The 72,089-nt window shown below is 36.4% G+C and overlaps 1 protein-coding gene and 2 pseudogenes across 1 annotated transcript; 2 read left to right on the forward strand and 1 right to left on the reverse strand.

Moving 5' to 3' along the window:
• The first annotated feature begins 15,218 nt into the window (after positions 1-15,218).
• On the forward strand, positions 15,219-15,700 carry LOC149219256 (NAC domain-containing protein 54 pseudogene; annotated as a pseudogene).
• A 1,204-nt stretch (positions 15,701-16,904) lies between these two features.
• Positions 16,905-17,249, forward strand: LOC149219257 (uncharacterized). Its single transcript, XM_089386765.1, has one exon. It carries the CDS (start codon positions 16,905-16,907, stop codon positions 17,247-17,249), a length of 345 nt encoding a protein of 114 aa, XP_089242891.1.
• Positions 17,250-40,167: 22,918 nt separating this feature from the next.
• On the reverse strand, positions 40,168-41,646 carry LOC149219258 (uncharacterized; annotated as a pseudogene).
• Positions 41,647-72,089: the final 30,443 nt, after the last annotated feature.

Consider the following 72,089-nt stretch of genomic DNA (forward strand, 5'->3'; position numbering starts at 1 on the left):
TGATCCAACAAAAATTTGAAATGAAAACAAAAGATGAGTTAGGATCCAAATTTTAGCAAAAACAGGCAAAAATTTGATGAAAAATCGTTGTGTAAAGATGCCCTTCTGCGCCCATCACACCCTGCCTTTAACCAAGGTGGGATGCATACTTACTGGCCTATTGGCAGCTCAGTATGAATCGCACTTTTCGATATAGGCTAGGTGTGATGATTGGGGAATGAGATATTCAAACCCCAGGGGCCTAGAAATGAGAAAAAAGTAGCTCAGAATCAATAAAAGATGGAATGATAATGAAGAGCTCAGGGTTAGCTCCTACCTAGTCCTGACAGTGCGGAGAATAGTCCACCAAATCTCCCAAAATCAACTGATGAAATTTGAGGGGGAAAACCACTCCAGAGCTCCAAAATCCAAAATTTGAAATGAAATGATGAAAATGAAAGGTAAAAGTACTTTTTATGTTTACTATTCACGTACTTCAAGTAAAACGTTAGTTTTAATTAATTTCTCGTACATATATATGTAATTCTAATCAATTTGATGGAGTGATTTAGCAGGTTAAATGATTTTTGAAAGAATCTCATGTGCTAAACAGTGAGTTGAACATCTTTGACCACTTGACTGAGCATAGTTTCCGCAAGGTTCAAGCTCGTTAAAAAATGAACCGGCTTCTAGTAAATAACCTCTGTGATTGCCACGCATCAGCCTTTTGAGCCTTGGTTGTGTTCCTACTATCACCTCCATCCTTTTGGCCTATCATATGCCTCCACTTGGTTGTTTACCCTTTTGAGGAACATCTGTGATGAGTGGTCTTCTTAGCCAACCTCTTCACACCACCATGTTTTGAGAAGTTCTAAACTTACCTGGAACCAATTGCTACCCTAGACACCACTCATTCCTCAAACAAGAGTCCTCTTTAAACCCTTTTTAGAATTGTTAAATATGAAAATACTTTCGAGTAATTGGCTTTTCAGCTCATTAAAGTGGTCGAAAATGCCATCCCTCGTATATATTTTAATCTTTTTTGGACCCGAGGGATTATCTCACGAAAAAGTTCAAGCACTTGTCTTTTTCGGCTCGCTAAAGTGATCAAAAAGTCATCCCTTTCATATTATTTTAATCTTTTTCAGACTTAAGGGATTATGTTACGAAAAAGAACTGCTAGAGTTTCCTTTTCATCCCTTTTCAAACTCTCTAAACATGAAAAGGACCAAGTTATCCTTGTCATTAAAATCGTTAAAACAATAGCGACAAAACTTGTCCACCTAGACAAGAACGAGTTTCACTATCACTAGACTCGCTAAATGTAGCGACAGGTTTGCCCAAAGGGAAAATTATAGAACAAGCATATGTTATCCTCCTCAGGCTTGACAAAAATAAAGAGGTACTGGTCAGCAATGATTGGGGAAAAAGGGAAGAAAACTTGAAGAATTTTATGGTAGCATGTCACTCTTGAACATGACACTTTCACTCCATCACCATGATTGAGTCGAGTTGGGGTATTCCATTCATCGGTCATTTCACCATTGGTCTTCCACACCATCCGTCTGTTGGGGTTAACGCTACCAATCCATCTCAGTGTTTCTGATATGTTCAAGAGAAGTCATTCAGTTGAGAATTCACCATCCAGTTAATGTCTCATCCACTGCAATACCTTCAACCTCCATTTTTCATGACTACCATTCCTGAATCTTGTGTCGTCGATCATTTTCACCTCTAGAAAATCATTGGCTTCGTTTTGTCTCATAGATGTGGGATACATTAAGCCCCTCCTACGACAGGTCACTTCTTATCGACATCAGCTCATTATCCAAGAAGTTGACTTAGAAACAACCCTTTTAATACTTTGAAGCTTGCATGCCTCAATGACAAGTTTCTCACTTCCGGTGATAGGTTGACATCAATGGCCTTCGACCAAAAGGTTTTACGTGGTGTTCGACATTGGATCATATATTCACACCACGTGAATTGTATTGTAGTACCTTGAGGGTCATTATCATTATCCATGATTCCTCTAGCATCTATAAACAGCTCACATTATTGGTTGGTAATCACGCGATGTCTTTCCATGTTCGACTTCAGAACATCTTTTCACATGGATCGACTTGGACATCAAGCGAAGATTGAACGAGTTTGAAGACCCTAGATCTAGTTTCATCCATTCAGGCTACGATATATTCAAGGATATAAAGACATCAAATGTACATAGAAGTTACATAGATGATCATCCAAGCTAGGGAGGATGACTCTACATATGAAGAATCACCAGTCTACAACTGCAGACTGTTATCTGTTCTATGTACATGAAATGAATTTATAAAACTGAGCATGGGAATGCCCACCTCAACTAGATCATGAAAATTATATTATGATGATGTATTGTATTGTATCTTCTACAGGTCACCTTCTAGTTTTGAAACCTTGGATCCTCATGATAAAGCATTTCACCTGACATCAAAGATTTACGACTTCATCCTTTAGGGGGCAACTGTTATAGATATATTTTGGCACTTCAACCCCAATCTTATATGTCGATAAAATAAAGTTATTTAACCCCTAAATGTGTTGTTTCATACCCTAAAAGATCATGGTAAACTGATTACATCATTCCCCAAAAGTTCCACCTGAAAAACCATCCAGAAATGGCCTAAACTGAACCTTACTGACTGCTACACTGGCCGGGTGCAATGCATACTGAGTGATACACTACTTAGGTGTGATGTATACTGTTTGGGCCTTCTATAGGGTGTGATGAGCAAGGATGGACAAATGTCCGCGATAGTTTTCTAAGTGGATGCTTATAGAATCTTCTAGAAACTTCCCCTCTGACACTTGCCTCTCTGCATTCGCCCCAAAGATGAGTAAGAGATCTAAACTTCAGTTATCTCCCCTCTTGTGGAACCAAATTTAACAAGTGAAATGACACTAATCAAACCCCAGAGATGACTCACACCCTTGCACACATCTATAAATGGATCCCCCATATAAGAGATCCAGAGGCTGGAATGTTGTGAATTGTAAGGAAGTTCTGATAGTTTGTAATTGAGGAAAGAGAATTGTATTGTTGGTGTGATCTTGCTATTTCATGAGGTGAAGAGGGCTTAATGCTGGGAGGATGATGCTGGATCAGAGAACTGGGTTGTAATTCTCTGTTCTATTTAATAAAGTTCTTTGAGTTTTCTTCCATATAACTGTGCAACTGTGAATGTCATTGTATGTTCATTATACTTTTTCTTCTGTAATGATTATGATATAATAGATCAAGATTCTTTGACGGTTCTTTGTTATTGTGTTTCTACAGTGACTCTTCAAGCGGGATAAGTATGGAGAGATGTTGCAAGCTCTATCAATGGGGAGAGAGATCAAGCAAGGAGTTAAGCGGAAGATCCAGGTTGGTTCATTTTTTCTTTCTCTTATCTATTATACATAGAAGAAATCACGAATTTCTTTAAACTGTTGTTTCTAGGGTAGCTGCCAAACCTAGAGGGCTAGTCACTCGAAAAGACATTAGTTTTCCCAGAAACACCTGCTGCAACATAATTTGCTAAAATTATGTAGTGATCTTTGTCATGCCCTTGCCTTTGGCACTTTAGGCACCACACTTCTTCACACGCTTGTAGCTGAGCTATTTTGTCTTTTTTTAGACTTTTCATTTCGAGGAAAAGCTTCTCCAACTATGCATGAATCTGCTGAACCCTGAGATTATCATCTTGCATCGATGTCTCGTGCAATCTCATCACGATTTCCAGAGCTTCTACCTATGTCCTAATCTTCGATTGTGATAACGCAACCCTTAGATGAGGTAGGAATGAGGCCACAAACCATTCGTGGTGCTACCCATCAGACAGATTCATGTTAGCTTCACAGATTGAACACTTCAATCTCTCATCCAAATCGTAGGGAATCTTACCAGGCTTCATCATGATCTCTTTGAATCCTAAAATTGATTGCACCTCAGACTTAGGTCTACTAAATTCCTTATTCAGCGCAGTCTAGATACCTACCAATGCAGACATCGGATTATCAGTGTAGTACTTAATGTAGGAAGTTAGTGCGTAGTCTTGCAAAGCACTAACCAACATCACTTTCTTCATTTGATCATTTGTGATACCCTGATCTTCTGATACAGCCTTCATGATGAACCAAAACTAGTCTGGATCTTTATTTCCTACACCCTTGAACACAAGTAGCTTTATGGAGTTCGCTATGTTGAATGGTGGTGGAGGTAGCAGTGGTGTGGGTGAGGGGGTAATCGATGGAGGTGAGGATGGAGGTAGTGTAGGTATTCTCATGAATCCTTGTATTATCAGCTGAATAGTGCTCAGTAGAGAAGCATGTGCTTCTCCTTCGTCATCACTTAGACAAGGCTCAATCAGTGGGCTATATTCAGGGCCTTTTCTTCCTCAATCTTTAAAAGTTCTTCCACTTCGCGTAGCCCCAAACATCAAGGCAACTGCATAACCACTTTTCACACAAGAGCATCTTAATCCAAGTACTTAATGATTTAAAATACATACCTCGCAGCCCTTTGAAGAAGCAGCGCTCTGCTTCGTTGTAACTAACCGAAGTATTGACCACAAATTCTGTCACAAACCCTCCTATGATATGTTTGACCCAATGATCGACAACGCGTGCGATATTATCTTCAGAGACTTCCAATTTTTGCACTAAGTCCAGGGAGCAGACAATCAGACTGTCAAGCCTCCATCTCCATTCTCTACCTGCCAACTTCACGATCCACTCGTATAATTCAACTCGGAAGGAACATAAGAATATTTTGTGTATCTCTCTGTATAGATATCTATCCAACCACTTTTATTTCGTCAATCACAGATTGTTGTTTTCTTGCGCCGCAAATTCATGGATATTTGTATCCAACCAGTCTTCAATCTCCATCTCAGTTGGATTCTAATGATGCAACATAACACATCACACTATGCCGATCTCAGTCCCAGTAACAGAACCATTTGTTGGCTTGATGGCCCCTAACCGAGGTTCAACATTAAGAAGCCAAGCAAATCCCTATGCTACGAGCCCTTTCAGCATCAATTCGCGGAGTGTGGACTGAAGTCTCACCCGAATCAGTATGGTGGGATGTAGGAACCAAGTTTCTGCACTCTGAGATGGTTGTTATGTTGGTTTTATTCCCTAACCCTTCCTTTGCGCAAGCAGATAAGCCCTTTAGGGCTTATCAAAGTACATCTCTTATTCATCCTTGAGGCCTCTGCAAAAGTCTCTGATCATTCTTCTTGGACCCTAAATAGATAGATCAAGCACTTATGCACCTCTCTAATTACTCTTACCTCTGTACTTACTCAAATTTTCTTACGTATTGATTAACTTTAAAATGCATTATGGTTATCTTCACATAAATAGATATTCTTACTTGTGTTCATATGACAAAGTAAAATACATGGATTCACGCATCAATATAGCATTAATTCATAACCCCAATATTCAACATAACATAATAGCACATTCATAACAGAAGTAAAATAACACATAACAGATAATTCCAGAATACTTCTCTTTATTGATAATCCAGATTTCTAGTACAAACTTTGACTACCCTGCGTGCACAGCTACATGGATCCGCACACTCAGTTGCAGACTTCTATCGTAGGCCTCTACGCACTTAGCTGTAGAGCCTCTTCCTATGCTAAGATTCTTTACTCTTAGCTCTCACAAACCCATGCATAAAACATAACAAGACTCAACCGAACTGAACTAAACTACCTTAGACTCTTCTAAGACTCCCTTTTTATACAATCCCATGGTCTGCGGACCAAGGGAAGATCTCATCAAGCTGACACAACTTTCTAAACTAAGGGTGGAAAAAAAAATTTGGCATCTTACATGTTCACACTCTGCGGTCACAAAATTCAGAGACTTTACATTCTTTCCTACAAAATTTGTGTTTTCTACCCCAAAACTTGGGCTTTAACCCCAAAATTGACCCCAAGGGCCCGTTCCCAACGCTACGTGAGCACCTCAACTAGAAAAATGACTGATTCCAAAATTTCAGTGTACGGGTGGGAGGCAAATAGGTTGACCAACACAGGTCTGTAGATCACTAAAATGCAGCTGAAGATTATGTACTTACTTAGTGCAAGACATGTTGCTAAGGATGGTTAGTAGGGAGGCTTCAAAAAGAACCCAAGGAAAATTTTTGGAGGGTGGTTTTAGCTACTACAACACTTGGCGACACACTTGTAGAACTCCAACTCTCTGATGGACCTTGATTCATCAAAAGCAAGTCTGACTCCTTAGGAAGTATTCTTCAATTCTTAGATCATATTGGTTTCCACACTAGCTTGATTGAAAGATGTAGTACCTGCCATGCTCTTGGTCGGTCAACACACATTCCAAGCCAAGTCAACACAATTGTTTCGATTGGGGATGAGGGGTATATTGGTACACAAGAAATACTATAGTCATCTTTTGAGTTTCATCTTTGGAGTTTCTCCCTTGCCAGTAGGCCTCGACACTACCCTGACAGAGTCACACAGGAACACAAGCATCACTCCATAAGCAGTAAACCTAGTCAATACCCCCATGGAGTTACTTGCATCACCTCTCTGTGTTGGAAGAATTTCTCTTATTTCACCTTATTCATTTTTCATTTTTTCAATAATTTTCACATTTCCATTTTTTCAAAACTGTTCATAACACTTATTCATTTCAGAGGTGGAAGAGGGATCCCAACTTGTTGAGAGCAGAAGAGGTTGTTCCTTTAGAGAATTATTTTGTATATACCTCTAACATACTTGTTAAGGTTTCCCCCCTCACCTTACTCTACTTGACTGAGTTGACAAGGGTTAACCCAAAACAACCGACTAGAGTAGGTGATACTAGTTAGCATGCAAGCGTTGTGTTTTCACCAACGTTCTCTTCGAACATATTGTATTTTCCATTGGTTTATCATTGACTGAAGAAAACAAGTTCTAGTTAAAGAGATAACACTATAGATAGCCAAGTAATGATAACTGCACAAGTCCTCTTTTACTTTACCCTCGCTTGTTTCAAGAGTCGCACACGGTTTCATGTGAAAATAACCTACGAACATAAATAAGCAAACAAAAAAAAACAAAGAGTAGAAGAAAATGTGAAAGAAAGGTGAATAAGAAAAACAATCAATCAAGAAAAAAATACACAAAGCAAGAAGCAAACATGCATGCAAGAAAACAAGTCCTAATGCAATCACTACTCCTACTCCTAAGCTAATGGTGGATGGGTCTAATCATGTGAAGTGATATTTCCATAACCATTCAATCCAATAATAATTCAATGTCTAAAAATCCATTGTAATTTATATAAATACCCATTTTCATATTATCATTAAAGAAAATGAACACTTATGTATATCATGCATCCTTACTTGAGCATTAACATGGGTCCCACAATTTGTAAAAGTATATTGATGAAAAATCCTCACATGTCATACTTGTGGTATACATTCTAAATTTCCACATAACAACAATCATGCCACTTAGAAACAAAGAAATAACATACCTTACATACCATAACATAATACTTTCTGTAAGGTCCCACCTTTCCAACCATCAATATTCTAGAGAAATAAAAGACTCATTGAACACTAAGACACAAAAAGTGATTTTTTTTCGTAATTACTTGGTACCCTTAGTTTAATCCATCACCCTTTTAGATAATTTATGTCCAGTGATAACATTTCTAGATGGTCAGACAAGTTTCCATTTTATTATTAAACAATCTATAACATTTCTAAATTAAAATCTTACTCAAAACATTTGGCCCTTCTTCACTCCTAACAATTCATTATAAATCTTATAAAAATTTAACGCTATAATTAATCCTTGATCTTTAATGGCCTTTCCAAACATGACCTCACATTCATAATCATGTCTTCAACGATTATCAACAATATTTATATTATTACATAACCTCATTCTTCATTTTCCCATAATAATATCTATACTTCACACAAAAGTAAAACTACAAGCCATCTTCATTGATGTATTCCTAAAACCACTTTAGTAACATGAAAAGCTATAGAAAATGGGGGTTTCTTAATTTTTTTTTTACAATTAGCTTGTAGTCATGTAAGCTACAAACATTGGGTAGTGTTGATGGTGCCAGACCCACCAACATGTCAAGGGATCTTGTAAGAGCCCTATCCTAAGGTCTACTAACAGATCTATTTCTGATGAATTTAAATGCAATAAGAGGCAAAATTTACTTACTTACAAGACTTTTAAACAAATAAAATTTTACCATTTACATTCTAATCCTTATAACTTATGGTGAACATTTCATTTTAATAAATTTACATGAGTATTCTATAGAGGAATACCTGTACCGGTGGCTGGTGGAGAAGCCTTTGACCTGTTGCTCCTGTTGAATGCTCCTCCTGACTGACCCAACTAGATTTACCTCCCAATCAACTAGGAAATAATTCCTAGCCCAGGAAACCTCCACAGGATTCCTAGCCCTCTGAGCCCAAGTCCAACCAGATGTAGTGTGTGTGTCCCAGATGAATGATACAGACCAAGATGAACAATATTTCCCTCCTCTCAACAACCCAAGAAACCTCCAGAGGTTCCTAAGGTCTCCAACAATCACAGCAAATCCTAAAATCACAGCCAACCCAAAAATCATAAGCAAGACCCATCCACCCCTTTTCTCCCTTACTCCTTCCCCTTTTATGCCTTTCCTCTCTTCTCCACCTCAACCACCTCTCATTAATGTCATTAATTTTCCCTTCATCCTTACAGTTGACTTCTCTCCTCCCAAGTAAATCTGAGAGTACATTTGGAAATGTGATATGAATATAAAATTAGGTAATTAATGGGCAAGTAAATTTGGAAATGTGAGATGAGGACCATGTCCTCTCCCAAGTAAATGTGAGAGTACATTTGGGAATGTGAGATGAATATATATATTGATAATTAGTTGGGGAGGACCATCTCTTCTCCCAAGTAAATGTGAGAGTACCTTGGGGAATGTGAGAGAGAGTACATTTGGGAATGTGAGATGAATATATATATATTGATAATTAGTTGGGGAGGACCATGTCTTCTCCCAAGTAAATGTGAGTACCTTGGGGAATGTGAGATAGAGTACATTTGAGAATGCGAGATGAGGACTATGTCTTCTCCCAAGTAAGTGTGAGAGTACCTTGGGGAAAGTGATGAATATGAATATATATATATATATATATATATATATATATATATATATATATATATATATATAATTAGTTGGATAGGACCATGTCTTCTCCCAAGTAAATGTGAGAGTACATTGGGGAATGTGAGATGAATATATATATTATTTGAAATAGTGGAAGGAGACCATATCCTACCTAAGATTCAATTTGGGAAGGGGAATTTGAATAATATAAATCATGAATTTTATGTTAGACTAATATTTCCCAATATTTTCGAGTAATGTAAACATTAATAAAAAATCACAGGATAAGATTTAAGTGGGGCATTACATACACCCCTTCTTTAGAAAGTTCATCCCAATGTTAGAATGAAAAGATACAAGGAGTTCGAAAGCATAGCAAACCAGAGAGAGTTATAGCAGTAAAATTTGATAAGTCAAACAATGACATTACTTCCCATCAAGAGTCTCCAACTGATCTATATCCCCCTATCCATCCAGACCTACTTCCATTCCCACCCTATCCATCCTCTGCTACTTTATCAGTGGCAACGACCATACTAATCATTGATAAAACTGACATGGTGGAAGCATCGACTATGTTGACCTAACTTCCCCAATAGGAAATTGGAAATTCACATCACACGTCTAGGGGAGTGTGTCCACCACTGCCCTCCCATGATTCCAAGTTTCGGAGGATACACAGTGGGAAATGCCTCCACCCCTCCTTCACAACTAGGGTCAACGCCCTAACACAAACCAGACTACAGAGCTGGTTGGACTTGTCATCGAATAATCTAGTCAAGTAGTCTTGCCACCTGTCATTTGCATTTTACTCATGTCATAAGAGTACATATCAAGTAGATACCAAATGTAATAAGACAATGTGCATATACCTTCCCCACGAGATGTCTCGACCTTCCCTCAATGGAAGAGTAGCTCTCGGCTATCATATAGTTCTTTCCCCCTGCGGGTTAGCTCTCCTTCATGCCTTTATATAGAAATAAGATATATAATCATCACATTATTTAGTCTAGTATCCACGTGTCATTTTTATAGTTCATATTGGAAACAAATCATAATTTCATTATGTTACTTATTATATAAATCATATCCAGTTAAGCCATACATGAAGCAACTATAGCTTTGATAAGTCATGCACTAGATAAATCATCACCAAGTATGTCATACATTAGGTCATACACCAAACATTTTCATCAGCAAAATCAAACCTAAGTAGGTTCACGTGTCCAACCAAATGCATCAATATTACATAATGTTCATAAATAATAACATGGAACTGAAAAATAGAGCCTTAGTATGGGTAGTTGTCTAAATAAAAAATGGGCATCATATATGCTCATGTGACAACATTGTGAAACCGCTTGATAACAATTAGAGTTGAAACATATTCAACTATCCACCATGGAAATAGCATTTGAACCTAGATATGCTATAAGGTGGTACCAAAACCAAAATATTGGCAAGCAATGGATTAGTGCACTATCAATTCCACTAGAAGGTGCTAGTATAAGTTTCAAGCATATAATTTATTTAATACCTCAGTGAATATAAAAGTCCCACTCTTCCAAGTTGCTAGTTTTTCATCTTCCAAACCAATTATTTAACTTAAAAATAAAAGACTCCAAACTTCAGAAACAGTTTCCAGCATGATTTTTGTACTTATTGAGAGAAATTTCCTCTAAATGTCAAAGGTTCAAATTTATTATATATTTAATCATTGTTTACTAGTAGTAAAACAATTTCATGATATATATTGCAGCTCACAATATGACCAGAGAAATGAGAAATAAATAAACGAATGGAATACTTTCCCTTGCCCTGTTGTTATTAGTATTTCCATTCTAAATGGCACCGCATTTCTGAAGATGCCTACTCCTTTCACAAGTGGCCAGTGACCACAAAAGTTGTGAAGAAAGTTGAGGGTCCTATTATCCAAAACTAGAGACACATTATTTTTCACGACATTTTTATTGAACACTACAATAAGGGTCAAAGTGTATTCTAATATTTTCATTGGTCTTTCATTGACTAAATAAGATTCCATTCTAAAACCCCAATGTCTCTACGAATTGATCTTCTCATTTAATTTAAGATCATTAAAAACAATTACCATGATAAGCCTTACACAAGTCCATGGTATTCAATATATGTTTTCACTAGAAGATTCCACCACACATAGAATAATCATTAATGTGACATATAGGGTATTTCAACACATTGTAATCTGAATTCCCACGCTTGATATTCGTTTACTTCTCAAATTCAAGATTTGTTATTATGACTTCCTCTATGAATAATGACAAATATACTATCTGAAAGATAATCATACTATCCGAATGGAAAATATACTATATCTTAAATAAGAATAATGATAATCTACTATCGTCAGAATTAAAAGCCACCCTCATGTGTCAAATAGAACTGACTACATTCTTTAGATTTGGACACATTTTGGGTATAAATTATTGTCTCAAAAACTGCAATTTTTAGTGCAAATATTGTTCACACCATCCATATATTTAATAGACACTGAGGTTGGCATCAAAACAAAGACCTCGGGTACAAATTAGTGGGAACAAAACTGCAATTTTCATGTAAAATATAGTTCACCTCATTCTTCAATCAGAATTCTGAGACCACGTTGAAGTGACACATCCTTCAGCCAAATTTAATCATTGTGATGTGGTAGAATTAACTATACAATTAATGAACTTGGGCTGCATGTCCAAGCAATGGAATATTGTTGATCTCATTACCACATTATAGAGATGGGATATTTGTACATTGTCATTTGTAATAGCATGGTTATTGTCTTATTCACTTGGATTGGCAAATTTTGGCCTCTCAACCTCTTCTTTGTACATCTTTAAGAGATCTGCACATTCATAAAAATGGGGAAGGTTATCTTGTTGGAAGTACTAGAGTATATAATGGCGGTGCCTTCCTTCACTTTGCATTAAGTAATTGAAGTTGTTTCTTTCATTTTTTCCTTATTTGGGATCATTGAGGCAACCCTACCAATCATGCATTTCAAAACAACACAATGTATTAGTATTGTTATTCTGAAATAATTAAGAGATTTCTATTGTTATTCATTGTGTGAGACATAGAATTCAAAGTTCTGTAACCCTATTGAACAAGAGGTAGAATTAAGTGGCCTAGAGGACGTTAACAAAGGTGCCATAGTAGCTCTTTATGTGCTATCCATCTAAAGGATACACTCGAACAAATAAGACCTAAAAAGGTACAAATTCAAAAGCAAGCACAAGCTTGACCTAATTATCTCTAACTCTACCAATGTTGATGGCTTAATCAAAATGCCTAGAACCTGAGATCAAAAGTACATGTCCTAAGAGTATCAAAGTTCGAGGTTGAGTTCAAAATGCTTATAAATCAAGATGCAGGGGAAGTGCAATATTTATCCTTCAAACTGTATTTCTAAGAAGCTCCTTGCATTGGGGCTCAATTGGTTGCTCTCCAAAAAAGAAATAAAAAAAAAATCTTGACTAATCTGGGAATAGATGAGCCCTTATGAAAAACAAATGTGGCTTTAAAAACATTGGAATGGTTCTAAATATATAAATAGATAGATATATAACACTTTTCTCAATAGTCTCCCTCCTTCCCAATGTGCAACTAAATTGTTTGTTTGAATTTGACCATTAGTTGAGTTGACAATGATTCCACAAAACCTTCAAAATGAGAATATGATCAATGGCCTAAATAACATTGTCATCAATCCCCAAACTTCTTAATGATATTGAAACATTTTGGAAATTTGAAATCCAAATCTTGAAGCAACTTCAATGATAACATCAATTGCACCCACTCCTTTGAATCTTTAGAAGATATTGTCATTTGGGAATATCCAACTAATTTTAAAAACTATTCAAAATTCTCAAAAGTAATAAAATGAATGGCTTTATTATTATTATTATTTTCAAATGGAGGAATCAAGGGATTACTGCATATAAGAAGGTTTACAATAATAGTGCAAAAATCTTCTTTGAAAGGCCTTGATAGAATGCGACTTATTCAAACAAAAGTGAGAGCACTTTAATGTGAGGATTTGAAGAGTTAAGAAATATTGAAGGTATCCAAGAAAATTTGATGTCAAACTTTCAAGATTCTATGCAAAAATCATGGCTACTCCATTATCAAAGTTCGGAGAATTCCTAGGACCCTAAAATCACATGTTACTCAAAAGGCTCCTGTGATAAGAAGCAATGTTTCATTCAAATCAAGGATAGAGAGTGGGCAAGCATGGGAACATTAATGAGTTCAAACATAAACTAAAAATACACACTTTGGTGAGATCAATATATTCCTCTTATATCGAATTATCAAAGAGTTTTTTTTTTTAAGTGTTTTTCTTGTTGGCAAATGAGTTTTGAATGTGCAATGAGTAAGACTTGAAAGTCTTGAACGTGCGATGCATGTAAGATTTGGAAGTCTTGACTTAAAGATAAGTGGCTAGATTGAAGTTAAGCAGTAAAGGATTGGATATTATGAAGATGTACCAACCATTAGTGTGTGAGGGCAGCCAGTTTGGGTTATGTGAGTGAAACTTTGTTTGGGTGAATAAACTTTCTTAAATCCCATGAAATTGATGGGCAGGTAGTTAAGTGAAAATATATCTTACTATGCCCTAAGGGGTTAACTCTGTCAGTTGAAGTTGAACTATTTTCCTAAGGCATTTTGCTGAGAGAGAGGTTGTAGGTCACCATTTCAAATCTGGCTGAGTCCATTGTGGTTGCTAGTGGCTATTGTGGTTGGTGGTTGAACTTCCCTCCCCCAGATATTCCAGGGAAGAGGGGGAATCCTGTAAGATTTTCCTTGGAATAAAAGAAACATATCATACTATGATCTTTACCAAGAAGAGAATAACCACCTTTTAATTCCTCAGCAAACTAGACTAAAAAGTAATGGGTGGTATTATCTTTTTCATCTGCCTCCTTAACCATTGTTTAGTTTATCTTGCTCCGATTGAAAATGTAAGATTATTTATCTAACATCTTCTATCTTTATAAAGTGGGTTCTTGGCATGTCGTCTACAATCTTTGTTTGTTGTTTGTGAAGTTTGGATCATGAAAATCTGGAATCAGCTATATTGCTGAAAGTTTCTTCTGCTATTATTAGTGAGAATGTTTCTAGCTTGGACTGGTCAATGTTTCCCATTAAGAGATTGAGTTGCTATGTTTGTTCTTTTTCTAGTTGATGAAATAGGTAGGAGGCCATGGTTGGTTGATGTTCCAAGCATAAGTAGATGTAATACATTATTGTAGAGAAGGAACTGACTCATCCCTTGACTGTTTGATGCTCTGTTACAAGTTCTGAAGCTGTAGTAGAAAGTTCCCTTGTCATGGTTGATGGTCTCCATTTTCCTAAATTGTTAGCTATGCCCAAGAAGAAGTGTGTATGCTGATTCGTATTGTCAAAGCCTCAGTTGATGATGGGCACATCACTTGGGTTGGGTTTTTGTGTTTTATGGGTTCTCTCATGGCCTCATGCTCATGTCAAATCCTCAGCCTGGAGGATCTTCCTTGGGTGGAGTCTATGAACTATCCAGTCCCCATGTCATGGAAAAAAATAAGCTTTGATTGTATCTTCTTTTCAGAGTTTATTTGGCCTTTTCTGCTTTCTAGGAATCGAGGATGGAGACTGGGTTGGAACTTCCTCGAAATCATTAAAGTTTTGCTAGGGACTTGACTATTCTGGCCATGAACATGGTCTTATGCGGAAATTCTTATAACTCTTAATGTTTTCTAGGAAAAATGAAAATCTAAAATAGTGCCAGGTTTCAAATACCCTTCTAGCTAGTTTATAGGAATGATAGTCAACTTGAAACTCTTTGTAATTCTTCCCACTTTTACACGTGATTTGGCTCATTCTAACCTTTTTTCTAAGCAAAGGATTTTGTTTTGGAATGAATTGAGTGAGAGTAAAAATCCTTAATTTCCTTTTGCAGATTTGAACTGGTTTTTATTTTCCTTTTTTTTCTTAATCTTCATACAGATTGCTCAAACATCAATTTTCTTACACAAGTAGATTTGTTTCAATTTGATGGCACCATTTTCGTTGCCTCCTGGCTTTGGTTTCCACCCAACAGATGAAGAACTTGTTGCTTATTACTTGAAGAGGAAAGTACACGGCCATAATATTGAGCGTGACATTATTCCTGAGGTGGACCTTTATAAGTGTGAACCATGGGATTTGCCTGATAAAATTTGCCTTCAAAGAAAAAATCTATAGTGGCATTTCTTTAGTCTGCATGATAGGAAGTATCCAAATGGCTCACGTACTAACAGGGCCACTGAAGCTGGTTACTGGAAAGCAACTGGTAAGGACCGAAAAGTTACATCTCAACGGAGCACAATTGGAACAAAATACACTAGTATTCTACATGGGTCGTGCTCCATTTTGAGAAAGGACAAATTGGGTTATGCATGAGTATTGGCTCAATGAGGAGTGCCAAGTAGCAGGTTTACAAGATTCTTTTGCCTTATGTCATATGGTCAAGAAAATGGATTAGTAACAAAAGTGGTGACCAATCTATTGCCCCAATTGAGAAAATTGATTCAGATGGTGCAAATAACAACACCTTACTTGGAAATCTGGCTGAAACATTCTATACTGGACATCAATCACTAGTTTTGCAAGAAGGTGAAAATAAATCAAACTTAAAACTTCCATCTGAAACATCATCTGAGAATTTAATTGACATGAATGAAGAGAGTGTTAAGAGATGGTTAGATGTTCTTTTGGATTATCCTGATAAAAATTGTAGCATTACATCTCTAGCTTAGTTGATAAATAATGCAAACATCAAGTAATTTCAAGTCCACTCAACTGGGTACAAGACTTTGATTGGATTCCAGCTGGTGTAGACTCTAATACACCTGGAGACTTGGAGCATATTCAATTTTCAAATACTCTGGAAACATTTGAGGAAGCAGAAATCATAGAGGAAATATTTCATACTGCACAGGCATCTCAGGAAAATAATATTGAAGCTAATTCTTTCTCACTTAGTTATTACCTTAATGAAATTTGGGGAGGAAAGGAACTTATAGATGAGTATCATGATACTTCTATGGTGCAGACTGGCAACCACACTAATCCAGAGGTTATTGGAATTCAATTATGCCAAAGAAGCCAGATATGCTAGCAGGAACTGCCCTATGAGGGTACTGCCATGAAGAGGGTTCGAATGCAGAAATATCCAGTGCAACATTCTACCGTTGAACATCAACAGGATGGATGTACTGCTTACTCTGAAAATGATTGTATCTATGATCTACAAGAGCAACATATCTTATTAGACACTTTTAATAGGTAGAATCATAATTCCAAGAATATGACACCGCTTCAAGATCTAGTGCCACTAGTTTCTGCAAGGCAAATAGATGCTATCAGAGAAGGTCATTCACCATACCATTTGAGAGGTGGTTGCATACATGATGCCCACAAAGCGTTCAACAAAATGCCTGAATGAGACGTGGTTCCATGGACTGCGATAATTGGTGGATATGCACAGAATGGAGGTTTCGACGAGAGCCTAAAGCTCTTTCACCAAATGAAATGTACAAATGTCAAGCCAAACGCAGTAACTATAGCTGGTATTCCTTCAACATGTTCAAGTTTGGCAGCATTCAAACAGGGAAAGGATGTGCACAAATATATATACGGAAGGGAGCAAAATTTGCAAGCAGAAATCCATCGACTTACTTGTAGAGATGGGCCTTCCCAAGGGCCCGCTGCCCCTTGAGGATATTGAAGAATCTGGTTACGTGAAGGAAATGGGGGTCTGTGTGGCAGAAAAAAATAAGAATACCGAGACCTATTTCAAGAAGATTGGGAAAATGGTCCAATATGGCACAAAGATCACTGCCTATGTTGAGCAACACAAGATGAAGAAACTGACTGGAGTGAAGAGCAAGGAGTTGCTCCTCTGGATCACCATCTCTGAGATCTCCATTGATGACCCATCCAGTGGGAATATTTACTTCAAGAGTGTTACTGGAATTGGGAAATCCTTCCCTACCAGTGCCTTTGAAATTGAGGAGAATGGAAACAAGTAAAATATGGGTATTAAAGGGTTATGATGATTTGGGCTATTTGTTTTCTGGTATTTTGTGTTAAGTAAATCAACTCTTATTCAAAGCCTGGGCTACATATATCTATTTACTCATGATGAATCTTTCTTAGGGTTAGTAGTGTAGACAGTTCATTGGTTTAAAGATGAAAGGGCTCAATTCTTTTGGGTTTTCATTTCTAGTGATTTTTGTGATGCCAATACCACAGATCTGATCAGATGCTGATTTACATTATAGGGTTATGTTGCCTCTCGATGGGGATTTTGTGTTTATGTATTAGTAGTCTTTTAAAATATTGGCTATGCTATTTCTATAGAAGTGGTAATCTATCTAAATACTCTGACGTTACTTAATAATCTGGTATGCCTTGTAATTTAATGATGTTTGCTAACATGTTGCTGAAGTAACATGAATAAACTTTCTCAACAGGAAAGCATTAACATGAAATCTTTAATTAATTTCTTGTTGAGTAGATTAGATTTGAAAATGAATGTGTGCTTAGCCAAGATTGCATATCAAAATAGATGAGTGATATTTTGCATTTGATGGGCTGGTGTCTAGATATCACCAAACTATCTAAGTTTGTTCATCTTAATCATCATGGGTATCCATAGCTTAAGTAATAAATTTATCAATAGATATTTTGATCCTACTTAACACTGTTATAGGAATTTGTCTCTCTGGACTCAGAGTTCTATAGAATCACGTTCTACCATGAACAACAATTTTAAAAGAAATTTTTAAAAAGTATGGATGTTAAGTTTATGTTTAATGATCTGGTATATAGCATGCATGTTTTAGTTTATGTTTAATGATCTGGTATACAGTTGATGGTTCAGTATTGGGCATGAATACTTTTTCATTTACACCTGTTGACAACTAATCCTCATGATTGGGTGAATTTATGTAAATAGTTAAATTAGGAATGTGAACAGTCATCAGGAGATGAACTGAGCAGTCACACCCTTTTGTATATAACAATAGCATACCTAATGAAATCAATCGAATTAGTTTTACTGCCTATTGGAGAGTTACTGCCTGGCTTGACATGGTATCAGAGCCAGTTCTCAAAATAAGTTGTAACTCCCTTCATTTTTGCTACTGTGGGCTATACGCTGGTCTGAGCACTGTCCACTGAGTGTTGTTCTCTATCGTTCTGACCTGAGCACTGTTCTGACGCCTCTGTCCTCTGCTTTTTTTCAGTGAATTGGTATGCATTTAGCTGTATTATTGTATGCGTTTCTGAAGTGAGTGTTGTCCTCAACGCCTCTATCCTCCGTCCTCTATGATGATGCGTTTAACTGCGCTGGATTGAAATGGAAATTGTGTTGATGGCGTGTTGTGGCGTTACGCTGTTGAAATGACATACGTTGGTTATGAAAATTTTGAAATGCTGGTTATTAACGTTTTGAGTGCCATTTCAAAAAAATACGTTCGCTGTTGTTTCAAATAAGTTTAGACCAGTGTTGAACTTCACATTTCCCATGTACCTCGAGGCCGGCGTCCATGGAGTAGGCCTTACCACCGAGGGCGGCACTGCTGGCGGCTTGAATTTCCAGATTGGAATCAGAGCTTCCTGTTCTGCGGATACCGCCTCTCCAAACCACACAATACTGCCTTGGAGGTTCCACCGAGATTCATGGTGCCATAGCGGAGATCCCATAAGTTTTCAAACGCTCGTTATCACTGTTTTCAATACTGCCTGAATGGTATACGATCCAACGAATGCTATTGTTTATTTCAAATACGTTTTGAATGATGCTATTTCAAATAAGTTTGAATGTTGCTATTTATTTCAAATACATTTTGAATACTACCATTTCAAATAAGTTCGAATGTGGATGTTTCAAATAAGTTCGAATGTAGCTTTGAATAGTTCGAATTCCATTTGCAACCGAGATTCTGTGCTTCTATCCCTATAGTTGGATCCGATTTGATTGCTGGTGCCATTCATATGTTTGATTCTTTGCCGAAGTTGACCGCTGTAAATTACAGTTCAAAGAATGTGCATGACCATGGTATTTATAGGTGAAGTTTTATGAGATTTATATAAGATTTATAAGGTGAAGTTTTATGAGAGTTATATGATGGACTTATATAAAACTTATATGAGGTTTATGTGAGGTGAACTTATACAATGATGGATTTATATGGGTCACATTGTGGATTTGAAATATTTTGAGAATTCTTTTTGAGTACATTGGCAGAAGTATTCTTTTCTATCAGCAAAAGTTTTTTTTACATAATGCATTCAATCATCTCCATGGTAGGAATAGTTCTCACTGGCAAGGAGAACTATCCTGAATAGTCCCAGATGATAAAACACACCCTCATCTTCAATGAGTTGTGGAAAGGAGTTTGTGTCGGAGAAGGAGACAATGACCCAATACAGCCTACCTCAGACAAAGAGCTCGTCATTTGGGAAAACAAGAACAGCAAAGCTTATGCATTAATCGCAGCATCTGTAAATGAAGAGGTGAGTTGCCATATTTCATCATATTCATCTACCTTTGAAGCCTTACAAAAGCTGAAAGAACTCTATGACTCACATTCTGCACTTGAAGTTGTTCAACTCATGATTAAACTCTTCACTCTTGAACTGCAAAACAATGATCCTCTTGCTCTTGCATCTGAAGTAAAGTCTATAATGCATGATATCAAATCCACTAAGTTTGAGCTCGATATCCCTCTTATTTATTTTCTCAAGGCACTTTATCCTACTTACTCCAATTATCTTGAGTCTTTGCAAGCAAATGGAAATCTCAAAGATATAACCTTTGACCCTCTTTTGAAAAAGTTTGTTGAAAGAGAGAAAGCTTTTGGAAAGAAGACAACCCCTGAGTCTTCTGAAGAGACTTTGTGCCTTGCTCATAAAGAAAAGCATCCTGCTCAAGATTCTACAAGAGGAAGAGGTGGACAAAGAGGAAGAGGAAGATATTTCAGAGGCAGGGGGGGCAGACATTCTCAAGGAGAAAAGGAAGATTTACACTGTATTCGCTGCAAAAGAAATGGATCACATGATGCCTCTACATGCAAGCTACCATGGGACAAAATTGAGCAAAAAAGAAACCAACAGAAAGGTAAAACTGATGATACAGACAAAGGTAAAGCACCTGAATCCGCTCACTATGTTGAGGCACAATGTAACATTGGAGTAAATGAAGATTTGTTTAATGCTTCACTTGCTTCTTGGAAAAATGATTGGTTTCTTGATTCAGGAGCAACCTGTCACATGACTCATAGAAAAGATTTTTTTGAGGATTTCACTGACAATGTTGATGGAGCAGTACACTTTGCAGATCAATCAAAAATCAAGCCATCAAGGCTTGGCACAATCAGGCTTAAACTGCCTGGTCTTCTAGACTTTCTTCTGGATCATGTTCTATATCTCCCACAGCTCAAGAGAAACTTGCTGTCCTTGGTCCACATCCACTAGCAAGGTCACTCCATTCATATGTTTGATGGCAAGCTTGAGGTAAGAAAAGCATCTGACCACTCACTTGTCATGAGGGGAATAGAAGAAGAAAGGCTTCTCAAACTGCAAGGAACCTCTGCTCATGCACAACATTTCTCATATGTTTCTCATCATGAAGAAGGTACACATCCATCAAGTTTATTATGGCATGCTAGATTTGGACATTTAAACTATGAGAGTCTCCACTTATTGAAGAAAAATGGTGTTGTTGGTTTGCCTACAATTCCTAGAAAACTTAAGCAATGTGATGCTTGCATTCTAGGAAAGTATAGCAAGCATCCTTTTCATGATTCACATTCAAGAGCACATAGGAAGTTTGAACTTATTCATTCAGATTTATGTGGTCCAATGCCTGTTCCTTCTGCAAATGGAAATAAATATATCATGACATTTATTGATGACTACACCAGAATGTCTTGGGTTTATTTATTGAAGAACAAATCTGATGCTTTCCAAACATTCAAGAATTTTCATAAATGGATTGAAAATGATGCACAATCTCATATTGGGTATATTCGCACTGATAATGGAAAAGAATCTACATCAAATGAATTTGAAAACTATCTTCACCAACATGGGATCAAACATTAAACAACTGTGCCTTATAATCCCCAACAGAATGGTGTAGCTGAAAGAATGAATAGAACAATCTTGAATATCATACGATCCATGCTTTTCTTCAAAAATGTAAAGATAATGTTTTGGGCTGATGCTATTCTATGTGATGCATATATAAAGAATAGATTTCCATCTAATGCTATAAGAAACAAGACTCCTTATGAATTGTGGTATGGACATGTTCCTTCGATAAAACATCTCAGGGTCTTTGGTTCCACCTGTTATGCTTTGATACCAAAGGTACATAGAAACAAACTTGGTGCTAGAAGTCGTAAGTGTATCTTCTTGGGGTATTCAAACACCTCCAAAGCATACCGCCTCTATGATGAAGTAAATAAAAAGTTTGTTGTATCTAGAGATGTAATTTTTCTTGAATCATCCAAATCTGACAATGTTGTTTAGCGGCAACTTGATCGCTTGGATAGATTCGTAAAAACAAAATCATTTCAAGAATTTGATAATCAGATTCCACATCTTGAAGCGGGGATTCCTATTTTAGATCAACATGTGGAATCTTCTTCTGAAGAACACTCTCCTCCGAATGAAACTCCAACAATGGATGATGCTTTAAGTGATGTAATTGATAGAATTGGGAGACTCAATCTTGATTCAGTCCCAACTCAATCAATAGAGCAGCCTGGACCATCTCAGAAAGGTTCCCCAAAGTGGCTAACAAAGACACTTGAAAGTGTTCATGCTGATGAAATTGGAAAATCAAGAACCAGAAATTCAAACCAGCAAAATGGAGGTGATGTAGATGACTCTAATTCACCTGTTGATATGGATGTTTCTTATGATTGTGAATTGAACTTGTCTATAGATTTTGAACCAACTTCCTTTAAAGAAGCTGTTTCTCATGATGAATGGAAAGAAACGATGCAAAAGGAGTATGATGCCCTCATAAAGAACGACACTTGGAAGCTAGTTGATCCTCCATTTGGAACCAAACCAATTGGCTGCAAGTGGGTCTACACGAACAAGTACAAAGTTGATGGCTCACTTGACAAGCACAAAGCTAGGCTTGTGGCAAAAGGTTTTGCATAGAAGGAAGGGGTTGACTATGAGGAAACTTTTGCCCCCACAACAACATGGGCCACCATCCAGACACTCTTTGCACTAGCAGCTCAGAACGGTTGGAAAGTCCATCAAATGGATGTAAAAACTGCCTTGTTGAAGGGAGATCTAAAAGAGAATGTTTTTGTGTTCCAGCCTGAAGGATTTGCTGTGAAAGGACATGAACATAAAGTATGCAAACTTCTGAAGTCCTTGTATGGCCTCAAACAAGCACCGCGAGCCTGGTATGAAAAACTAACTGAGCATCTTCTGAAACTCAACTTCAATCATTTTGATCTTGATGATGCAACTTTATTTGTCAAGAAAGTTGGCAAAACAGTTGTATATCTTGTGGTATATGTAGATGATCTTTTAATGATAGGGAACAATGAAAGTTACATTGCATCCATAAAGAAGGAATTAGGGAAAAGTTTTGAAATGACTGATTTGGGCTATGTTCATTACTATCTTGGCATTGAAGTAACCCAACATCCAAAGTCCGTATTTCTTTCTCAAAAGAAATACATTGGAGATTTGTTAAACATATTTGGCATGACAGAGTGCAATCCTCTTACTACTCCAATGGAACAAAACTTAAAGCTCACATCTATTGAAGGAAACGAATTTGAGGATGCAACAAAGTATAGACAGCTTGTAGGAAGTCTCAACTACCTTACTACTACCAGACCAAGCATTTCATTTGATGTTGGAATCCTCTCCAGGTTTATACAAAAACCTTGTCAGGGACATTGGTCTACTGTAAAAATATTTCTAAAGTACTTGAAGGGAACTCAAGACTTTGGAATCAAGTACACACAAGTGGATGACTTCAGTTTGATCAGATACTCTGATTCACACTTCGATGGAGACAAAGAAAATGGGGTATCTACTTCAGGATATGCTATGAGTCTTGGATCAGGAGCTGTCTCCTGGAGATCACGCAAACAATTAGTTCCAGCTGTTAGGATATTCCGACACATAGGAAATAGTTAAGTACAACTTGGTCTAGTATAGAGTTAGGTATAGAGTTAGGTAAAGTGTGTTTCTTTACTATGTACATTTTGTAACTTACAATCCGATGGTCACGATATGTAGTGATCTGACGGTTCATTCTCTCCTCGGTATTACCGACACTTGATCCGTGGCTTAACACCCGATTGGTCCATGATCTCTATTTAAAGAGCATGGAGGGTCATTTGTAGGGAAATCCATCTATGAGAGAAGCATATGTAAATTTTCATTCTTTTATTAATAAATTGCCTGAAGTGGCCGCGTTGGCTCACGCCGTGGACTGTTTCCCTCTTTGAGGGTTTTAACCACGTAAAAATATTGGTGTATTGATCTGTGATCTATTTGTGAGCGATGTCCTTTGGTGTTCTGTCTGAGGAACTTACCCTGTAAATTCCTACATGGTATCAGAGCTATTTGAGGGTCGCGTCCATTGGTGATCCAAATCTCAAGCCGGTAGAACTGCATCTGACAATCGTTTCCTAGATCTACTGTTTCTAACTACTTTCGGGCCGAGAGGACTACTCCGTTGTCTTGGGAGTGTCTATTCTAGTGAGGAACCCCTTTCGTTTCACGCCAAAAGGTTTCCGGTAGCCGTAGCTGCGTCCTTTTTAAGATCTGGAGGTATACAGTGTTTATTTGCAGTTTACAGTTATTTTCTCTCTGTTTATTTTGGTTTTCGGTTTATTTAGCTTTTTTTATTACTGGATCTATACCTTTCATTTCTGTGTCTGCTCTTTTCCCTGCGACTCTGTGCGATCTGGGCAAATCAGGAACAGAAAGGAAGGATTTTTCTGATGTGTATGCTCTTTTCCGCTGCGCCTTAGTGTTATCTCAGAAAATCAGAGACATTGAGGAAAATATTTAGTTTCCGGCTAAAGCTAACTTCGAGCCGCAAGGTTCATTTTTTTTTGTATGTCCATGTTGGGTTTTGTTTTTTTGTTTGGTCCTACATTGTGGATTTACTTAGAAGTAAAGGTCTTTATAGAATAGCCACAGGCCAAGAGACCAAACCGAAAGATGAAGACAAGGCAGCTAAATGGGAAAATAGGCAAGACCAAGCATGTGAGTTGATAGGGATGTCTATTTCTCTAGATCTTAGATTCCATATTGCAGAACTTGATACTCCTGATGAAGCAGTGAAATAGATTACTAAAGTCTTTGGAATTAAAAATGAACTTAGAGCCCATCAACTTGAAAATGAATTGCTTACATTGGACCCCAATAATTTTTCTTGCATTGAAGATTTTTTGTCCAAGTTCAAGACCCTCAGACTTCTCTTGGAAGGTGTTAAGGTTAAGAAAGAAGATAGTAGCCTTATCTACTCCATTCTTACTAAGTTGGGACCAGCCTATTCTGTGTTTGTTTCCACCTTCCATTCTACAAGAGAAGCCTTCATTTCTCAAGGACAAACCTACAAGTCCCCTTCCTTTGATTCCTTTTATGATTCTTTAATAAGAGAACAAGAAAAACTCTTACACCTTGGTCTTCTTCATCTTGGAAACTCTTCTAAGAAAGCGTTAGCCGCCCAGCAACAACCAAATCCAAAGAATCCTAAGAAGCTGTATCCTAAGAAGAATGGTCCTAAACCAAACAAGGGTCCTAAGCAATTTCAGCCTCAAAATGAAAAATCATTTCAACAAAATTATAAGACAAATAAAAAAAAAGGGAAGAAGACTGATAGACATTGCAACTTTTGTAATCGAGATGGCCACTTAGAATCCAAATGCTTTAAGAATATGGAAGCCTTGGAAGTAGCAATGAAGAAGCATAACATCCATTTGGAGCACTCTTCAACTTCAACTTCATCTTCAGGAATGGCACTTTCTGCATGTGGTTGTCAAGCATCTCGGTCTGGCTATGCAGTAAATGTATCTTCTTCTTCTCATTCTCATGAGTGGCTCATTGATTCTGGAGATTCTTATCACATGGCCAAAAACAAAGCCATGTTTTCTTCTTTAAATGATTGTAACACCAAAAATATATATGTTGGTGATGATAGATCTCTTAGTGTTGTAGGGACTGGAACTGTTCATATAGACAATGGTCAGTTTAATGATGTATTAGGTGTTCCAACCTTATCCTGCAACCTTCTATTTGTATATCAGATAGCTCATTCAGGTGAAGGTAAAATCGTTGAATTTTCACCTCACTATGTTGTAATTAAGGACCTAAGAGATCCTAGACAGATTTTAGCTACTGGCATTGCTGATGATTCTACAAGGTTATATAAGTTTCCCAACTTTGGGTCATCAAATCTTCCCTCAGTATTTGTTGCTCATAATGATGAAGTGAGCAAACTTTGGCATGAGCAATTTGGTCACTTAAACTATCGCTCTCTTCAGAATCTATGTAAAGAAAATATGGTGACAGGTCTTCCAATGGTATCTTGCAGAGATGGTGTTTGTTCCGGATGTGTACTCGGAAATCATCATCGGGACAGTTTTGAAAAATGTGCCTCTTGGCACGCCTCAGCCCCTTTACAGCTTGTGCATAGTGATTTATGTGGTCCACTTCCAGTTGCTTCATTCTATGGCTACAAGTATTTCTTAACTTTCATTGATGATTTCTCCAGACGCACTTGGGTATACTTCTTAAAACTCAAGAGTGAAGTATTTAACATGTTCTTGGCCTTTAAGGCCTTTGTTGAAAAACAATCTGGACATCAAAATCTTAAGCTAAGATCTGACAATGGCGGAGAATATGTTAAAAACACATTCATCAACTTTTGCATTGAGAATGGAATTCAAATGCAACATACTGTTCCATTTACTCCACAACAAAATGGTGTAGCTGAAAGGAAGAATCACACCTTAAAGGAAATGGCTAATTGTATGCTTCAATCTAAAGGACTTAGTCTTAATTATTGGGAAGAAGCAATTAACTGTGCAAATTACATCATAAATCGCACTCCTACTACGGTTTTAAAGAATATCACTCCAGAAGAAGCATGGAGCTCAATCAAACCAGATGTAAGTCACTTTAGTGTTTTTGGAAGTGAAGCATGGGCCCATATTCCAGATGAGAAACATAAAGCTTTAGAACCTAAGAGTGAAAAATGTATTTTTGTTGGATATTCTGAAGATGTCAAAGGATATAGACTTATTCCACTTAAGTCCAAAAATGTTACCATTAGAAGAGATGTAAAGTTTGCTGAAAATATATCGGCCTGCGAGCCTAGTTCGGCGGATGTGCCACCTCCCCCTATCTCTTCTACTTTTGAAAATATTTCTTCTTCAGATTATGAAAGCGAGGATGAAAATCCTCCCCCACCTTCTCAGGATCCTCCTTCAGCTCCTCAGCTTCCAAAATGGGTCCGTGCTACTCGGGATGCAGCAGGTGATCGTGTCGGTGATCCTACAGATCAGCGATGTACACGTTCTCAGTTCGAGAGAGCCTCTTCTTTGCTAGCTCAAGCTTCAGTGAATTATGATCATGACACCTTTGCAGAAGCTTCAGGCCATCCAGATTGGGAAGCAGCTATGAATGAAGAATATCATTCATTATTGGCAAATGATACATGGGATCTTGTTCCTCTACCAAAGGGACGAAAAATTGTTAGATGAAAATGGGTTTACAGAACCAAGTATGGACCAGATGGGAAAGTTGATAAACATAAAGCTCGTCTTGTTGCTAAGGGTTTTTTACAAGTTAAAGGCATTGACTATACCGAAACCTTCTCCCCTGTTGCCAAAATGAACTCCATCCGCCTTGTTCTTTCCCTTGCTGCCTCTTTCAAATGGGAAGTCCATCAGATGGATGTTAAATCTGCCTTCTTGCATGGGGACTTGCATGAAGAAATCTGTATGGAACAACCTATTGGCTTTATACAAACAGACTCCAGCCTTGTATGTCGGCTTAAGAAATCCCTTTATGGTCTCAAGCAAGCTCCTCGATCTTGGTATGCCAAAATGGATAACTTTCTTTTAGAAAATGGCTTTTCTAGGTGTCATTCTGACAATACTGTCTACACCAAGAAAGTGGGCAAGTCTCTTATCATTCTTGTTCTTTATGTTGATGATCTTATCCTGACTGGTAGTGATCCCAACCTTATAAACCATGTGAAGTCTAGCCTTAAAAGGAAGTTTGAAATGATAGACTTAGGACACTTACATTATTTTCTCGGTCTTCAAGTCTTGCAATCCAAGGAAGGTATTTCCCTTTCACAGTCCAAGTATGCCTGTGATATTCTACGCCATTTTCACATGGAAGAATGTAAGCCAGCCTCTTCTCCCTTTCAGTTTGGAGTCAAACTTTCAGTCACTTGTACTTTTCCTGAAGTTGATGCTACCTTATACCGTCAACTTGTAGGAAAACTTTTGTATCTAACCCATACTCGTCTTGACCTTTCCTTTGGCGTTGGCCTTGTTGCTCGATTTATGAAAAACCCACATGAAAGTCATTGGAAAGTACCTAAAAGAATACTTCGTTATGTTCGAGGTACAGTTCAGTTTGGGATTCATTACAGTGCCGAAGTAGCTCCTCTATTGGTTGGTTTCACTGATTCCGATTGGTTTGGTGACCCTGATGATCGGAAGTCTACTGCAGGTTATGTGTTCACTCTTGGTTCAGGACCTATTACATGGGCTTGCAAGAAACAAGGTGTCATTTCTCTTTCTTCAGTAGAAGCAGAGTATCGTGGTGCCGTAGAAGCTAGTAAGGAAGCCTTGTGGCTTCGTCAGATCCTGTCAGAGTTTGGATTTCAACAGCAGCATCCGACTACACTTTGGTGTGATAATCAAAGTGCCATTCAGCTATGCAAAGATCCAGTCCAACATCAATGTAGCAAACACATTGAACTGCACATGCACTTCATCAGAAAGCTCATTCACGACCATGTTCTTGAAGTGCAATATTGTTCAACAGATGATCAAGTTGCAGACATCTTTACAAAGGCTCTCACAGAGGCGAAGTTCACTAAACTTCGATTTATGGTTGGAGTTTAGGAAGTTGTCACTAAGGGGGGATAGGCTCTAGTGTCTCCTTCCTTCTCCTATTGTGTCATATTTGTAAATCCTTCAATCCTATCCCAAGTTGTTCTTAAGGGGGGATGTTAGGATATTCCGACACATAGGAAATAGTTAAGTACAACTTGGTCTAGTATAGAGTTAGGTAAAATGTGTTTCTTTACTATGTACATTTTGTAACTTACAATCCGACAGTCACGATATGTAGTGATCCGACGGTTCATTCTCTCCTCGGTATTACCGACACTTGATCCATGGCTTAACACCCGATTGGTCCATGATCTCTATTTAAAGAGCATGGAGGGTCATTTGTAGGGAAATCCGTCTATGAGGGAAGCATATGTAAATTTTCATTCTTTTATTAATAAATTGCCTGAAGTGGCCGCGTTGGCTCAAGCTGTGGACTATTTCCCTCTTTGAGGGTTTTAACCACGTCAAAATACTGGTGTATTGATCTGTGATCTGTTTGTGAGCGGTTTCCTTTGGTGTTCTGTCTGAAGAACTTACCCTGTAAGTTCCTACACCAGCAGATTCCACAACAGAAGCAAAATACGTGGCAGCAGCTGAAGCAACAAAAGAAATTGTGTGGCTCAGGAAAATTCTTGAAGATTTGCAGGTAAAACAAGTACAATCAACTCCACTTATGATTGACAACACATCTGCAATAAAGTTGGCCAAGAACCCAAAGTTCCATGATCGAACAAAGCACATCAATACTAAATATCATTTTATCCGACATCATGTTGAGGCCAAAACAATCCATCCCCGTCATTGTTCCACAAATGAGCAAATTGCAGACATCTTCACCAAAGCGCTTGGAAGAGAAAAACTTGAAAGATTCAGAATGATGCTTGGACTCACCAATATCCCTTCAGATTAAGGGGGGAATGTTGACAAATCCTCACGATTGGGTGAATTTATGTAAATAGTTAAATTAGGAATGTGAACAGTCATCAGGAGATGAACTGAGCAGTCACACCCTTTTGTATAACAATAGCATACCTAATGAAATCAATTGAATCAGTTTTACTGCCTATTGGAGAGTTACTACTTGGCCTGACAACACCCTTGAAACTACTTGTGGAACATCAATACTATTGCATCATATTGCAAAGTCTGCCACTCTTGGTTGTTTACACTACTTGTGGAACATCAATACTATTGCATCATATTGCAGAGTCTGCCACTGTTGGTTGTTTGCACTACTTTTGGAACATCAATGCTATTGCATCATATTGTAGAGTCTGCCACTATTCCGAAGATGTAAATAAACCCCCTCCACTGTTGCTCCACTATTGCTGCAACAAGGGCAGCGCTGAGTGATAGATAAACCATTTTCAGATGATTTGAGCTGTAGGGTTGATCTTTCTGAGGTTTTTTTTGAGAGCATGGTGATCCCACAAAGCATAACTAAAACCCTAGTTGGCGCTACGGTATCCTGCACTGCAATTATATATATATATATATATGTATGTATATTAAATTTATTGTCCATGATATTTAATAATTCAATTTTTTTCATATAATTAAATTTGTTTGTAATATATATATATATATATATATATATATATATATATATATATATATATATATATATATATATATATATATATATATTCTCTAGTAGGTAGGCTTCAAGGTTTAAATATTGAACCAAAGCTCTGATACCATATGTAAGAGCCCTATCCTAAGGTTTGCTAATAGATCTATTTCTGATGAATTTAAATGCAATAAGAGGCAATAGTTTACTTACAACACTTTTAAACAAATAAAATTTTACCATTTACATTCTAATCCTTATAACTTATGGTGAACATTTCATTTTAATAAATTTACATTAGTAATCTAAAGAGGAATACCTATATCGATGGTTGCTGGAGATGCCTTTGACCTGCTGCTCCTATTGAACTCTCCTCTTGACTGACCCAACTAGATTTACCTCCTAGCCAATTAGGAAATAATTCCTAGCCCAAGAAACCTCCACAGGATTCCTAGCCCTTCAAGCCCATGTCCAACCAGATGTAGTGTGTGTCCTAGATGAATGATCCCGACCAAGATGAAAAATATCTCCCTCCTCTCAACAACCCAAGAAACCTCCACAAGTTCCTATGGTCTCCAACAATCACAGCAAATCCTAAAATCACAGCCAACCCCAAAATCATAAGCAAGACCCATCCACCCCTTTTCTCCCTTACTCCTTCCCCTTTTATGCCTTTCCTCTCTTCTCCACCTCAACCACCTCTCATTAATGTCATTAATTTTCCCTTCAAACTTACAGTTGACTTCTCTCCTCCCAAGTAAATCAGAGAGTACATTTGGAAATGTGGTATGAATATAAAATTAGGTAATTAATGCGGGAGTACATTTGGGAATGTGAGATGAGGACCATGTCCTCTCCCAAGTAAATGTGAGAGTACATTGGGGAATGTGAGATGAATATATATATATATATATATATATATATATATATGTGTGTGTATATATATATATATATATATATATATATATATATATATATGTATATATATATATATATATATATATATATATATATTGATAATTAGTTGGAGAAGACCATGTCTTCTCCCAAGTAAATGTGAGAGTACATTGGGGAATGTAAGATGAATATATATATTATTTGAAATAATGGAACGAGACCATATCCTACCTAAAATTCAATTTGGAAAGGGGAATTTGAATAATAGAAATCATGAATTTTATATTAGACCAATATTTCTCAATATTTTCAGGTAATGTAAACATTAATAAAAAATTACAAGATAAGATTTAATTGGGGCTTTACAGATCTCCCTAGTAAGATGACCCAGCTAGACCTCAGATCGTTTGGTGTAGGAGTCCGAGCATTGGGGTAGTATAGTATCACCTTGACTGCGTTATGCGTAGAGGTGAGTAAGATGTCCTTTTTGGTAGAAATTGTGTGGCATATGTAGCAATTCAAGGAAGTTGCATGAGAGGTTCTAAAACATGGAACGGGGGAATTAGTGTGCCCCTAGGAAACCTGTGACAACACGCAGCTTGGAAGGGAACACATGAGCATAGATACATCACAAGGTAGAAAGAAAGTTAGCCAATTATCCAAAGTAATGGTTAAACCAACAAGACATCATAAGATTCATATAAACATATATAGAAAAGTCCATACATACTTGCGTAAACAACAACTACATATATCATTACAGTAACCAAGGTGACTGAAATACAATAACAACATATGCATGAAATGTGTTGGCTTTGTTATATTAAGAAAGTGAAAGATCCAATCATAAATACAACTATGAACAACCACTGTTCCCGACAACAAAATGTTACAATCACTGTTGCTTAGTCCTCTAAGGAGATATACTAGCTCTGCACTGTGGAGGATCCAAGGCTCGTTACGATACACTCCAACCTTTCTCTAAGATACACCTATAGGAAGCTTGGATCCCAAAAGCCTGTACAATGAGTTATGAGGTCTTATAAATAGAAAAGGGTGGGGTGACCCTTGACATTCTACTTTGTGACTCTTCACCTATCCCCATGACTCTTCAACTACTACACAGTTATTACATTCTCAACACTTGGTCTTTCACTTTTACAAGATGTTACATTACAATCTGCACATGTACCATGTGAGAAAAAATAGGCTTGAGTAAGCCATGCAAGGAATTACTAAGACTTGGACAGTTGTGGGTGCGATGATCGACGATGGGGAAGTGATACGAAGCTTGGTAGTCTGTTATGGTGTTCGCGTTCTCAATGGTGACATCCTGCTGAAAGTGCACTCTTTCCTCCATTGCGTCCGAGTACACTGATTTCGCGCCTCTATCCAACTCCTCTGGTAGCGTGCGCATCATAGTATTGAGTGCAGATAGACCAACAACATAGTGATGCATAGTGTTTTCATTGATCTCCAAGTCTGCACTGGTGGCTACGCACATCAACTCATCAATGTACATGTCCATCTCCAGTGAAAATTGGTTATTTGACTTCGTTTTGGTGAGTGTACCTATGGATGGGATCGCATGCATGCACACAATGACATCCATGCTAAGTTTAAACAAGATTGAATGATTTTTCATGCAGACAGTGAGTGCAAGATTGAGAAAACGAGAAAACAAGCATGTGTGTGAAGCGAGTTGCCGCAATGATGACTGTCAGTGCAGAAACAATGTCATGCATGCGAGAACAATGAGATGCAATGAAAAACTTAAATAATGCTTCTACAAGTTAACATGCATTAAAATGACAATAGGCATTTAAGAAAACCAAGAAAACAACATTCATACAAAGTGAAATATAGAAAGCAACATAAAAGCATCAAAAGACATGAATAGTAGACTTACCTGAAAAATTTGAGATGAATGTGCTGAAGAATTTTAGATGTGATGTGGGATGTTAGAGCTACAAAATCGATGTGAGGAATGAGCTCTGCAGCGTCGAATAAATAAGTTTGATAAGGATAAGGCTTATGACGTGCATGCTGCAAATCTAGGAAAAAATGACAGTTGGTAGGAAGTTTCTAAAATGGTCTTTGCATGTAACCTCTAGCTAGTAAAAATAGATCCCTAGAATATACGGATTTCTTTTTCTTTTTTCTTTATTTTTTCTTTTGGAAGGAAAAGCAACCCATGCATGAAAATCGAGACTTCTTAGTCCTGGGGGGACTGATCAACCTGAAAGCACATGCAATAGTTTGCAAGCCTAGGAAAGACAATTGCGTAGTTTCTAGGTTGAGCAAGACTGGTTGTCCCTCTTGCTTTACACAATTTCTAGACTGAAGCCCTTGGTGTTAGTCAGAATTGGGCAATTTCTGAGGTGGAGCCCAGTGTTGGGCTGGATTGCTTAGTTTTTAGAGGGATGGTTGCCTAGCTAGATTGCACATTTTTGGATCCTAGCAGGCAACCCAACTGGATTGTACATTTTTTGGAGGGAAGGCTGGTTCCCCTCCAAAATTGTGAAATTTTCTAGGTGAGCTCCTCAGCCAGAAAAATGACTAAGTCTGGAATGTCATCCTCTAGTTGGGAGGCAAAGAAGTTGAACAACATAGGTTGGGAGGCCACTCAAACTCAACTGAAGCTTATGTACTTACTCAGTGCAAGACATGTGCTAAGGATGGTTGGTAGGGATGCTCCAAAATTAAGCTAAGGCAAAATTTTGGAGGGTGCTTATAACCGCTACAACATGTAATTTTGTGCAAATAGTTTGCAAGCATGCAATTTACAAACACTGAGGCATTTTATGAAATAGTTTGCAAGCATGCAATCTACATCCATTGAGGAATTTTAACAAACAATTTTCAAGCATGTAATATACAGTGAATGAGGCATTCTAACAAATAGTTTGCAAATATGAAATTTACAACCATTGAGGAATTTTAACAAATAGTTAGCACACATGAAATAGATTGCCATAAATATGTTTTAACTATCAGAGAGACAATAACTAGAATTTAGAAAATAGCATGAATCATAAAATTAAGAAAATCTTTCGGTATTAATCACATAAGATATTTTTTGTCTACGTGTTTCGAACCATCCAGTGTGGTTCATCATTAGTACAAGATGATGAACAACACTAGATGATTCAAAACGTGTCAACAAAAAATATGTTATGTTATTAATACAAAAAGATGTTCTTACATTTATATTTATGGATCACAGAAGCCTAAATTCACAAAAAAAAGAAGAAAAAAAAGAAAAAGAAAAAGAGAAAGAAAGAAAGAAAGAAAGATAAATAAATAAATAAATAATAATAATAAATAATATATATATATATATATATATATATATATATATATATATATATATATATATATATATATATATATATACATATACATACATATATATAAACATGAAACATATTAATATCACCGATGGTAAAATTTATGCAAAACAACACAATCAACAATCCTTATAGGGCAACGACAAATTAGCACAATCGACCAAATTATGGAACACGAGTGTGAAAAACCCTTTTTTTGAATCATAATTAGGGTAAATGGTGTGAAAGTGACGAATATCCCCTAATGTTTAGCTGAATCACATACAAAACTCCCAAGGATGAAATTCTTCAAAACAACAAAACTTTGGCTCTCATTTACCACTTTTATCAAACACATGGAATGCAAACGTTCATCTACAACTCTACATGAAGAAAAGCAACCCAACATTATGCTACTATGAGTTGTTCATTGAATTCAAGTTCACTATATGAATTCCTCTTGACTCATTATTCATTTTTGACATCTAAAGCCCTTTTTTCAATGTTTTTTTTAAACATTATATTATCCTCTTCATGGTCAACCCCAATTTCTACATTCCTTAGTTATCACACAAACCATACATGCATTCATTCTTTATAAGCAACACATTGTAACTTTAATCATGTGTTTTTTTTATGCACCATAATCGTTATTGTAATATTATGCATACAAAGGTTGGAAATTAGACCTCAATATAACTACTCAGTGCTCAGGATTGTTGATAGGTACGACAAAGGTTTTATTGTCTTTTATCCACATCAATATTCAAATGTAATGCATATAAATTTTAAAGCAACAATATCATTTCTATTCTTTAATGCGATCATTAATCATGCTTCATGCATCTCATGTCAATTGTAGCCTACTGCAAGTTCAATTAGAATCATACCTGAGATGATGCCCACTAGCATCATACCTCTACTTTATTTCTGCTTAATGATTCCCAAAGGGTGCCAATGTTGCAACCTTTTGTTCTAATACCACTCGTAACTTTTCTCGGTAAACTCACATGAAAATGCATGGAGTTAGGAAAACTTTTCAACATTTACCAATGTGTAACTTTCTAAATTACTTTCTATATTCCCTCAATGATCATTAGAATAAGCATCATCATTACATAAAGAAATATTTAGTAAAATCATAGTGAGTTATGCAACCATTAACTATCATTATTGTAGAATATTAGCTTAAATTTCTTGCTATAAGTATGCATTGTTCCATGATTCTTGTAACTGAGTTAGTAAATCACATTCTTGATAACATAAGCATCACATTGTGAAAGGAATTAACATCATAAAAATGGCACAACGAACAGTCACATCATTAGACACCGATGTGGCCTAGAAACTGTGTAAGGTGAAAAGCAGCTAACGTTTTACTTTACTATTAAACGCTCATGAGGTTGTTCACCCCTCACTCAATAGTTATAAGGGAGTCCATCCCTTGACCAGTTTCATTAAATATTACTTAGAATAATCATCTTACTATAAGATATTACAATCATCATGATATCATTTACCCACAAATCATCAAGCTCTATGTCTTGGTGGTTTGAATGTTTCCATCATTGGATCCTCCTGAAGTTGGAATTTCTCAATCTGTATGGACTAACAAATATTTATCTACCACAATGTTAAACATGAACTATCATTTACACAAGTCGCCATCCTTTCCTTCCATTTATGCCGTCAGCACATTTCATATCATGATTAGATAAAATATTAATAAATCAATAATCAACCTTTATTAGTGACACTTCAACATTTATTTGTGCACATGCATAAAACATAAGAAGAGCGTTAGGAAATGACTTTGTTAACATCATTGCACATTCATTAATAACAAGAAAATCACTATGAAAAGCCATCTTTCCAACAAAACACCAACATAATCTTGCATGCAATTTCACATTTTATCCAAAGGAAAGTTATCATACTCAATATTGTTCTTGTGCATGCAAATGCATAACAAGATTTCAAGAGAACTAGCCACATAAGAAATTTTCTTTGTTCCTATTGTTATGTTTTCTTTTCGAAGGGCATTAATGCAATAGATTTTATAGTTATGTATGTTAATGCATGTTTTTTTCCTAAAACATCTTTTCCAAAATACAACTATTCACAATGGATATTGTATTTAAAAACAAAAGCTCCATTCCAAACAAAGTTAACATAATAGTTATATTTTCTTGCATGCAACTACTTTTCCTCTCCAACAGAAAATAACATGATAGCTTGTTCTTCTTACATATGAAACATGTATTAATTTCTAAATGAAACTAACTAAATATCGCATGGAAAAATAAACACATTTATTTTCTAAGGGATCAGATGCATAATATTTATTCTTTCGTGCATGAAAAGAGACATTTTTCTCTTACCAAAAGATCTATCTCAATAACTATATATAATATTCTCCAAAACAAAATCTAATACTATAGCTAATCCTTTTAGGTGTTCAAATGCATATTACTTTTTGCAAAAGAATCCTAGCACAATCAATAATATGCGATTGCACCTTACTTTACTCCAAATATCTAATACAAAAATTAGATGTTTCCATGCATGCAAGTGTATATGTTTATCTAAAGAATCTTCCAAAGGAATCTTAACACAATAAAGCATGTTATTATTAGTGTTCCTCTCCAAGAATCTAATTCAATAATGTATACAATGGCATGTTTTTTTTAAGAGTTCTAACACAACAAATACTTCTTTGCATATATATATATATATATATATATATATATATAGATATATATATATATATAGATATATTTGAAAGAATCTAACACACTAATTATTCATTTTCCAAAAGTTAGCTAACTCACTAGCTATTATGCATGCAATACAAAATATTTTCCTATCATTTCACACATGAGAAAAATTTGTAATATTTCCTCAAGAAATAGCATGAATAACAAATACTTCTTAAATAACACAACCAATTGTCTTTTATGCAAAATTTTTATGTGAAAATTTTCTCAAAAATGTTACTTATCTCTTTATGCACTACTCAAGCTTCCCATGTATGTAAAATCACTTATTCATTTCCAATAGATCCAATATAGTAGATATTATTTCTATGCACATAAGCACATATTCTCTTTAAGAATCTAATATTTCTCTTTAAAACTTTCATGCATATGCATCATGAAAACATCCTTGGTAATATTTTAAATGAAATAGCTTAATTTCTTTTCAAGAATTATCAACATAATTGTTCTATTTTTTAGCATGTGAATAGCTTATTTCTTTTAAAGAAATATCAAACTTAATAGTTATTTCTTTGTGTATACAATTAATTTACTTCCTTCAAGAACATATACACAATATTTATGTCTATATGTACATAAATAATTATTCTTATTGCTTTGACAAATAAAATGGAAGAACTTTGTTTTACTCTTTTTTTTTTAGTCATCAACATTGGGCACGATTTCCGAATACCTCAAAGCAAACTTTTGAAAAAGAAAAAAGGTTTTTGTTGGGAACGAGTTAATTAAAGAAAACCTCTCTCATTTTTTTACACTGGCGTCATGGTTTGGAAGATTGAAATGAATATTTGCAGCTCATTTTTCCATATTTCTATAATATATAATTTCTTGTTTTAGTCATCAACTTTGCACACATATTTAGAATATATGGAAACAATTTTTTCAAATATGAAAGAATTTTTTGCTTAAATGGACTCATTTACAAAAACCTCTTTCAGTTTTTACAAATCTATCACGATTTGAGAGATAGAAAGACATATTTGAACTCTATTTTTCAATAACTCATGCAATTCACACAATTTTTTAGCCATGAAATCTTTTAAGAATTCAATGTACAAAACAATTATTCCTCTATGAACGAAATTCCATGGAGGTTTTCTTAGAAAATAATCTTGAATATTTATCATATGAAATATTTCATACAAATAAATTTGATTCTTACTACTTCATGCACCATATGCAAATGCAATAATTTTCAAAGAGCATATTTACTTATCTTTTAATGCTTGGAATTCATCATCCGAAGGAGAGTCTTAATGTTGTACTCCATGTAGAATCAATAATGTGCTCCACACTACAATGGCAAAGAAAGAGATGGAACAACTTTGGGTTCAATTATCCACTTGACCGAATTACATTCCACAAATTTTGTACATATATTTGTTCAATTATCCACTTGACAGAATTTCATTCCACAAATTTTGTACATATATTTATTCAAAAACACACATTACTCTCTCTTGGCTTGATTCTACATGTATTTTTTCATTAGTTATCATATTTTCCCATAGACTTATAATAAGTACAATTAATAAAATGGAAAAGATTTTCTAAATCTTTAAAGAAATCCATAAATCAACCATTAATCACTCCATAAATTATTTTCTAAATTCTAAAATCAGTCAATAAATTATTGGCAACATCACTTATCCATAATTCCTCTAAAACTATGACTCATTAGTTTTAAAACTCAAAAAATATAGCAATTTGGAAAATACAATTTATTTATATCTAAGAATATAAATTATTTTAAATATAAGAATTAAGAATAGTTTTTGTAATATTCTTGTAATTAAAAATTAGAAAATATTCTTCGTGTAATATCCATATAAAAATTAATAATATTTAATTATTCAACAACCCTCATTACAAAATCAAAACAATGACTAACACCCAAATATATGAGCGAAGACAGATCTTATGGGATTATCAAACTAATTTAGGATATTTATTAAGGGTTTGTCAAAAAGTAATACATCATATGAATTGTTTACAAAAGAATGGTATGAAATTTGAAAGTTCTTATAAATGTGCAGAAATCTTTTCAACATTTCAAAACGCTATTAACAAGTGCACGAATATTAAAGATTGTTGAATCAAATTGGGATTTTATTTTATGCCTCGATGCATACATGAAAGGCCTGACAAGAGTACTCATATAAATTCGGTATGTAATATGGTATGAGTCCAGAAATGTGAATGAAGAAAGGTGAATGAATATAAAAGGAATTATGTGACTATGATTTGACTTTATAATCTTCATCCATGCATTGAGAACGGGGAAACATTACCACAGAGAAGAAAGCTTTGAATTGATAAATAGATCACACGTGTTGGAAGCATTTGTTTAAATAGTCAACCTTGAATGTCACACAAATTCTATGGCTGACTATAATTTTGAAATTAAATATATTTAAAAAAATAGAAAATAAAGTGACTATTCATCAGAAAGGTGTATAAAATCACAGAGAAACTACAGCCAAAGTACATAAATTATCAGCTGAAAGATTATAGCCAAAGTACATAAATTATAACGCTGAAAGAGGATAAATTTAGGGAAGGTTTATACGCCAAATGCTCAAAAGCGGAAATATATAGTAAAAGACCAAACAATTTCGATAAAACAACTGTTATATGTTATATCAGTTACTTATTTTCAATAAGTAACTATCTTACAATCAATTTAACAGATTTCAAATATTATATAAGTTTTGGCAGAATGTTTTTTTCCATGTAAATTTAGGCAATATTTGAGAAAGTCTGTTAGCATTTTTAAAAATCTAGGTTAGGTTTAGTCTTGCAGTGTAACTTAATCAGATTATTTTTTTGCTATGAAAATTATGGACATTTAGGTAATATTTGAGCAAATCTGTTAAGATTTTTGTAAATCTAGGTTAGGCTTACTCTTACCGTGTAACTTAAGAAATCTAGGTTAGGCTTAGTCTTGCACTGTAACTTAAGCGATTGTTTTTTGCCATGAAAACAGGATTGTTTATTGTCACGAAAATTATGGAAATTCAGGTAATATTGGATAAAATCCTGTAGGATTTTTGCAAATCTAAGTTAGGCTCCTTAGTCTGCCTAGGTAGAGTAATTTCCAGATAGCCAAAAATGGCTGGTAAAAATAATTCAAAAAATATTACAATAGGAATGTTTGACCTAAAAATGATAGGAATGTTTGACCTAAAAATGATAGTAAAAATAAATTCAACACTATGAAAACTTTTGAGACACCAAAATCTTGAAATTTAACATTTCATTAATAACTGAAACTAAAAATATTGTTCAATTTCAGAATACATTTCTATAAACGCAGCTGAACTGAAATAAACCAACCCTTACTTATCAATGATATACAAGTCCTATTGAGTTATTGGAAGAACTGAAATGGTATACACCGGGTTACAGATAAAACTGGCTGTCCTAATATTATTCTAATATTATTTTCAGACAGTTTAAGAAGAAGATGATGATACCATTAATCTCAACCATAACCAAACCACGATGAGAGTTAAGACTATACAGAGGAATGTACTCCATCCAGTTGAATTAATTGGCTGCTCTTCAGAGGCTCATAGTCGGCATGATAAATTTTCAGGTGATTCGACAAAGAGGATTTGTCGACGCTCTCATGGTGGTAAGATTTGCACACAAAGTAAAACACGCTCTGTGTCAACAGCCCCATCAAGTGAACAAAACACAGCAACCCAACAAGGACTGTCCAGTACACACCCCTCTCAGAACTGCTCAAATGGCGGTCTCGGTTAAGTACAGCATACGCGAAAAACCATCCAATAATTGTGCTTAATATGAGGTAAAGAATATCGAGCAGCAAACCAGTGATCCGCTTCCCTTGATGAGATCCTTGCTATTCAGCATGGCACCCAGGCCATAGTTGTCCTCCAAGACAGATATAACGCAGGCGAGATGCCACACCATGCTTATATACACATACCCACAGAAGAAGACCGCGGTAATAAAAATCAAGCCAGAATTAACGACCACCCAATTCAATTTGATCACTACCGTTGTGAACAAGAGCAGGAAGCATAGTAACACGAAGGCCAAGCAGCAGGCAATGGCGATTATCAAAAACCAGAAGAAAGTTCCCATGAGGCGCTTCCAAACCCTAGGAACGATTTTCATAACCCTCCCGTACGAAATTTCCTGTCCCGTGTACATTGAGGCCACGGTATACACCACGGCCGCCGTGGACAGCAACGAGAAGGCCAAAACGAATACTACATAGGTCGCTACACAAATGAGGAGCCCTGCCCGTTCCCAGGTCAACTCTTTCATGATCCTCTCGCCGGCCACGCTGCCGCTTTCAGTCTTATAGAAAATTTCGTTCCAAGGGATCTTATAGAGCAGATATTCGAAGACCAATTCGCGGCCCAGAATTGCAAAAGAAAGGGGGAGAATAAGGGTGAGCGTGAGAGCCCGTAGCAGTTTAGCGCAGAAAAGAAGGATATTGAGGGCCTCCCCAATGATTCCCGTGATGCCGAGGAACTCCATACCCTCTGGTTCTTTGTCCATTGCTTTGCTCTGCTCTGGACGTTGATACCAGAAATACATTCTTCCTTTTTTGCCAAAATTTTCCTGCCCAATATTGTCTGCCTACCCCTCTGCGTATAGTCAGATGGGGTGAAAACATTGAAGTGCGAAAAGGTCCAGGTGAAGCTCCTTCATGTACGCAAAGAATCTGCACATACGCCACCGTGCTTGACTATGTATGTTGCACGCTGACATTGGGTTTGTCAATAAAATACATCATAGCCGCTGTGCTGGACTGTGTTATCGTGCAAAGACTGGACTCTTTATTGAATTAGATCACTAGAAACTCCTGTGATTATGTCATGACGCCGATAGCGTTCTCATCAGCAATCAATTTTTTTACGAGAAGGTAGGCTTTCGTTTTCATCCTTTAAGTTCTTCGCTGCTCCAACTCTATGAATTCGTTCGGATCAGTAATCAATTCCTTTACCACAGGATAGGTTTTCGTTTTCATCCTTTAAAGTTCTTCGGTGCTCCAACTCTACCAATTCGCAAGGTTAACGGTCCATTTTTAATTGGTAATTTAAATTTGAAGATTAAGGTATACAAAAATATTTCAATCTTGGTTAAGCCAAAATGGATGCACAAGAGAAAGGTGAAAGTCATATCGCTTATTAAACATTTAATGCAATCTTTTAACCATGGTTGTCAACACGCAAGTAAATTTGTTTAAGCGATTTGTCTCTTCAATTATAAAATTTTAGCCATGGTCAAAACGCAAATAAATTTGTTTAAGCGATTTGTTTTTTCAATTATAAAATTTCGTTATATAATTTTGATCTAAAATCAATTTTATATAATAATATTATCATTTAAAATATAAAAACAAATTAAGATTTTAAATTTTTATACTTTTATTTATTTTAAATAATTTATACAAAATTTAGACTTTTTTTTTTTTTTGGAAATCTTAAGTTATCCCCATCCTCTAGTACTTTCCTCCCACCCAGCCATGTTAGCTTAACCTCTTGGTCTCCCTTGTTCGTAGGGCTCACTAAACTATACTTTGATAGAGCCTTCAAGGGTAATTTTTACCTAGCTAGCTATGGTGGTGCTTTCAAGAACAGTTGAGGTTAAATCATGGACATCTTCGCTAGTAAGCTAGGTTGTATTATCAACAACAAAGTGGAGCTCTAGGGCTTGGAACATGGCTTAAGTATCGTCCTCAACAATGGCTACCATCAACTCCTAATACAAGGATATTCACTCTTGATCATTTCAATTTTAAAGAATATCCAATGTGGCACACCGCCCTCAAGAATATCAGTTAGTTGGTGAAAAGAAGCTCACATCATCATAATGGCTCCCCTCCTCGCACAAATTCAAGCTCCTTTGCTTTCGCATATCCAACGAACATGTAATAAAAAATTTTATCACCTTGCAAATCATGCTTTGGATGTTGAAATCACTACCCTAGATGCTCAATGGTCACAACCATTATGAGCTCAATTACGAAGTACATGTCTTGCAATTTCTCTTTAAGATGGACCCCCCATAATAGGTGTCTCATCTGACATCTATCAGAAGGCGATCACATTGAGTGAAAACACCAGCCACTTGGCTAGCACACTCAACACATTTTTTCCTTGGGACACTTGGTTTAAGTGTGAAATAATATTCACATCATTCAATTTTTGGGCATTGTTCTATAGATCTAACTCGACCTGTGGGAAAATCATGATGGTGAATGATGAGGTACTATGGCTCCTTCTTGAGCCAGACGAGGGTGGCATTATTGTGTGCATATGTCCTCTCTTTTGCACCATTTTATCTCTCATGTCTATTTGTTGTTTATTACCAGAAAATATGGTATCAACTCTATCATCTAGGAATCACCGTGCCCATCACGCTTATTCTCTCATCACATTCTCTAGTTGTCCCACTCTTGAATATCTTCAGGCTATCCAAGCACTAGAAAATATGTCTTACTCTTGTTTTTTCCTTCATCCACCCCTGAACTCCTCTATATTCCAGATGGATTAGGAGCTTCAGTTAGTCACTAGCTTCACCATCGCGGTGAGACCTTCTTGGAACATCATTTGTTTCATCACCTTGCGCAAGTTTCAGTGACACAACGTATGTTAGGCACTTGATCTGCGAGAAAACCATAATACCATAAATATGAAACAACATAGCCTGAAACATAGAAATATCACATGAAAAGAGACAAGTTGCAAAAATATTTTATTATTCAAAAGCAGAATACAATGTTCACTTCCCTCTTCTAGGAGGCGACCTCTAATAGAGCAGAGCTCAATTACAATAAGACTCGATGATTCTTCCCTTACTATCTAAGGCTATTTACAACTAAATGATGCCCGAAACTCTAACTGTTAGTGGTCCCTTGCATAACTCGGGTTAACCACTTTATTTATTAATTAGGGTCCGTTTATAACTAATTGTGGCCCTTTTTTCTATAAAATGGGTCAACCACTTACAATTATTATTAATGTGTATAAATTCTTATGGGATTTACTGACTCAACTAACTAACTATGACTCTAACTAGGCTCCTTGGGCTTATTGCATAAATAGACAGGCTAGGGTTGGACCCTAACATGCCCTCCCCCATCAAAAGCAAGCTTGTCCTCAAGGTTGAAGCTGCGGAAATTGCTGAAGAATAATGGCTAGTTCCCATGTTGCATCTTATGGAGAGGTGTCTTTCCACTTGATGAGGAATTCCTTGGTTGTGCAACCACGAAGATGTATTTCGCAAGTATCGAGGACCTGTTCTAGTCAGAGCCAAAGTGAGCCTTCGTCATCCAATTCTAGAAGACTTGTTTGAACCCTGCAGTTGTTTCCCACCACTTTCTTGAGGGAGGATACATGGAGGATCGGGTGGATTTTTGAAGTAGTTGGAAAGGCCAATTTGTAAGTGACTTCTCCTATACGTCGAAGTACGTGATAAGGCGCATAGAATTTTCTTGCTAGTTTTTGGCATCCCTTTTCTTTGAGAGAGGTTTTCTTATATGATTTGAGTTGCAGGAACACTTGGTTGCCTACTTGAAATGACTCCTCAGAACAATGTTGGTTAGCCTGTTGCTTTATTTTGTTTTGAGCTTGATGTAAATTATCCTTGAGATGATTGATCATGGTGACACGTTTCTATACGAGTTGATCAACTCCCTGCAATTTGGAACATCCAGGGACATAATAAGTTGGAGAAGGTGGGAGTTGGCCATACACTACCTCATATGGTGTCATCTTGGTGGCTTCATGAAAGTTAGTATTATACCACCATTTAGCTAAAGGCAACCACTGTACCTGTTTTCACTCATTGCCAAATATGCTTGCAATTGTGAAAACAGTACGAATGAGCAGTGAACTTGAAGCCATATCCCATGCCACAAAATGCTATTAGATTTTAATGAGACCCCCTCCATTGTATAGTTCTCAGAATAGGCTTTCTAATGGTATATGGAAGTCCAAAAATGGACTTCTGGATCAGAAGTTAAAGAAGATTAAAGATAACCTTGGAAAAATTGGCAAGCAAGGAGGAAAGGACCAAATACGAAGGAAAATCACATATCGGAGGTCAGGGGCCCTGGGCATAGTATGTACCGAAATCCCACATCCCATCGGTCCCATATCCTGCATCCTCAATATTACTGACCCGTAGTCCCATAGTCCCACAGTCCTACAGTCCAGCAGTATCGCAATCCCGCAGTCCTACGATGGATCATCCTTAAGGAATTGCGGGGGGCGAAGCACGCCGATAGTTCAAATCGCCAATAATTTGGGTCCTTACTGTTAAATCGTGTGGGAAGGCTAACAAATATTAACAAAGGAAATGCATGGAAAAACCAGGTCGAGGGGGCCCTGTCTCTCTCGTCCATGTGGCATTACAGAAGGTGACGTCGCTGCATGGGGGACACGTGTCACTCAGTTTTGGAATTTTCAGGGATTTTATAGGGCCATTTCCGGGTGACATGTGTCACCACTCATAGGGTGACACATGGCAGTGATGACATCACCCCGTAGATCAGCGATAGCACGAAGTAGAAGATTATTCCTCCATCGTTACTGCTTCCTCACCATCGATTGTGATATATGGAGGATCCTCCCGGATGCGATGTTTCATAGGTTATATTTTATAAGGATTTCACGTTCAGGATATCGGTCGATGAGGTATAAGGAGTTATCAAAGGCTTCCTGTGTTATAAAGGAAATCCCCCACGGGTAGTAGTGGAAACCCTTAGTGCCTAAAGGGCTAAGCACTTGGTTCAAGCCCTCGGTCATATCAAGGAAGTTGTAGAAAGGGGATGAAAGCATGAGGGCTTAAAGGGAAGTTAGAACTCGCATTTTTCATTTTATTTCTGTGTTAAAGGCCTGCACCCAACATACTGATTGTTACGCAACCCCAGGTGTATCAGAGTGCCAAGAGGATTGTGCAGGCTCTTAAGGTGGATGGGTTGGCAATAGTAACATTGAATTAGTTATGGTGAGGGAGTGGATCAATATGGGGGTAGTTAGGAAGACTTAATGGAATGACATGGTGCTCCACTCTGTCACGCAGCAAAGGACTACCTGGACACACTCCATTCCCAGTCCACGATAGGCATTCAGAGTCGATCTACTCCCTACTTGATCTATTGTTGAATGTTAGTTTTGTTGTGATGATTTCAACTTTATATTTATAAACAAATGCTTTTCAATCGCTTCATTTGAATAGGTTCCCTTATGGTGTTTGTGAATAAAAAAAGTAAATTTATATCAAGTTTTATGTTAGAATCATGAGTAAAATAGCATGAAAGAAAAGTGTTGAACAAAAACAAGTAAATATACACCAAACCATCAAGAAGAAAACTTAATACCGTTTTTTGATAAAGGATTTCACCCCTCCTGGGCTACATCTCATTGGTCCAGCTTCCATGGCTTGGGCCTCTGTATTTTCTCAAAATGGAAAAAAATGATGTTTACAATGCTCTACTGCTCTTGAAACCTACTTCAATGGACTCAGATTATCAAAATTAGCTAGGAACACCTTTTCTGATCTCAATTTGGTCAAACTTTAACCAAGTTATGGTAAAAATAGTTTCTCCTAGTAAACCTCCACTAAAACTGGAGGAACTCTAGTTAGTCCTACTAATTTTGGAGTTGGTTCCGAAATTGTGGATTGCCGAAAACTCCGCCAAGTTAAACCTTGGGTTAATTAATGCTTAAACTATGGATTAATTAAGCACTCGTTGGGCTTAACACAAAACCCATGCAGTTATGAAAGAGTTCACCTAGCGGTTTAATGGATAGCGGACACATCTCATGGTTAACTCACAGTTAGGAGCATTAATTCGCACAGTTTCCTTATCGTTAGCTAGTAGCTTAAGCAGAGTGGTCAAATATGTGGCATTGAATGTGCATTTTCTGTTACCGTTTGAGTTGGATGTTTGGATCGTCGCAACTGCTGGAGGAGTGTTCACATGGGAGCGCTGGCCCTCCTAACTCCTAACCATGAAGATTTACTATCTCTACATGGAATGTCTATTAAGATCTTCTTGTGTTATCATAGTAAACTATCTAGAAAATTTCCTAATATAGGTGAATGTTTAGTATGCATAGAATTGTAACAATACACACGATAAAGATCTAGCAATTTAAGCATAAGAATATATATCAATACACACAATAAATGTCTAGTATTTAAACATAAGATTTATTCCACTTATTGAATTTAGGCTTCTGTTATCCATATCAATTTTGGGAAGAATCTTTGGCGAAAATCACAGAGAGATAATTTTGTCGACGCGCTTCGAACCAACCAGTGTGGTTCATCATCAGGACAAGTTGAATGAGCAGATATTGCTATGCATTATAAATAGATCGGGCAGAATATCCAGGTAACGGTTAGAATCATGATAGCTCAATTTGACCGGGAAACAGCTAGTTAGACCAAAATTTATTTATTGATTTATTTATTTATCAAATCAGTTAATTTGTCAAGTCTTCTGAGTCTTCTGAATTCCAAGTCTTCCGAATTTCAAGTCTTTCGAATTCCAAGTCTTCCGCTTTAGGAGAGCATGTCGCGAAAACCAATCACCATGTCTGCATCGAAGAAGCTAGTGTGATTGCTAGAGTGTCCCAATTCCATCATTGGAAATTTAGGGAAGCCCTTGAGATTGAAAAAAGGTCGAACAATCTCAATAGAGAGGATGGCTGAAAGATCACTAGTTGCTGGGTCCCAGCCCTCTCCTCCTAATCGTTTTCTCCTTCTTCTTTTTTTATATTCAAGCTCTTTGATTCTTAAATTAAAATTAATATTTTTATCTATTTATTTATTTATTTATTTATTATTATTATTATTATTATTATTATTAATTTTTATTTTAAAGCTCTTTGATTCTTAAATTAAAATTAATATTTTTATTTATTTATTTATTTTCTATTTAAAACTATTAAGTAATATTGTAATTCTCTAATATTTTTATTACAATACTCTTTGACTATGAATATGAAACTTATTTATTTATTTATATGTCCTTTTAGCTTATATTTTAAAATAGAATTAACTATTTATAGAATATTCTATTTTTAACTTATACAACTAACTAATATTTATATAACCTCATTGATTTATAATTAATTTACTTTATGATTTAAATCTCCCTTTAACTAATATTTTATTTAAAATATAATTAACTTATATTTATTTAAAATATACTTAACTATTATCCATTTTTAATTACTTGATTATTTTATGATTATAGTATATTAACTCACTTATTTTAATATATATTTATAAAATTGTCAATTTATGTTTATTTTAATAAGAAAATTAATAACCGAATTAACTGATTTGAATAAAAAATAAATAAATAAATAAATTTTGGTCTAACTAGTCGTTTCCCGATCAAATTGAGCTATCATGATTCTAGCCGTTACGTGGATATTCTGCCCGATCTATTTATAATGCATAGCAAGATCTGCTCATTCAACTTGTCTTGACAATGAACCACACTGGTTGGTTCGAAACGAGTCGACAAAATTATCTCTATGTGATTTTCGCCGAAGATTCTTCTCAAAATTTATTCCACTTATCTGGACCATTTTTTCCCATATTACTTTCTATGTCAGTCCACAAGCAGACCTTGCTTCTAGTTTCTTTTCCTCCCAACCTTGTGACTATTACACCAAATAGCCTCCCCCGAGCTATTCCTATGTACAGGAAACTCTTTCTACAAGAACTCACAGTCTCTCTACTATCTCGTCCCAACTAGACATAGCCACATAAAAATTGCTTGACCCTTCAGCACCGATTTTTCCTCTTTTCATCTTCTCCTGATCTCAGATACCCTTATCCTCTTGATATTCTTGAATAAATCCTCAAGAAATTAGTTAGGAAGAGGTAACTATTTCTCAAAACTGATTAATAAGTAAAAATAGTATTTACTAATAATCGTTTCTTTATTTTCAAAATAATTAAATTCTAGATATAGTTTCTTATAACTAAGAAAATAAATAGTTATTTTGATCTGCAGTAAAATAAAAAATTTACATGGTCTGGGGACATCACATATGGATTAATAGATGGAATGGAAGTTAATGTGATAAGGCATCAATGCTTCATGGTGAATATCAGATAAGTATGAGACCCCTATGCTCAAATATGTTATTTACACATGTAGTTTACATATCCGTGATATGTTTGATAAAATGTCTATCATAGCTAGTAGGGGTCTAGTTAAGGTCTTAGACAAGTAATTTATTTAGTTCTATCATTTCCATGTTATTTTATTCATTTGAAGAGATGATTCAATTGCAGTAGTGACTTGAGCTTTGGGCCTGAAAAAGTGGCTCAAATCCTGAGGACACTAGAATAGCACTGACTAAATGAGTCTCTGGATGTTGGTAGGCAAGCCTGTGAGAGCGACTATGGGTTTTTGGATGCTATCATGCCTATAGCATGAGAGAGCCTGAGGCTTAAGTTGTCCAAAATCGCATTAGGGCCCAAGGGCGAGTTGTCCAAAGTGTTGGATTGGTTCTTGAGGGCCCTGAAGTTGATGTTGAATGTTTGTATGGTGTGTTTCCATTGGTTCCACTTCCTTAACATGACTTAGGAGGTCGAATCATATCATAGTGGCCTATCATCACATGTTTACCCTGGCTGGCCAGTTACTTGGCTATATGTTGGAGGAGGGTGTTACAAAGTTGTATCAAAGCATGGTTCACCCCTCAAACTGGATGGGCTATGTGTTGGTCATGCATGCATGTCATTTTCATGCGTGTCTCTTACACTTACTTTCCATATGCTTGTTGCATTTCCATGATGTTGATCAGGGTTGTAGTGATGTCGTCATGTGAAACTTGATGTTGTTATTGTGGAATGATTCGTCATGATTATGTGACTCATTACACATTGTTATATTTCGCTTGATTAAACCCTTGTATGTTAGGTTTCATTTTTGTATGTTTGATTACATGTATCAGTCTTGTAGGTTGGTTACAAGAATTGATTGCTTATGCTTGACTACATGCATTCATGTGTATGTGTAGTTAATTAGGCATTGCTTACACATGTTGATGGTTGCATGTGAAAATTTGTACAATGGAGTAATGGTTGTTGTCATGCATGAGGTCATGGTTTTTGAAGTTGATATGGTCATGCATTGATGAGTGGACTCTAGTTACGATGATTTGAATATGGTTTGGTACTCGTGTTATATGTCTATATGCATTTATCATGCATGTATGGTCTTGATTATAGTTATGCATGAATAGTAGATCAAACATGCCTTGTGAAGTCATGGTATGAAATTTAGGTCATCATGGTGATATTCGTTGTTATGATGCTAATGTGTTGGCTAAGATAGAGTAGGAGATGTAGATCATCATGATGATGTTGCAAGATTGGACTTTGGGGTAAGAGCATATTGTTATATAGGTATTGTATGTTTGGCATGCAGGTACGTATGTCAAGGATTTTTATATGCATTAGGTTTATGTACATGTATTTTTTTGTTATGGTTATATTCACAATAGATGTTAATTGATTGGTGTAGTTATATGTGCATGTGTCAGATAATCAAGAATGATAGTAACATGTAGTTGTATGCATTTCTATTGTTGTTTTATATTAGATAAATTAATGATTATGTTATATGTTGTTGATGAAGTATCTTATAGGTTAACTTTTTGTTTTTAAATGATAGTTAGCTTGATGATTAGGGTTACAACATTTATACCTTGATGTTATATGTATGACACTAAGTTTGATTAGCCTGTGCAGATGGTTAGGGTTACAAAATTCAGGTATGAGTCGACTTATTGTGTTGCATTGTGTTGTACTAATCTATTTCGATCATAAATATGTGATTTCTATGCATAAATGGAAATTGTGTATGAGTTATGATGTAAACATGTTAACTAGTGACTATTGTGGGTATCATGATCTTATTTATGTTTAAGTTGATGTGTTGGGAGGTTATATCATGCTAACTAGATTGATTGTGTAAACAATATTGCCTCCCTTGAGATAGATATGAACTTGTTCATGTTATCTACCTTGTGATTAATTGTTTGATTAAGACATCTATTTGGTGTTTGAGTGTTTGGTGTCTAGTTGATTTATTTAACATGGTATGTTTGCAAGTTGGGTTGAATCTTTGATGAATTTCATAATATGAGTATGTGTTCAAATGATCTTGTTTTCATATGATTGTACTAATACATATGTGTTGAGATAGTTGATATGTACTTGATTATAATAGGTGGCAGTTGTAGCATTATGTCTAATGACCATGAGTTGACTATGGGTTATGACATGATTGTTTGTAAAAGTTGATTTCAAATTGATAGATATGATTGTCTTAATATTTTCAACATATCGTTGACATGTGTGAGTAGTTACAGGAAACATGCTCGGTATTACCGTGACAAGGTAATAGTTGTTGTGTTTACATAACTAACAGTTGGGTGATGTGACAACACATAGTAATACTCTATTGCAACAAAGAAAAAAGGTACAAAGAAAGAATTGGGCAAGAATTCCTTTTGATATGAATGGAAACCATAATTCCAATGAATGAGTGCTTTGCATATAGGAAGTATTCTTAACCCTAATTTGTTTGAAAATATGTCGATACATGCTATATTCATGAACATGTACTTGATAGGTATATTAGATCATTTTTAGTTACAGGTGGATCTGTCAAAGGATTGGAGTCCCTTGAGAGATGGCATGGGTGTGTTCAGTTGAAAGAACCATTCTTGGCATAACAAGATGAGGTAACTGGTGTATTTTTATGTTTATTTATGCACTAACATTGATGTGTTAATGACAACATCATGCAAGGAGATGCATGGCAAGAGAGACTGCCATGAAATCTTGGAGAAGGCTCAGGTTGAGCTTTCCTTGGTAGCACTGGGAACCATGGGGATTGAGTCATGTTGTCTGTTGTTAGTCTTGTGGTTTTGGTCTTTCGTGATTTGGTTGTGCTTGATGGGCATCTCTGTTTATGTCTAGTGTATGTCCATACTACTTTGTTTGTGGTGTCATATTGTTGTGGTTTTCCATGGTTTTCTTCTTGTTTATTCTTGTCTTACCTTTTATGTTTTGAGTCTTGGAAGTGTTTGGGAAAGAGGAAAGTTAATGGAGCTCGAAGAGAGTTGTCTGGTACCCAAAGGTAATGTAAATCTCAGATAAGCTCTGTGCATGAGGAAGCACAACGGAAAGTAAGGCTATGACATTCGTTTCGACTTAGTTGGTCCATAGTGGTAAATGGACATGACAGTACAGACATCTGGAAGGTAACTAGAAAAGGTAAAGTAAATGGATCTGAGGTGTCAGATGCCTTGGCTGTGTTGGGAACAATTGTTCTCAATGTTGTGAATGTTGTGCATGAATAAAGGAAGTTCTCTTAACCTATACCTTATGTTATCTGGTAATTATTTTATGATCATGATTATGATGATGTTTATATGTGATACATGTATGCATGTATGTCGTTGTATGACAAGTTGATGATTGTTTTATGTTAATGATTATATATGTATGTATGTATCTATGTCATTGTATAACGGGATCATCAAGAATCGTCCTTATGAAGGAATGATTGCTTACGCTAGGTGAATGGCATGAAGAGGTTCCTGGTCTTATGAGGAATCAATTGAGAAGAGTAGTCATGAAAAATATACAATGTTAGTATCATATGGTTATAAGTTGATATTGTGTGATTATATTGTGTCTATGTTATGGATAGGTTATACCGAGGGATAAAACACTGCAATGAAAGTAGTGTGGTTTGCGACATAATGGGACAAGCATGCATAAGACAATGGAAGTAAGGTTGCTTGGTAAAGTCAGTGTGGTTTTGGATTTGTGGTAATATTGTTGTGCACATGTTGTATATATTATATATGTTGCATCTATGATATTGTGTGCATGTTGTGTTGTGTATACATAGCATGTGTATGTGTTAGTATACAATCCTATGTACATGATGGTAGAGATGGCGTTGTGTGGATATTGCATATGCAATGTTGGATATAGATAGTGCTATGTACATGATGGATATGTGGTGTTGTGTGCATATGGTTATGTGCACATGTTGGATATGCAGTGCTATGTACATATGGTGATTTATTCATGTTGTACATGTGACGCTATGCACATATGGTGTTGTGTGCATGATTGTACAAGTGGTGTTGTGTGCATGTGGTGTTGTGTACATGTTGTAAAAGTGATGTTGTGTATAGGTGGTGTTGTGTACATATCGTGCATGTGGCGATGTGTACATATGGTGTCGCATACAGGTTGTGTGTGTGGTATTATGTACATGTTGTATAGTGGTGTAGTGTACATGTGGCATTGTGCAAATGGTGTTGTGTACATGTGATGTTGTGCACACGTTGTGCAGGAGGTTTCAGTGTACAGGTGGTACTGTGTACATGTGGTACATATGGTGCTAGTGTAGATGCATGTATTGCATGTTGTTGTATGATGTGTGTAGTTATATGTGTGTGATGCACACTATGGGTATGTGCACATGGTTTAGGAGAAGGAACTAGGTGTTTGTCTAGTGTGGCAACCAATCCTGAGTCCATATGGAATAAACACAAAGGTAGAACCTAAGGATTGATTAAAGGATAAGTATCTATATTTTATTCCAGTTTTATTATGCATGTGACTTATGACTATTGTATATGATGATTATATGTGATCTACGATTCTGGTTTATGACAGTTATATATGATTTATGATGTTCATCTATGATGGTTGTGTTTTGAGCTAACCTGATGTGATATTTTTATAAATGTCGATTTGGTCAAAGATGCTAGTTTGACTTGTTATGACAGGAAGTAAACAAGATTTCAAGTGTACCTTATTGATGAGCTACTAATGAGGTATGATTTGAAGTTATTTCAATTTATATTGAATCTAATGGAAAGTATGTGCTTGGAATAGGAATGCATTAACATGCCCAGTTGAGTGGCTGAAATCATCTGCAAGAATTAGCAACAACAATGAAAGAAATTGGAACATATAGTAGTATGCTGGTAAAGTACTTTTGGAGTAGTGCCATTTGGGGCACTACTACCCAATAGTGTCCATTGATTTACATGAGCATGCTATAACCGATATGATGGTTTTGAGGTAGGTACATGCCTTGGTTGTTTTATTTTCCAATGCAAGGAAGCCTTTGCCAAGGGATGGATAGCTTGGGATAGGGGATAATGGGGAACTTGGAAGGTGAGTGACTGCATGGAAGGAGGTCACCAAATTTTCCCGAGGGACTGTGTATCAGATAAGGGAAGGTTTCATATATGTTTGTTTTGGTCATTAGCATTGCCAAATGGAATCAGGTGCACATTTGGAGTGCACCCTTGAACAATGGGTTGGTAACTATTCACTGAGAGGTCAAGCGGTTCGCGATTGTAGAACTAGATATTGGATGCAGTTTGACTTTGGCAGTTCTAGATTTCCTAAGAAGGAAGTGAATCCACGTATTACTTTGAGAATGGAGGTGTGAGCCTTTGGATTCGCTTGTTGCAGATGCATGCATCGCATCCTTTTATTTACTAGTTGAGAAAATATGCATATTTGTATATGTGTGTACTATTGTAAATACTATATCAAGTTGGATTTATAAAGCTCCAAAGACAGTATGGTTATTCGATAAGTGAAGAAAATGTATATGTATATATGTGGTTATTGTAAATATCATAATGAGTTGTGTTATAAAGCTCCAATAAATGGTATGTTTGTCATGTTTTATCAGGTGGTCATTGTGAATACTACAGTGAGTTGTGTTGTAAACCTCCATGCGAAGTATATTTGTTTTCATTTGACTTATTGGTTAAAGGTGTCATTGAACATCGAGGACGGTGTTCTCCTAAGGGGGAGGGTTATGTAACAGCCCTGGTGAAAATTCCATGTAATATATCTATATCTATATATATCTATAGCCACGATAATGGGACACATGTTCCAAGATGAATGTTGGGTAAGACATCCTAGGGGGTGTTAATCTGGTTGTTTATGGCTAGGAAAATTAGCAAAGGCAATGGTTGAGGAATTGGAAAGGAAAGATGCTAGTTTTGGCACATTTATTTATGAAAATAAGGAAATTAGGAGAAAAGTAAGGTGAAAGGTCACAATTTGCATGTGAGGAGGAAATTGAAGGAAAATAATCGAACATGAAGAAAGTAGAGGCCTCATTTAGAAAAAGGCTTCTGAGAATCAGTTGGAAAGCTTTTAGTCAGTGTAAGCTCTTGGATCAAGTTTTGGCTATGGTTTTGAATGGGATCAAGAAAGGAAAAGAAGGCAAGAGGAAGCAAAGATAAAACAGGTAAAGGTGGGATCAAGTAGCTATATCAAGATTCATTGCAGGTATCGATTTGGATGTGTATTTTCCTTGCTAGAATTGGCATGCATGGTATTGTATGTGGTTCTTTTGCTGTTATGGCATGAGTTTTTCCAGGTTTAAGAATGTTTTCAGCCTAGCCTTGCCATTTCTGGATAGCCATGTTGTGATGGAGTTCTCATTTTCGTTTGAGATGGATTTTTAGATGAATTCAAAGATGAGTAACATGGATCTCTGATATGATAGAACACATGGCTTAGTAATGCCTCAACTAGATAGTGGGTTGCATTAAAGATGGATTTTTTGTTACCTCATATGGCCTAGGAATCATTGTTGGTGAATGACAGGACATACGGTAAATATTAGTCGTGGTTTGCTCTCCGTTGGGCCTAGTAATCTCATGTTGGGATATACAGTAAAGCCTGGAGAGTGGGTCATGGCTTAGGTCTTATTGATCCGGTGTGGATTGTGGTAAAGTCTGAGAGACTCAGGTCTCAACTTAGGGCTTAATGATCCAGGATTGGATTGCAGTAAAGTATGAGAGACTAGGAGAAAGGAAAATTCCTCATGGTGTAGTGGAGAAATCTGGTGGCATCTATGCTTCTTTGGCCTAGTGATTAGGTAGTGATCACGGAAAACCTGTTATGATGTGTTCATTGTGTTTTCCTAGTGATCCGAGATGGATTACAATAAATCTTGGTCTCTATTGATGAGGGTGAGGTGGTTTAGTCTCAGTATTCCCTCGTTGGTTCTTTTGGTTTGAGTCCCACATTCATGCTTGGAATATGGCTTGGGGGTGAATGACGGAAGAGAGATTTGGGCCAGACATTCTACGGTTGGGTGGAATATGGAAGTCACATCCTAGGTTTGAATGTTCTAGCATCAAAATGAAGTTATTTTTCCTAGTATTTATACGATTATTATACTAGATTATATGTGGCTTATATGGTTTTACTTTGATTAGTATTTATGTCCCTATTATGCTGGTTATATATAATATTGTTTTATGAAAACAACTATGTATGATTCTCGTCATTATTTTACTTTTAATTGAATGATTAATGTATCTATGGACTGATGGATGGAATGGCAGTAAATGTGATAAGGCATCAATTCTTCATGGTGAATCTCAAATAAGTATGAGACCCCTTATGCTCAGATATGTTATTTACACATGTATTTTACATATTCCTGATATGTTTAACAAAATTCATGTCATGGCTTTTAGGGGTCCATTCAAGGTTTTAAACAAGTATTTGGTTTAGTACATTCATTTCCATGTTATTTTACTGATTTGAGGAGATGGTTCAATTCTGAGTAGTGACTTGGGCTCTAGACCTAAAAAAGTGGCTCAAATCTCAATAACGTTGGCATAGCATTGACTAAATGAGTCTCTAGATGCTGGAAGGCAAGCCTGTGAGAGAAACTCTAGGTTTTTGGATGGTATCATGTCTATAGCATTAGAGTGACTGAGGCTTAAGTTGTCTAAAAACTCAGTGGGACCCAAGGGTAAGCTTTCTAAAGTGTTGGATTGGTTCCTGAGGGTCCTCAAGATGATGATGAATATCGATATAGTTTGTTTTCATTGGTTTCACTTCCTTAACATGACATAGGAGGTTGAATCATATCATAGTGGACTCTCGTCGAATGTTTACCCCAGTTTGTTGGTTACTTGGTTAGATGTGGGAGGAGGGTGTTACAATGTTGGAAGCAGTAGAGGCCTTGAAAATAATGCTAGAAGATATGGAAATTCATTTTCCCCATTATTAATCCATATTGAATGCTACATCTATGGCAATTTTGGGCACAAGGAAGTGGACTGGGAATATAACAAAATAGAGCCTGCTTCTTAGATGACATAAGGATAAGAATAAGGATGAGCAAGTTGGCCGTTAAGGATAAGAATAAATAGAATAACAAAGGAACTTGATTTTTTATTTAGTGCCATGTCTCAAAAGGACTTTTTGAATAAAGGATGAAGAAATCCCTCTGTAATTTCCATCTTTATTCAGCGCAAGCCTCAATTCATGAATATGAGTAGCAAATCAATAAATTCTACCTTCGAAACAAAGAAGAGAGGCAGTGAGAAGAATATTTGGGTGAATAAAGGCGAACGAAAGGACAAGTTCCCTCTATACCTATGCAGCCAAGAAAAATCCCAAACATGAGCAAAGAAGACGCTAGAAGGTAATGCCTCTATCAAAACTCGTCCATTGAAGGCGTGAAAGAAGAAAGAGGACACTCTACTCAAGGGCAGGTAGATCCTCTATTTATGTTCATTGAAGGAAGAGAATGGCTTCAAGGGAGGCGGAATAAATCACATGTAGGCATAATAAAGAATAATTAGAGAGATGCATCTCAATGTTGGAGGTATGACCAAGTTCCCATGCTAATTACTTTGATAAATTATATTATTTCAAATATATCAACATTGTGAGAGAAAGAAAAGAGTAGCCAACATGGTTGTAGGGGGAGTACACAACAATACTCTATGTTTAGGAACAAAATGTTCTAGAATAGAAGTATGGAATAAAAAGAGGCCCACACTTAATTCAAGTCCATAGGATCAGTCCCTACACAAAAGAAAGGAAGCAGATGAAGGAGATCAAAGAGCACTGGCTCAGCGGGAGCTGCTTTAGTAAGTGGTAGCAGGAAACCATTTTTAGCCTTAGGAAGAAAGATTGTACAAGAAACAGAAGGTTTGCATATTCGGTGAAATACCCTTATTTCATTTAAGTTGTGAGTTTGATTATGCCTGGTAATATTTTGTTCATGAAAGCAATTGGAATGAGCATTTCATGTACCTCATATTTCAATTGGTATCGCTATATCAATTGGTTGTCTTTGGTTCATGTGGTGTAACCATTTTGTGCAACAAGACATTTATTTTTGATAAGCTATAAGAGTTTTCCTCATACATTGTAAACTTTGTATAAAATTCTTAATGCAACTTGTACCATTTAAGCAACAACCCCTATTTGAAGTATGATCTCAAGGGGCGAAGAGTTGGTTAATTAGGATCCTCGAGTGAAATGAGAATAGTCTTAGTAGCAACAACATCAGTGAAGAAATGCATCAGTAATGGTTGGTATTTGCAAAAAACAAAAATACCATTTTTAGTTTTATTTGGTATCTATTTCTTTTAACTAATACAAAATATTAATTCACAGTGAGAATATTCATCCAATAAACTAAGGTATTCAAAATTGGAGGCATTCTTAGAATATGTAGTATATGTCCAGTTCCCAGAGAAGCAACAACCACAAGAAGACACAAGGAAATATTTTAATAATGTCTTTTTTTGCAGGTGTATTTGCCCATAATGGTTGTAGCTGAGTTTTGATGACAAACTTCAAGTTCACCATTATGAAGTTATCAACCCTTGAAGAGAAGTATGCAAAAGCAAAATTCACATTATCATCTGGGCCCTCTGTCTTAACATCTAGTGATTGCAAGGTGAAATAATCAAATTGTAGCCCTTTCCCATTGATGTCAAAGTGAGAGAGAAAGTTGTAATGGACCATGGAGAGGAGAGAAAGCCATTGGTGGCTCATGAAAGAAGAAGTATGGAAGGAACATGAAGATTGGCAATCAATGTGGAGAAGTCATGAGGGGTTGCCATCAATGCCAAAGGGGAAGATTATTGGGCAATTGACATAATATAGATGGATAGTGGCAACGAGTGTATTGGCATTGATTTCAACCAAAATAACATGGATGTAGGTGGAAATGCATGTTGGCATTGATAAGTTTGGTGTGTCAAGATCATGGAGAGTCCCATCATTTCTTCTTCATTTTATAGAGAATCATCATAGTAGTATACTTGTTGGATAAGGCATAAATGATGACTATGATGGTTGGGAGTCCCATACTTTCAAGGCATATGCACCTAGGTAGATCAACCCACTGGATCACTAAAGTGGCATAGTTGGCTAGTACTCAGAAAGATATTTCCAATGGTATATGAAAGTCTACAAATGGCCTCCTGGATCGAAAGTTATTTCTAATCAAAGTAAGGACCCCAAAAGTCAAAGTTGAAATGTTTAAAGTGGCTAAAGGACCCTTTAGTAGCATGATAGTTTGGTAGATTTTCCAAAAAAGGTGGGGTAATTTAGTGGAGCGAAAAAAATAGGAACATGAAAATGTGGTCGATAGCACTATAGTGGGAGTTCTATTAATTGGACCAGGTGGATCCCACATAAGAACCACCATAGCAGAGCTTACCCCAAAAGTTTTATTCATGCAAAAAGATGACAGTCTTGAAGGATGACGTCATCCTGGCAGGTGCACTTGGAGGTTTCATAGCTACATAGTATTAAAGGAATTGACCAAGACCCTTATAAATTTAACAAAGGAAATCAATGCAAAACGCAATTCCCATACCCTTTTCTCTCTCCTCATGAAAAGAACGTGGTAGCATTGTATTGGCCGACTGTGATGCCAGCATGATGTCAGTACAGGGGACATGTGGCAGTTAGATTCAAAATTTTTGGGCAACCTAATGGGCCAAATTAGGGTGACACGTATCACCACTCTGAAGGTACCATGTGGCACTGATGACATCAGCATGATGCTATCCCACAGGTTTGGGACAAAGAGGTTTGAGTGGTGTGGATAGAGGAAGCGACGGGTTGACTAGGTGTCAAGAAGACATGGCCATGTCAAATCACGTCTTAATGGAAAATGTGATGGGTGGATCCCATGGGATGCGTAAGCCCACAAGGATTACCCTTGTGGAAATAAGCATGTAAACAAAGTTTTGGCCAGGATGCTAGCACTAGAACGTGATGACATAAAAATGAAATAGTAAAAGACTAATGAGAGATGAGTGGGAGGACCCCACATGACACATCATCCCTAAGGAAGACCTAGGAGGATTAGAAAGGGGCATAGGTTAATTCTGTCAGTATAAATGGAGCTAAGGGCTAAAGTACTAAAGCACAAGGAATCTTTTTTGTGGACACCTTGTGACCATGGGTATGGAAGGCTAAATGTGTGGTGTATAGGACCTTGGGGGCTATAGCTCAAAGGGGCCTATCAATGGTCTAAGAGAAAAAATTTCAAGTGTTGGATGATCAAGAGTCTTTAGTCCATGTACAGAGAAAAATGTGTTGGGAGGAATAGGTCGACTGCTAAAGTTGGCCCAGGAATTGGTCATATGTGTGTCATGTGACCAAGGGTGCAAAGGGTAAATCTGTAGCAATTAATCCCTTAGGGCTTAAAGGTAAAGAGGTGCCAAAGAGCCATTTTGTGGTCATCTTGCATGTTAAGGTGACCTAGGGCTTTTGGGTAGTTTTCAATTAAAATGACATGGTGGGAAATCATCCAAAGGGCCTATGGGCTAATTGTAATTGGAAAGGGATGTGTGGGAAATAGAGCCTTAACTTAAACATAAATCTATTATAGGCTTGGGCTCTAGATTCAAAGGCATGGAATAGGTTGGCATATTTGGTAAAATTCATTTTTGTTTAATAGGTGTGCCAAGTGTGGCATTGCACCACACTTATGGATAATAGAGCATATAATGGGTCAACAACTACTTCGGCTGGGTTCCACCTTACTTGGAAATTTTTCTATAATTGGCCTTGGCCATAGTTGAAGTTAGTAGAGCCTGGGTGGCTAGGTAAATGCACTTAGTGAGGTTGGTGTTGTAGATTAATGGTGACTACAGAGAGGACCATGATTTGTAGTGGTAGCAGTTGACTCAAGAATAACCATTCTTAAGATTTCTTGCACACTAAAAAGAATTAAATGAGAAAAATTCCTTAAGGAAGAATATATATTTTACCATATCATAGAGAAGCTATGCCGAAGTACAATCTAAGCTCGTGGGATAGTAAGAAGAATGAAGAGCCTTTCTAGAGCACATAGTTTGACTGATAATTAATTCTCAGTATGAAGAAATGCTCATAATCCCATTCTCTAAATTAATGATGCTACAATGGACATGTAATAAGAAGAAATAACAACATGGATAGTCACGCAGTTCCCTACACTCTTTGTAGGTTTTAACCCTATACAGAAATTAATTGCAAACAAAATATTAAAAAATAGAAAATATACAATGGCGAGAAACACAAAATAAATGTACATTGATTTCCCTTGGATCCAAAAACCAATACTACCAGATTGATTTTTCATTATGTTCATTTCACTGTTACAATACATATATAGACATGTTGAAGCATTCATAAACCCCAATCCCTTAACCATAGATTAGAACATAATCATATTTCCCTCGACCAGTTCTATACCATGGGTAGAAGACCATCATGCTCAAAACCATATAAAAAACCCATGCACAAAACCATTAGTAGCTCTGCCCACCTAATATAGGCTCCAAAAAGAAATTTTCGGGATGTTTCCTTGGACCACGTATAGGGGTGCTACTGCCCCCATGAAACCCCCCTACAGGGGGGGTTGCACCCACCTTGTGACCCCCTATTGTGGAAGAAGCAACGAATGGAGCCCCACCTATGACCCCCACATGCGTACGACTAGTCATGGAAAGAATATAAAAGACTCCCAACATTCTTGCACTTGTTGTTTTATTTTCCACACAGGGGTTCACAAGAGATCTTAGTCATTGGTCTAGCCCTGCAACTCCCAATATTTCTCTACACCAAGAAAACTTTTCAGTGCTCATAGAATTCATCAATGCATTTGTCGCATTCTTCAAAGTGTCCACCTTTAGCAACAACATATTTTTGTCCTCAACCATATCCCTCACAAAGTGATGCTGAAAATAATTATGCTTAGCCTTTGAATGATAAGAAGGGTTCATTGTCAATAAAATTACACTTTGGCTGTCATAGTGTACCCTTATAGCGCGTTGTACTAACCCCATACTTGAACACAATCTCTGCTACCAAACTGCTTCCTTTCTTGCATGAGTGGTTGCCATGGATTTTGCCTTTGTAGTTGAAAGTGCCACTACAGACTATCTCTTGCTCATCCAACTGACTACACCTCCAAATAGGTTAAACACATACCCACTTTTAGATCTTCTCTGATCTAGATCTCCAGCCCAATTTGCATCAACAAAGCCATGGATGTAAAATACTCTATCAAATCCTAGTTTTCCTTGGTAGCACTAACCATAATTGCTAGAGGCACACAAATACCTAAAAAAATGCTTCCTTGTTGTCCAATGTTCCTTCCCTAGTTTCGATATAAACATACTCAATAATCCCACTAGATGTGCAATGTATGGTCTAGTACATAACATTTCATACATCAAGCTACTGACTGCACTTGCATACAGAACACACGACATGTCCTTTTCTTCCTCTTGTGTCTTGGAACACTGTTCAGTAGATACTTTTAAACATACATGAATAGGAACCTTCATTGGTTTACTATCTTGCATATTAAACCTCTGTAGTATTGTCTCAACATACTTCCTCTAATTTAACTAGAACTTCCTCCTTTCCTGATCTTGTTTAATTTCAATTCCCAAAATATATTTCACAACACCAAGATCCTTCATGTCGAATTTTGAGGACAACTGGGTCTTCAAATATTGGATAATTGCTTTGTGACTTCCAATCAACAACATATTGTCCACATAAAAGAAAAGATAAATAAAAGGGTCACCAATTAATTTAAAATACACACAATGATTTTCTTTTCTTCTGGTGAATCCAAGTCCCTGTATAAATGTATCAAAATTTTGATACCACATCCTTGGTGATTGTTTTAACCCATACAAAGACTCCTTTAACCTGTATACCAATTCGTTCTTTTCCTTTACCACAAAGCCTTTAAGTTGCTTAATGTAGATCTCTTCTTCCAGATCCTTGTGAAGAAATGTTGTCTTCACATCCATCTATTCTACATGAAAATCAAAAGCAACAACAACAAATAAAACATCTAATAGAAGCTACCTTGGAAACAAGAGAAAAATATCACCAAAATCAATTACCAACAACTAGGAATAACCTATTTCTACCAACTGAGCTTTCTATTCCTCCAACTTGCATTCTACGTTCATCTTATCCTTTAACACCCATTTTCTTCCAATGGGTTTCCTTCCAGCCAAGAACTCCACCGAATCCCAACCTCATTTTTGTTGGGTTATGTTATATTCTTTCCATGACTAGCCTACCTAGTTGACCGGGGGTTTAGAGGGGGGAAGAGCCCCCCCATCATTGCACCAATTGCGTAGTGGGAGGGTCACAGCAGATTTCAGAGGAGTGGTTGGCCCACCCCTACATGGTCCGGGGCAACACCCTGGGGAAATTTGCTTTAGACCCTATATTAGGTGGGTGGAACTACTTATGGTTTTGTGCATGGTTTTAGGACATGGTTTTTGGGTGCGATGATTTTCAGTGCATGGTATTGGATGACTCGGCATGTATATATATGTATTGTAACATTGAAAGGAACATATTGAAAAATCAAGATGGTAGTCTTGGTTTTGTGATCCAGGGGAAAATCTCTATGTATATGTGTTTTATGTGTTATGGTCTTGAATTGTTTATTTTCTGTGTTTTAGAATTCATATGCAGGTAATTTCTATATGGGGTTAAAACCTACAATTTTTGTCCAAAGATGTCATTTCATCAACCATGGCCTCTTTCCAGATTTTCTATCATCTAAATCTATTGCCTCTCTGATAGATCTGGGATCATCATGAGTAATAGATAAAGAAAAATTTGAACAGAAAGTAAATGGACTAAATATAGCTAGCTTCTGTCTTTCTCGAATTGATCTTCTCACAACCAGAGTTTGTGGTTGTTCATCTTTTGATTCTTGTTCTACTATAGAGTCTAATTCTTCCTTCTTTAGCTCAAACTCTATCTTCTTAGGTTGTCTGGTAGGACTTCATGTTTAATAACATCTTTCACCTATCTAGACACCACATTGTGGCTGTACACAACCTTCCTTGTTTCTGGGTTCCAAATCTTATAACCTTTTAAACCATCCTTATATCCAATAAAGATGTACCTTTTAGATTTACTATCTAAATTGGTTCTTTTCTCATTTGGAACATCTAAATATGCATCACAACCAAATACCCTCTGATGTGAAAGAGAGGATTTGTTACGAGTCCATACCTCATGTGGAGTCATAACCTCCGATGTTGATGAAGGGGATCAGTTGACTACGTAACATGCAGTTTCGAATGCCTCTGCCCATCATTCCTGTCTTAACCCGAAACGACAGAGCATGCTTCTTAAATTTTCCATCAATGCCTTATTCATTCTTTATGCACCTCCCTTTTAATGAGGTGTGTATGGAATAGTCTTCTGACGTGCTATGTCACACTTCTTATATAACTCTTCAAATTCCTTCTTACATGTCTCTCCGCAATTATCTGTCCACAACACCCTTACCTTCTTCTTTGTCTGGTTTTTTCCACCAGAGCCTTAAATTCTTTAAACCTGTCAAAGATTTTAGATTTATTCCTAAGGAAATATGTCCATGTATTCCTTGAGAATTCATCTATATATGATACATAGTACACATACTTTCCAAGTGATGGAACTAACACCTTGTCTAAACACATCACTGTGCACAAGCTCTAATATCCCTTTCACCCTCTTAGCACATGAAGGAAAACTCACTCGATTCTACTTCCCATATACACAATGTTCATAGAAATCGAAATTTAGGGAGAAATTAGAAATAACTTCTACCATACCATTACCATGAAGTATTCTAAGGCTCTTCTCTCCAATATGCCCAGGCCTTTGATGCCATAGCATGGTCTTTAGTCTGGAGACCACTAGATTTTCTATTACACTTTTAGGAACCACATAGCTATTGCACCCATCAATAACAGTACTACCCAGAAGCTTGTAAGGAGTCCCAATCCAAACTCCTTGAATCAATACCAATGGTTCGCAGACTATATTGGAGGTATCCTTCTTGAACACCATACTTTCAACTGCATCATCCATTTTTCTTTCATAAATCAGATTTCTAGTCAATGTAGGAGTATGAAGAACACCTATAAGTGTTCTAATCCTTCCACCTTGCAAATTCAACTTGAATTTTCCATGTTGGACAATTCTATCCTTCCTATCATCCCCTAAGAATAAATCACCACCATCATATTTCTCATACTCATAGATGCACTCCCTATGGGGAGTGAAGTGAAAGGATGCACCTGAGTCAATTAACCATGACTCATTATCTACATGTGTACTTGAAGAAGAAGCCAAGTACACTTCCCCTCCTTTATCTGAGTTTGTTTTCGCCTCTATAGAAGGAGAATCATTAGATCTCTTTCCTTTCTCAGGAGCCTTAGATCTATAATCCTTTTTGAAGTGCGCTTCCTTTCCATATTTCGATCATACCTTTACAGGTTTTCCTATTAGATCTCCCTCTAGATTTAGATCTCCCACTTGACAACTTATTTTTTTTATGTTATAGGACCGTCCTCATACAAATAATGCATATCCATCCTGGATTTATATATTTTTCTGTCTCATCTCCTTCGACAACAAGGATGAGAGTATTTCATCAAACTTCAAGGTAGTTGTATTGCTACCTATAGCAATTACCAGACTATCCCATGAATTTGGTAGAGAACGCAACAAACTGATGCACTTACCTTCATCTAAAATTTTTAGATTAACATATAAGAACTAGCTTCCCACTATATTAGAGGTGTTTAGATTCTCTATCACCGAGTCTCCATCCTTCATCCTCAGGCTATAGAACTTTTTCCGTAGGAACAGTTTGTTCACCAGAGACATAGATTAGTACAAAGTCCCTCACTTGTCCCACAAATCCTTCATTGTAGCTACCCCTGATACATTAAACAATAATGAATCTGAGATACACAACCGTATTATGCTCTTTGCCTTTCAATCTATCTTTTCTCAATCTTCTACTGACATTGTTATTGGTTTAGCACTGGGATCCACCATTATCCATTGATCTTTATCCACCAGAAAATCCTCCATATTGAGTTTCCACAACTGAAAATTTTGACCATTAAATTTCTCGATCTCTATCTTTCCACTGCTCTCCATCTTCTTTCACCACAAGAATTGGTTTTGCAGATCTCTCATTGAACAGGGTCTACCATGGGCCCAAGAAAAACCCCTCAGTAGCAAAGGCATCCCCTTGAAGCTGAAACAACTTTGATACCAAATGTACATTTTAACCCTGTAAAGAAATTACCTACAAACAAATTCTTAAAAAGAGAAAATATACAATGATGAGAAACACAAAATAAATATAGATAGATTTCCCCTGCATCCCAAAACTGGGACTACCAGATTTATTTTTCATTATGGTCCTTTCAATGTTACAATACATATATATATGCTGAAGAATTCATAAATTCATAAAACCCAATCCATTAATCATGGATTAGAACATAATCATAGTTCCCTTGACTAGATCTACAAAATACCATGGGAAGAAAACCATCATGCCCAAAACCATGTGCAAAACCCATGCACAAAAACATAGGTAGCTTTTTATAGTTAATATAGGGTCCAAAAAAAATTCCCATGGTGCTTCCCTAGACACCATATTGGGGGGCTACCACCCTCCTCAAACACCCGGATAGGGGGGTTGTGCCCTACCTGTGACCCCCCTACTATGCTCGATACAATGAACAGGGGGACTATCACCCCACTGTGACCCCCCGCATGTGCGACTAGTCGTGGAAATAATATAAAACATACCCAACACTCTTAAGAAGTTTGGATGGTAGCAGAGATAACATCGAACATTGTGCAGCAGACAAACCAAACCTGGGATTTCCATTGAACAATTTGGGGGAATGCAACATAGTTGAGAAAATTGGGAGGAGATATCTAAGTGTGCGAGGTTGTTGGAGAGAGAGGCCAAGAGTGTGCCTTTGCTACTGTGAAAGGATGAGAGTGCTTATGCATAGGAAATATTTTGAGAGTGGATCATATGCTACTAAGATGAGAGGGTTGAGAACACTGTGATGTTGTAGAGTGAGCAGAGAGCAGAGTGTTGCATGGGTTGAGCATGAGTGAAGTATGTTGAGTAGAATAGAGGGTCAAATGTAGAAGAGAACAAAGGGGCAAATGTAGAGGAGAAAAAAGAACCAAGTCAATGTGCAAAGAGTTGAAATCAGGTAGAATGGATTCCATATACAAAGCACATTAGTTCCCTATTGAGAGTTGGTAAGAGACTTCAAGCCAAGGATTTGGTGCTTCCATCTAGTGGGTATCTGAAGAAATCTTGGGAGTTGGTGCCTCCTACAAATTGGTGCTTGCATAAATCCAAGGAGGTCTAAGTTGGTGCTTCATTTGGTGCTTCTGGTAAGTTAATCAAGTATTCGCAGAAAAAGGGAGTTCATGCTTCTTGCTAGTCGATGCTAGCAAAAGTTCAAAGGGAGTTGGTAGTTCCTGTGAGTGGTGGCTCACAAACAATTTGATGTAATAGAGTAGGTGCTTATTATTACATCAAATAAGAAACAACCTTTCGTGGTTTTTCTCTTGGAAGGGTTTCCATGTTAAACCGCTATGTCCAATGTGCACATTTCTCATGGTGCTTGTGTTCACATGTTGATTTATGTTGCTAGACATGATGTGTTGTTGATTGCTCACATGAATGATTGCCATATTTAAATGTTAAATATAAATTGGCAAAAAAGTAAAATTAGCCTTAATATTGGTTCACCCCCCACCCATCTCAATATTAACATTGTTTCCAACAATTTCAAATAAATTGACCACAAAATATACTTGAAAAACAACCAAAATGTAAAATAGTAAGACTACTTAATTTTTTTAACCATAAAATTTATGTTTTTCCGTTAATTTATTTCATATATACATAGTATTTTGTTTAGCTATATATAACAATAGAAACTTAGTTGACATTAAAATATTATACCTAATAATATTTTAGTTATGATTCACATTGAATCATTATTATTATTATTATTATTATTATTATTATTATTATTATTATTATTATTATTATTATTTTGTAAATGAAACATATTAATTTTATGTTAAGAATTAAATGAATTACACGTCTCTCTTTATTTACTAGAAAATAACTAGAAGGTAACAATTTTTCTACTTTCCATTACATTTTTGGGCATTGAAATATTTTATTATGGTAAACATTAAAATAAATTTCTTACTTCTTTTTCATGTATATAAGAGGTTGATATCAAAATAAATTAGCTAACATAGATATTCAAATAGTTTATTATTATTATTACTATATATGTATATATATATATATATATATATATATATATATAGTTCAGATTGAAATAAACTAGTTAACATGGATATTTATTAACTTATTTAATTTTTGTATGGGAACATTTTTAGAAGGTATAAAAATTACACATCTTCTACATACTAAAAAATAAAAATATAAAATTTTTATTATTTTTAATTATTTTATCTCTCTCTCTAAAGTGGATATAAAATGATGTTATTTATATAGAAATATCTTATTTATGGTTAAGAGCCAATGAGATATTTTTTTTCGAGTTTCCTTCATATTGAATTGTAATATGTATCATATGTTTCATGAGAATGATATTATTAATGTTTTATAAAACTTTTAATTAAAATTAATCATATATATTTTATTATTTAAAATCTATGTTTTTCTCTTCTTCTTTTCCTAGCAAAACTCATGCTAGACGGAAAGGGTGAGTCTTGCACGTAGCCATGCAATCAATATTTCTCATCATCATGTCACTCTTGGGGAATTGAACCGAAGTGGAGGAGATAACAACCATTATATCCAACCACCCACGATAACCCCAATTGATAGTCTGAATTTCTTTTTTAATTAAGAGGATATTTATTTTTAGTTTAAAAGGTATACATGTCAACTTGAGGTTGAATACAAAAGAAATTATATATCTGCCTTATACTAAACTATAAAATGTACATAATATAGATGATTTATATCATTTATTAAATTTATATTGTGTTTCCCAAAAAACTCTTCTTTTTTTTGTTTAATGCTCATCTTTGAATTACTACTTTGGAACATTGCATTGGATATGACTTTCTATTAATGGTCGCGTTGAAGGGAAACTGACCCAAAACCACGGATTGAGTTTCATTAAATTGCAAATGATTTTTCTAATAAGTTCTTTAGGAAAAATGAAAGGGTAGCTAATATTCCTATTGCTATGCCACGAGGTACAAAAAAATTAGCTCTCTTCTACAAAGAAACTTATACAATACCAAAATTGTTAGACATTATTCATTTCTAACTAAAACAAAATAACATGTCATTGAATAACTGGGTTCCCTATGGATTCCATGAAGTTGATATGTGGCTAGGAACTACAAGAAATAAACCTCAAGCCAACCTTTAGCAATGGAGCGCAAGCTTTTATCCCAAGGGTGATTTTCCTCCTTTGAGTTGTGAACCAAAATTAATGAGGCCACTTCACGGAAAGGTTGTGAACCTTCAGACAGATGCCCATTTGCTTGGTAGCCACCAGTTCCAACCCATGAATTCCATCATAGACGAGGCCATATATACCCGGCCACATCTCCCATAGTGTCCCTAGAGGGTGCCTGTTGTTTTCCATGGAGAATTTGGTAATTATACAACTGAAATTCCAACTCCAGAAGATGTGTTGGGGTGTATTGAATACCTAACTTTGCATGCACCAGGAAATAGAGGCCTAAGCCCAGCTTCATAATGTTGCACCTAGAAATTGGTATGTTGGCGGAAAAGGGTCCCTATTTCACCTATTATTTTTAGTGTTCATAATCTAGCATAACAAGAAGAAGTGATTGCCCAACTAGAGATGGATATACTCTTACACTATTAGTGTCTGATGAGCCCCAAAAATGGGTAACTTATTTGGCTAATTTTGCCTATTATTCTCCATAAATCCACCATTCTTCATAGTTTCTGCATCCTTTTGAGTATATTTATGTTAATTGGATGAATGAGAATAGTCACTTGACCATGAAGGCTAATACGTGTTTATTGCAGATTTTTGGACAACTTTTGGACCAAGGTCAAGCATTTATGAGCCATTTGATAGCCAAATATGAGGGAACAAGGCTGAGGATTCGTAGGAAGGGTGTCTCCTGCACTAAATGGCCCTTCCTCTAGTTCTCCACAATCAGCTCGGAGTTCAGCAACCCACCAAAGTTGATTTCCAAGGGCAGCCAAGCAGCTTTTGTGAAGTGGTTGAGTACTTGCAGTTTTGAGCAGCCAAGCCCCTTGAATTAAGGAGGACTGTTGGAGTTCCTTGTAGTGCATAAGTAGGAAGGCTTCCAGACTTTGTAGTTTACTTTTTGAACATTTTGTATTTTTCACTTTAGTGCTGCTCTGCCTTTCAGCTCATTTTGGAGCTTCTGTTGTAAAACATTTTTTTGTGACATGGTTATTTTCTGAGTAATGGAAATCAGTTTCAGTTCGCATCAGCTCTGAGCTTCTTCTTAGGAGCCTATAGCTCTTGGGGTTGGGCCCAACCCAAGTGCTAGGTCTTCCTCTATGTACTATTATATGTTTTTGTTGTCTTCATAAAATAATTTCTTCTAGTAGATTAAAATCTTGCTTGGTTACCTAGGTCATTTTTTATGATTGAAAAATATTTTAATGTTTCAGAGTGATTTGATAGGTTGGTAATAGAAAAGATCTTCGAGAAAGACCATCAAGAAACCTTGGTTCTCACCTCTCCCTCCTTGGGACCATGAGCTGAGACCAAGGTGTCCTTGCTGCCACAAAAGCATTGTTCTTGCTTCTTCATGCAATTGCTAGTGTTAGTTTCTCAGTTGCAAAAGTTAATACCAGATGCAATTACATGCTTAGATCCATTCTTGCTTGGTTTTCGTAGTTATTTTACATGATTTTCTACCAATGAATTTTTGTTCATCATGGTTGCCTGTTCCTAGGTCAAAGTAGGTTAGAATAGCTAGATATTTGGTTTGCATGGTCTTTGCTTGGTCAGTTCAAGAAATAGTGTGTAGAACACCTGTGATACCTCCCTAACTACCCTTCCTCCATTAGTGCAACCTGCTCTATTCCTTAACTTAGATTCTTTCCCTTCATTTTCCACATTTTCTCACTTTGACCTAATTTCCATATTTTTGTGCAACATTGCTCTATCCATCCTTGAACAAATCCAACCATCCTCATCACTTCTCAGCTTCATTTCCCAGGTCCTAGACCCCTCCACATCATCATCCAACCTCCATCTCCACTTTTCCACCTTTCTTCCACCATCAACCCTTAAGAATCCCCTTTCAGAACATCCTGTAGAACCCCTATAGACTTCCTATAGAAGATCACGTGAACGGTTTTTCGAGGTCTGAACACTGTGAAACTCTCTGGAAGGGTGTTAGGGACCACTTAGGCCCTCTTCTTAGCTTCCCAACCTCCTGCAAGTTCCTACCCCATTTCCTTTCACCAACCAACCTCTGCACAGTTAAAAACAGTTAAAGCACATGCACATATGATTTTTACAAAATTACTCAAAAATACAAAAAGATGTTCCTTTTCAGATTTCACTGCAGAAGTAGCTTACAAACATGCACTTTACCTCCCCAAGAGTCAATGGCATCCCTCTCTGTAGTTTCATCCTCTTTTTTTGCACCAGTAGGGGTAGTCAGTAAAACTAGGGTTTGCTAGGGTTTGCATTTCCTTTCAGCTTTCAGCCTCTTTCTACAAGTAGATTAGCTTCATTTGAGTTACTTTCATCCATCACAGTTAAATGCTTCTTCTAAGATCTCATAGAAGTTGGCTTAAGCTCCTAGCGGACTTGTGCCAACTGATCCAGTGACAACGTGCGGCAAGAGCTACTACTTGTGCATATAGCACCGTCGCTTCCAAGTTTGTTACGAACTACCGGGTTGATAAAAGTAAAGAATG

This window comes from Pinus tabuliformis, chromosome Q, assembly GCF_031772625.1.
Source record: "Pinus tabuliformis cultivar Carrire ecotype Pingquan chromosome Q, CPIR1, whole genome shotgun sequence".
In the NCBI taxonomy this organism is placed as follows: Eukaryota; Viridiplantae; Streptophyta; class Pinopsida; order Pinales; family Pinaceae; genus Pinus; species Pinus tabuliformis.

Excerpts from the sequence above, each read along its gene's own strand:
- LOC149219257 (XM_089386765.1), top strand. The coding sequence starts at position 16,905 with ATGGGCCTTCCCAAGGGCCCGCTGCCCCTTGAGGATATTGAAGAATCT.